A 72,089-nucleotide genomic window follows, 5' to 3' on the forward strand; every position below is an offset into this window, starting at 1 on the left:
AGAAAAACAAAATCATTGAAAATTTCTACAAGAAAACAACAGAAGGTTACATAAAAGAGGGGGGAAAAATAAAAAAGAGGCAGAAGAGAAGAAAACTAGTTGAATACCTTAGAAGAAAGAGATTGAAATTGAATAAGCAAAGAAGGGATAAACAAACTGAAGAATAAGCGACGAATTTATAGTGGCGGAAAACATTAAGGTGGTAATTGTTGGAAACAATTTCCCCAATCCCAAACTGGGATTTTAGGTGTCGAAATGGAAGTCCTAACATTAGGAAATCATTAAATATATTCCTTACATGTATATTATAAATTTTTTGGAATATTTTTTAACGAGATTAGTAAATCATTGAAAAGCTTATAGTGAGATTAAAATGTGAAGTAAGTCTTTGGACATGAATTAGTTGATGCTTAAAAAAGTAGTTTTTGAAGTTAAATAGAAAAATTATATAGGAGGTCAAAGCTATGTCTGAACATAAAAATATAGTTGAACTTTATGAGCGAAAACTTGAAAAACTCCTAAAACATGGTTTTCAAGCTTTAAATTTCATATTTCAAGTTTGAAGTTGAAATCATGAGCAAGTCTGATAAATAAGCACTTATTTGTAATACTTTAATTAAAATTTTGATAATATCTATGGACAAGCAACTTAGAAGTTATGACACATCGACACACCTTTAAATTTGACAGCAATTTTTTATAATTAGACACTTGAACTGTAACTTGTTTTAATTAAGCACTTGAAGATGTGAATCTATTAGACACTTCTGCCTAAAAATTTAAAAAAGCTTCTGCGCGCTGCCCAAGCGTCAAACACATAAATAAGTTAATCATGTAAAATATGTCACCTCCTTTAATTATACACATCAGCTTCAATAGGCTGTAAAATCTCATGCATGATGAGTCGTGAAATTACGGCTCATTTGACGCTAACTACTTAGTCTTTTGTAAATCCCCAAGTACTTTTGATGTCGTTTCTCATGTTTTTGTGTCAATTTGTAGAATAACATGTGCCGGAAGCTACTTGAAGCAAAATGAAGCAAAGTAGGAAAAAATCCAGCTGAACTGAACCAGGGCATCACCTGCGAATCGCAGGTCATGCATGCGAGTCGCAGGTGGTGCCGCATCTGCTGACAGAGAAGGCCAAAGAAGACACCACCTGCGACACCGCATGCGACACCACCTGCGAGTCGCAGGTGGAACATGCGATTCGCATATGGTGTCGCGGATGCTGCTCAACAGATAATCGAAGACGCGACACCTGCGATGATATGGTGCAACCTGCGACTCACAGGTTGAACATGCGACATCATCTGCGATTCGCACCTAATGCGCAGGGGTATTTTTGTCTGGAAATTGTTCCCGTTTTGGACATGCTATAAATAGATTGCTAGGGTTTTGGATTGTATTATTCTGCAGTTTTTAGCATAGACTCTTGTGGAGTTCATTTATTGTTGGTTGGTAAAGCATTTAAGAGATTCCTTTTGGCTTTGTTATCTTCTCCATCCAACACTTTTGTAAGATTTATGAATACATTTTATTTGATTGATTTACTTTTAATGAATATCAGTAGCTAATCTTTCAGCTAAGGTTGTGGGATCCAATGTGTTAGTTATGTGATTGGGTTTCATAGTCATACTACATTTATATGCTAATGGTGTTTTCTATTAACTCTTCAAGCATCAATGTCTTGTGATGGTGTACAACATTACTTGTGCCTTAATACCATTACTTTGCTTGGAAAAGAAAGTAGAGGTTAGGAAAAGAGTTAATAGCAACAATGTGGGTCATTAAATCCATCTAATAGCTTGAGCTAGGAATAGGAAAGCTAGTTGAGGCTATATGGGTGCTCTCTTATAAAACATCATAGGGCTTGAAAAAGCTTAGGATGAAATTTGCTGATTTGGTTGGAAAACTTTTGGCAAGAATCGCGTGACCCTTGGCTTAATGCACTTAGGCATATAAATAAGTTGAATTGATACCCAATCGTATTACTTTCCATTGGAACCACAACCTTAGTCCCATTTACCAATTGGTTACATCTTATAAACATTCTCAGTTTTTAATGAACAACCAACAATCAAACTCTTATTATATTTCCTTTCCCCTTGAAATATAGACTAACAGTCGAGTGTTATACTTGCCAAGTATATTTCTTCATTGTATTCTCTGTGGGATTCGACCCCAACCTTGTTGGGTTCTATATTTGACAACGACCGCTTACTCCTGATCTCAAAGGTGTAATTTGGGCGTATCAAATTTTGGCGCCGTTGCCGGGGAATACGGTCTAGAAATTTACTAACTAGTGTAAACTTTACTTTTAGTCTTTATTTAATTTCTTATTTCCTTTTTGTTGTTGTGTGTTGTGCAGGCAATATGGATGAGGAAGGTATCCAAGTCCAAAACCCACCAATAGCGGTTAGTGAAGAAGCTGTGGGGGCAGGCTATGCAGCTGCAATTCAGCCGCCGCCTTTGATTGGAAATTTGAGTTTCCATATAACCAACACAATGCTACACCCGCTCAACACTAAGGGCCTGTTCGGTGGTCTACCCAAAGATGACCCGAATAGGCACCTTAGGAACTTTCTTGGGGTTTGTTCTACCAATGTGCATCCGGGCGTCTCAATTGAAGCAGTCAAGCTACGGCTCTTCCCGTACTTCCTAATGGGGGAAGCCACGGCTTGGTTACATGATCTTCTTTCCGGGTCCATCACAACTTGGGAGGAACTGACCGAAGCATTCCTCAAGAAGTTCTTCCCTCCATCGCGAATGTTACAACTCCGTGACGAAATCAACAACTTTCGTCAACTTCCTGATGAGGCTCTCCATGAAACTTGGAGTCGTTTTAAAAAGAAAGTCAAAAGCTGTCCCAAGAATAGGTTGCCCGATAGTGTGCTTCTACAAACATTTTATTGATCTCTAGATTCGGTCAACAAATCAGTGGTGAACAACATTGCAGAGAGGTCTCTTATAGATAAATCTAATGCCATCGTTTGTGAATTGTTGGATAAATTGACTGAGACTAATGAAGCATGACACACTAGGGATTCGGAAGTGGGTGGAGGAAGTTCCTCTAAACATATGCTCACTCGTGAGATGATTAATAAGGAGGAAGAGAGAGATGAGTCCATGGCCAAACTTGTCACCCAAATGGACCTTCTGACAAAACATGTCGTGGGTGGCGGAAGCAAAAAGGTGAACGCGGTAGAATCCTTTGAAAGGGGTCCTCCGAATGAGCAATGTTTCCAAATGTATGATAAGGAGGCGAGTTATGTCAACAATCTAAGAGAGGGTTCCCGTCCGAACTACCAAGGTCTAAATCAAGGATCTTGGCGGCAAGGCCAAGGAAATCAAGGTTGGAACAAAGAACAAGGTCACTCTAATTGGAGAGATAATCGTGACAACAATCAAGGGGGGTACAATCGCAATTACAACAATCATCGGAGCACAAATTTGTATGTCCCTCTAAAGGGAAATCAACCAATCTTTGGTCAATCGCCCAATAGCGACTCCTTTTGAAGATATGTTGTCAAAGGTATTGAGGAAAGTGGAGTCCACCGACACCTTTTGAAAGGAGACTAGAGATGAGGTCAAATCCATGGGTCAAGTTGTAAGTTCACACTCCACCTCTATTAAACAATTGGAGTCTCAACTTGGCTAAATCTCGGCAATCCTAAACCAAAGGTAGAAAGGCTCACTCCCTAGTGACACAGTTGCAAATCCAAGGAACGATGGTGAACATAAATGCAACGCAATTACTACTAGGAGTGGCAAAACAATTGGGGAAAAAGAGTTGGTGAAAGAGAATGTGTTGGGTGATGAAGAGAAAATTGTTGAAGAACCCATGGTTATTGAAGAATAAGCAAACCCAAAGAATATGCCGGCTGGTATTGAAAAACCCATCGTTAACGAGGACCTTCTGGAAATCAATGATGCCTCGGAAAGCAAGGAAGCAGCGGAGGAGGTACCAAGGGCTTCACCGCCCGTTATGAGGTCTCCCCCTCCTTTTCCCCAACGATTAGCAAAGCAAGCGGAAGATGGAAAATTCCTCAAGTTCATAGATCGATTAAAGGGGCTCTCAATAAATATTCCATTGGTTGAGGCACTGGAACAAATGCCCGGTTATGTGAAGTTCATGAAAGATCTCGTCACCAAAAGAAGGAGTCCGGGCATTGACACATTGGGGGGCACTCATCATTGTAGTGCAATAGTCACCAAAGCTTTGGTGCACAAAAGAAGACCCCGGAGCATTCACAATTCCATGCACCATCGGTAAATACAAGTTTGCTAAAGCTTTATGTGATCTTGGAGTAAGCATCAATTTGATGCCGCTTTCTATATTCAACAAGTTGGGATTGGGCACCCCCCGTCCTACCACGATGATATTTCTTATGGCGGATAGAACTGTAAAGAGGCCCATTAGTATTCTTTATGATGTGCTTGTAAGAGTGGATCAATTTATTTTTCCGGTCGATTTTGTAATATTGGATTGTGAAGTTGACTTTGAAGTTCCCATAATCTTGGGAAGACCATTCTTAACCACGGGGCGTGCTCTCGTGGATTTGGAAAGACGTGATCTGAAATTTAGAATGAATGATGAAGAGATCACTTTCCACATTTTCAAGTCAATGAAACAACCGGCTGACATGAGTGTTGTGTCGGTTATTGACACAATTGATGAAGCAATGGAGACAACCATAGAACATGAGCATATATGTGATATGTTGGCTGCGGTGATAATGAACTATGAATGGGACGACAAAAAAGAATTTGAGGAGATGGTCAATGCATTGATTGGAATGGGGTCTTACCACCTCAATCCAAAGAGACTCGATCTTGACTTGGAAAACCGAGTAACTCCTCCTGCAAAACCTTCCATTATTGAGCCTCCTACTTTGGAACTCAAACCTCTTCCTCTACATTTGAGGTATGAGTTTCTTGGACTCAACAACACATTGCCCGTGATTATATCTGTCCAGTTGACGGATGAGCAAAGAGAGAGGTTGATGGTGATGTTGAGAAGATACAAAAAAGCTATCGGGTGGAGTATTGCGGATATTCAAGGGATTCCACTCGGTATTTGTACGCATAAAATTCAGCTTGATGAAGACTGTGAGCCAAGCGTTGAACATCAAAGGAGGTTAAATCCTCCCATGCAAGAGGTTGTAAAGGTTGAGATAATCAAGTGGTTAGATGTCGGGGTTGTGTACCCCATTTCAGATAGCTCATGGGTGAGTCCGGTTCAATGCGTGCCAAAAAAGGGTGGGATCACCGTGGTTGCGAATGATAAAAATGAGTTGATTCTCACTCGCAAGGTTATCGGATGGCGTGTTTACATGGATTATCGGAAGCTGAATAAGTGGACCAAAAAGGACCACTTCCCAATGCCATTCATGGATCAAATGCTTGATAGGCTTACGGGCAGAGATTATTATTGCTTCCTTGATGGGTATTCCGGGTACAACCAAATCACCATTGCCCCCGAGGACCAAGAGAAAACTACCTTCACTTGTCCTTATGGGACTTTCGCTTTCAAGAGAATGCCTTTTGGGTTATGTAATACACCCGCAACAATTTAGCGTTGCATGATGTCTATTTTCTCCGATATGGTTGAGGAGTCCATTGAAATCTTCATGGATGATTTTTCCGTAGTTGGGGATTCCTTTGATGAATGCTTGCAGAATATTGCCCAAGTATTGAAACGATGTGAAGAGACAAATTTGGTTCTAAATTGGGAGAAGTGCCTCTTCATGGTTAGAGAAGGCATCGTCTTGGGGCACAAGATTTCAGAAAAGGGGCTTGAAGTCGATCAAGTTAAAATTGAGGTTATTGTTAAGCTTCCCCCTCGAATTTCCATTAAAGGTGTTCGTAGCTTCCCTGGGCATGCTGGGTTTTATAGAAGATTTGTCAAGGATTTCTCGAAAATAGCCAACCCTCTATGCAAGTTGTTGGAGAAGGAGTCGAAGTTTGTATTTGATGATGCTTGTTTGAAGGCATTTGAGGCTTTGAAAGAGAGACTCACATCGGCTCCTATCATCATTGCCCCGGACTGGTCTTAACCTTTTGAGCTGATGTGTGATGCAAGTGGCTTTTCCATGGGGGCTGTTCTTGGCCAGAAGCGTGATAAGATCTTTCACCCAATTTACTACGCAAGCAAGACTCTGAACAATGCCCAAATGAATTACACTGTCACAGAACAAGAGTTGCTAGCTATTGTGTTTGCCTTCGAGAAGTTCCGGGCTTATTTGTTGGGCACCCATGTGATTGTTCACACCGATCACGCAGGCTTACGTTACCTCATAACAAAGAAAGATGCAAAACCGAGGTTGATACGTTGGGTCCTTCTCTTGCAAGAGTTTGACTTAGAAGTCAAAGATAGAAAGGGATGAAAATCAAGTGGCAGACCACTTGTCTCGTCTTGAAGAGGGTAGGCATCCATTGGATGGCGTAGAAATCAATGAGTCATTTTCGGATGAGCAAGTAATGGCGGGGTCGCATGACATGATCCCTTGGTATGCCGATTTTGCTAACTTCCATGCAAGTGACATTATGCCGGTGGATTTGAATTTACACCAAAAGAAGAAGTTTTTGAGTGATGCCCGGAAATTCTATTGGGACGATCCATATCTATTTAGGGTTTGCGCCGACAACATCATAAGGGGGTGCATACCCGAAGTAGAAATGATGCCCATCAACGAAGCTTGTCACTCATCACCGGTTGGTGGACATCATAGTAGCTCAAGAACGGCAGCCAAGGTGCTTCAAAGTGGTTATTATTGGCCGACAATCTATCAAGATGCTCATGACTTTATAAAAGCTTGTAATCAATGTCAAAGGCATGGGGGCATATCGAGAAGGCATGAGCTACCAATGACACTGATTCTCGAAGTTGAATTGTTCGATGTATGGGGCATTGACTTTATGGGTCCATTTGTAAGCTCCTACAGCAACAAGTACATTCTCGTGGCAGTAGACTACGTGTCCAAATGGGTGGAAGTCGTAACGCTCCCCAACAATGAAGGAAGAAGTGTCACTGCATTTTTGAAAAGGGTTATCTTCTCAAGGTTCGGAACTCCAAGGGCAATCATTAGTGACGGGGGCTCTCATTTCTGCAATCGATTATTCAAGACTCTTCTTGAGAAGTATGGGGTCAAGCATAAAGTTTCCACCCCGTATCATCCCCAAACAAGTGGCGAAGTTGAGGTTTCAAATAGACAGATCAAGAGCATACTTTCCAAAACAGTGAATGCTAACCGGACGGATTGGTCAAAGAAATTGGATAATGCTCTATGGGCATACCGAACAGCCTACAAGACCCCAATTGGCATGTCTCCATATCAATTGGTATTTGGAAAAGCTTGTCATCTTCCAGTGGAACTCGAACATAAGGCGTTGTGGGCAATGAAAAATTTGAATCTAGAATGGGGTGATGCCTCAAACTTGAGGTTGGAGCAGATTAATGAGCTCGATGAATTTCGACTGAAAGCATATGCGAGTTCTGCAATCTACAAGGCCCGCATGAAACATTTCCATGACAAGAATATCTTGCAAAGAGAGTTCAACATCGGGGATCGCGTATTGTTGTTTAACTCCAGGCTCCGGTTGTTTCCCGGAAAGTTGAAATCCAAATGGTCCGGCCCGTTTGAAATCACACAAGTGTTCTCATCTGGAGCAATTGAACTTGTTTGCCCAAGTGGTAATAAAATCAAAGTGAATGGGCAAAGGGTGAAACATTACTTGGGATCTCAGAATGAAGCAAAGATTATTGAGGTCTTCCTCCTCAATGAGCCATAAAAGGGCTGAACAGGTAGCAACGTCGTGCTGTGACGTAAAATCAAGCGCTTTTTGGGAGGCAACCCAAGTTTTATTTTCACGTATTGTTTTTTTTTACTTTTGTGATGTTTTTGATGTGTGTCCAAGTGTGTAGGAATAAAATGTGTGTACAAAGAAGAAGAGTTTGAAAAATGCCAATTGGCATGACATGCGACATCACCTATGATTCGCATGTCATGTCCGCGAATTCACCTGCGAATCGCAGGTGATGCCAAAATTCAGTTCATGAGAGCCAAACTCTCTGTCAGCATCTGCGATGGAATGGCACAACATGCGACATCATTCGCGAGTCGCATGTTGTGCAGGTAAGTGAGATTCGCGGGTTTCCCGACCCGACTCGAATTGGTTCAATTTTAAATAAAGAAATCGTAACTGCTGAAAAACATCAGTTACGACCTTCAGTTTCCCTCTCTCCCCTTTTCCCTCTTCTCTCCTATATCATCCCATAATTCCATTTCACTCCAATCACTTTAATTCACATCACCAAATCTTAAATACTGATCCCAGTCCTTTTGCCCTGAAAAAGATTTCAAGGTTTCCAACTTCCATTAATTCTCAAGGTATGTCAACTTTGCTTTTTTTACATTATGTGGAACTTACGAACTGCTCAATCCCATGTATTATCATGCCTTAACACTGGATGTAATTAGTTAGTTGATTAGATTTATCTTATGTATTATGTGGGTTGTTGGAAATTGATGAAAAATGGGGAAATCTTGAGTACCCATGTTTGTGTCGTCCTTCTAGGAAGTGGTTGTTGATGCGAAATTAGATAGCGACTAGGGAATTCTCGGGTATCCATTTGTGGTAAGAAATAATAGTTGATGGACGCTCGCCACGTGTTTGACGAAATGCCTAAAAGACTATGTGAGTGTTTGGATGTCGTGAAAATATGATCATTCACCAAAATGGGGAATTCTTGAGTACCCATGGCACATTACCTGTGAAGTAGGACCCGTGATGCCTTCTGAGTTACAAAATATCATCGTCATTTGTGAGGGGCAACCATCGAACATACGAGTGAGTAATTGAATAGCTTTTCCCAATAATAGACGGGGTGACAACGCTCTTAAGGGAAAAAGTTAAGAAAACATGTTATGGTGTGTTGTGCATCTGTGTTGTGTGTTAAAAAAAAATCAAATCAAGTGTCTCACCTGCGAGCAGCATCCACAATTCGCATGTTTGACATGCGAATCGCACCTGCTGCAGCAGGTGTTGACAGTGAATAACAAGTTTCCTGGCATCATCCGCGACACTACCTGCGAGTCGCAGGTCACACATGCGACTCGCATGTGGTGTTTCGCAGGTGGTGTCATCCTTCAATGCTTTGTTTTTGTTTTTCTTATATATACCTCTTTATTGTTGCTAAACGAACACCATAAATAATGGGTATATTTTTGTATGTTGTGCAGGATGGTTCGATCAAATCAACCTCAAAGTGGAGGAAAACGAGCAACACGACAAACCTCCACCTCTAGAAGAAAAGAAAAGGCACCGGCTGATCCCGTCCCCAGTCTGAAGAGGGGACACATGGGGCTTCCTCCCCTGAGCCCGAGGATGCCGTCACCAGAGGTCAACGAAGGGAGGAAATGGAGCAACAGTTGACCGTGCCTGGCTCCCGAGAACTGTATGAGGCTTGAAATACCATTAAGCCTGATGGAAATCCAGTCCGGGGCCTCATTGTAGAAAAGAGAGTCACTCTACAGGGGCTGCACGACCAATGCCCGGGCATCATTCGCAAGCTTGAGGCCTTGAGATGGACTTATTTCACGCAGCCTGCTGAATACTGCCCGACCTTGGTAATGGAATTCTATACAGCCTATGCAGCCACTTTGAATGCGAAAAGGTCGCGCCGCCAACTCAAGAAAACCATGGAACACTTGTGTTGGGTTCCGGTTCGGGGAAAAGAGATTGATTGTGCTGCCGATACCATAACATCTATCCTATATGAGCAACGCATCGAAACAGACCCTGTTGAAGGTTGGCCTCCGGTGAGTTCTGAATATGAATTGAAGATGGAAAACCCGGAGGAGCAACGAGAGTAGGTAGCTTCAGTGAGTGCCTCAGGGACTCCACCATGGCTGGATCCATCTGTCCAGATTGAGAAGAACACTTTCAACCGCGAAGCCAAGTTTTGGTTATCCTTAGTATTATCGTGGGTGAGTCCTTCCAAGCATAGCACTGACATACCTATTGCAAAGTGTATTCTCATTGCTTCACTCATGTCTGGGTATCTTGTCGATGTGGGGGTAATTATCCGAGACGAGATCAAGAATAGGTCCACTCAAAAAAACACATCGCTCTCTTTTCCTTGTTTGATCACTGAATTATGCCGCCGGAAAGAGGTTCGTGATATTCCTCGGGTGGACAGGAGTTTATAGGCTGATCAAATGATTGATTACACCAAGTTAGAACCAGGGACTAGGAAGCGAAAGCGGGTGAGCACAGAGCCAAGAGCTTCGGGAACAACACTTGATGCTCATATTTTTGAGCCCGAAGACTTGGCCACCGATGATGAGGAGACTACTCCCAGCACTGCCCCTCGAGCACCGAGGTCTAACCCTCTGAGTTCTTCCACTACAGCTCCTGCTGCCCCTGTTTCACCATCCACCACAATAGCTCGTGGAGTGTCTACCGAGGGTATGCGAATGCTCCGCGCAGCAGATGCTAAAGTTAATTGGTTGGTTGAGAGGCTTCCCAATTTTGTGAAAGAGGCAATTGAGTCAGCAATGGCACCCTACACTCGGGCAATCACAGATATTAGGAAAGAGCAGGACAAAATTAAAGAGCATGTTCGCCAAATCGATCGTCGGTTGGAGCGCATTGAGGGGGGCAGTGAAAGTGGGCTTCCAGCCATTCGAGCGGACCTAGCTAAGGTCAAGGAGGACATTCGAATATTGAAAGTCACCGACATTGAGCTCAGTGCACCCATTCTACCATCTGGTGCTTCCTTATTCTCCACTGGGCCCACAACGCCTGTCATGCCTTCGGGAAAAAGGGTTAAGGAGCCAGCTGGGGAGGAAGAAGAAACTGAGGAAGAAGAGGAAGAGGAAGAGGAAGACAGTGAGGAAGAGTTTGACGAGGAGCTGGAGGTTGACCCTGCTGTTGAGGAGGCACGTACTTCCGCCCGGGCTGCTGGTATCGCTGAGGATGAGATTGACACATATGTGGCCATACAGCAGTCCCTAGAGGCGAGCAAGAAATCCAGGGGGGCCTTCCGACCCCTAAGGGCTGGTCCACCGCTCCTCCAGCTGACACACGATTGCCCCCGTGTGTGGGACCTGAGATATTGCCACCAGGGCAGGAGGGTGATGCTACACCGCTCCTATTGATAGTACCTCCGTTGGAGGTCCTCCTTGCTAATCAGTCGCCATCGGACGCCTGATGCGTCCATCGTGAGTTATTCATCCCTTGTACTACATTTGATGCATTGGGGACACTGTATATTCCTTTTGTTGGGGGTGGGACAGCTCACGCTGCATATGTTTGTTTTTATTGTTGTAAAATAGGTCATATGTTTGTTTTTATTGTTTTAGGATAGATCATGTTTAAGTTTGTGCACTTGTAGTTTGTCATTGGTAGTTTGTCATTGCCAAGTATAATAGTGATGGTTGATCGGTTTATAAATTTTTCTTGGTTCGTTTTTCCATCGTATTTTGATAACACCCATCCCAAAATTCTTGCATATGTACTCAGAGGGGAGGAGCAACACTAACATGACTCATTTGGTGACACACAAATGTTTTGCAAGCCTAGAATGACGGGTTGAGAAGTAGTTAGAAGATAGCAAAGTAATCCGTGTGCCATGTGTGTGAAAGGTTATTGTCTTAGTCTTGTGCATAATTGTGATCTAGAACTTGCCCGGAAAGTATCTCAAGGCGAAATACTAAACTGCACTTGTTTGAAAAAGGATATTAGGCTCTCTTTGGACCGCCACTAAACCTAAAAATTCCTACCTATTGCATTGATATCCTAGTTAACCCATTTTTGAGCCGTAACTTTGTTTTTCTTTTCTTTCATTACAACCTTATGACAGGCCCCATCCCTTTTTCCCTTGTTTACCCACCTTTTGGCACCCTATCCCCCTAAGCAAATCGAATACGCTACAATAGGCTAAAGCGCTTAAGTTTGGGGGTAGTAGCTGGCAAAAAAAAATGTATATGTAGATATTTGTCTAAAGAAAGGTGTTATATGTACATATAAATTGTATGTTTAGCAGTGAACGCAAGGGCGTGAATAATGGTTGTTACGTAAAGAATAAATGGGGAAACTAGAGAATAAATAACGATATTAGCAAAAGGAGGCACGAATTGGCAGATAATGCTTAAATGCTGAAGAAGGGACGAATTAGGTGAAGGAAGCGTGTTTGAAAATGCTTAGGGAGACGTCAAGTCACTCTTACCCAAATTTCACCCCACTTTAACCCCGAACCTTAACTATGACCCGCAAGTCCTAATTGATTTTGAACAAAGTGTGTTTACATTAGTGGAGAAATACTTAAAGGGCAAGCTTATGGCACCACATTTTTTGTACTAGTACATTTTCTTTTCTGAGTGTGAGTGGTTCTCTCCTTATTCGTCTTTTGTCCCAGTTGCTATTCGTGAATATGTGTGTGTGGGACTTTCTTTGGTCTTTTTGTGAGGGCATGTGGATTACGAGGCTCAACGAAAGAATTACTTCTTGACGCCTCATTTGAAGCCGTTCTTTTAAAAGATAGAATAACATTGTGTCATCAAGTGCAGCAGTTGGTTAATGCTCGCCTTTTGAGGAAAGGCACCATGTCTCGCAACAAGAGGGAGGGGAACTCATATTTTAAATAATTATATTTTGACTGATCACGATCATCATTGTAGTACCTAGCAATTGGCATATGTGGTAGTCCTGTTTTAAATGCTTGAGGACAAGCAAAAGTATAAGTTTGGGGGTGTTGATGAGTCGTGAAATTACGGCTCATTTGACGCTAACTACTTAGTCTTTTGTAAATCCCCAAGTACTTTTGATGTTGTTTCTCGTATTTTTGTGTCAATTTGTAGAATAACATGTGCCAGAAACTACTTGAAGCAAAATGAAGCAAAGTAGACAAAAATACAGTTGAACTGAACCAGGGCATCACCTGCGAATCGCAGGTCATGCCTGCGAGTCGCAGGTGGTGCCGCATCTGCTGACATAGAAGGCCAAAGAAGACACCACATGTGACACCACATGCGACACCACCTGCGAGTCGCAGGTGGAACATGCGATTCGCATATGGTGTCGCGGATGCTGCTCAACAGATAATCGAAGACGCGACACCTGCGATGATATGGTGCAACCTGCGGCTCGCAGGTTGAACATGCGACATCATCTGCGATTCGCACCTAATGCGCAGGGGTATTTTTGTCTGGAAATTATTCCCGTTTTGGACATGCTATAAATAGATTGCTAGGGTTTTGGATTGTATTATTATGCAGTTTTTAGCATAGACTCTTGTGGAGTTCATTTATTGTTGGTTGGTGAAGCATTTAAGAGATTCCTTTTGGCTTTGTCATCTTCTCCATCCAACACTTTTGAAAGATTTATGAATACATTTTATTTGATTGATTTACTTTTAATGAATATCAGTAGCTAATCTTTCAGCTAAGGTTGTGGGATCCAATGTGTTAGTTATGTGATTGGGTTTCATAGTCATACTACATTTATATGCTAATGGTGTTTTCTATTAACTCTTCAAGCATCAATGTCTTGTGATGGTGTACAACATTACTTGTGCCTTAATACCATTACTTTGCTTGGAAAAGAAAGTAGAGGTTAGGAAAAGAGTTAATAGCAATAATGTGGGTCATTAAATCCATCTAATAGCTTGAGCTAGGAATAGGAAAGCTAGTTGAGGCTATATGGGTGCTCACTTATAAAACATCCTAGGGCTTGGAAAAGCTTAGGATGAAATTTGCTGATTTGGTTGGAAAACTTTTGGCAAGAATCGTGTGACCCTTGGCTTAATGCACTTAGGCATATAAATAAGTTGAATTGATACCCAATCGTATTACTTTCCATTGGAACCACAACCTTAGTCCCATTTACCAATTGGTTACATCTTATAAACATTCTCAGTTTTTAATGAACAACCAACAATCAAACTCTTATTATATTTCCTTTCCCCTTGAAATATAGACTAATAGTCGAGTGTTAAACTTGCCAAGTATATTTCTTCATTGTATTCTCTGTGGGATTCGACCCTAACCTTGTTGGGTTCTATATTTGACAACGACCGCTTACTCCTGATCTCAAAGGTGTAATTTGGGCGTATCAATGCACACTTTAATTTAGGCTGATGAGTAATATATTTTTATGTGGTTAATTTATATAATGGACACTTAAAAACATTTGCTTTCTAAAATTTGAGTCAGTAGTTTTTAATATAAACACTTTATCATGTGTTCAGGTGCTCAATTGAGACAAGTCATAGTTCGGTGTCTAAATAAATTTTACTGCCAAGTTAACGACATTCAACGTATTATGTCTTATAACAATTAGGCTACAATTAGGAATGGATGGTCAGATCAGATGAATTTGAAAATATATTGTATATTTATGCCAAATATTGCTATTTATATACTAATCTTTTCCCGAAATTCCTTAGTTGCCACTAACAACAACTTTTAAACTATATATTATACATAATACTCTATGGTTTTTATCAGTTGATAATATACGAAAATAATTATGTTAAAATAGTGTTTTTATGAATAATTCGAAATGAAGTTTCTTTAAGTTACAAAATAATTTTATAGTATGATTATGATATACAATCAAACCTCTTTATAACAATGTCATTTGTGCAGATAATGTTTTGGTTTCTATAGCGAAATGTTGCTAAGATAACATGACAATGGCTTCCAAATAAAACTTGACTATTATAGTGAAATGTAATAATAGATAATAGTAGTAATAAAAAAGGTCCAACTGTATATATCTAATAAATTAAGTGTTTAAAATTACACAGTTTGTTGAAACCCTAGTCATGACTTAGGCACATTTTAAATACTCTTTCGCCTTCTACCATCTCAATCTTTTAGGTTGTTTAATATTCAATATCTTTTAATTTATCAATTACAAATTTAATATTGATTTTTTTATTTTATTTTTAAGATGTCAAATTTCTTCTTATATATGCTTTAGTTATCTACAAAATTGAGTCACCATCAAGTTTAGACGAATCAAGTAGTTCTAAAAATTCATGAAAAGAACTTAAAATAAAGTTAAATAAGCATGTAACTTACCTCTTCTGAAAATTTCGCGTGATCCACTTATACTTAAATTGATGGTCATTTCATGCGTTTGGAAATATTTAAACCAATTGTAGAATAAACGAACTTCTTCAATTGAATCTACAGAGAATCAAGTAAGATAAATCGTCAAATCGATTTTCTCGCGACATCGAAGAAATAAAAAGGAATTAGGAGATCTCATCTGAATCTTTGCTTATCAGACATACATAGAAGGAAGACTTTGACAAAGTAAGATAGTTCCTTCAATTGATCTCTGACCGTCGGATTCGACTTTTTCGCCGTATTGGAGGAATGAAAATGTATTATGAGAAAATATCTTAGCCTTCACTTAGTCGCGAGCACTCAGGGGCGGACTGAGTTGGTAAAACAATGTGAAGAACAAAAAAGTTTTTTTTTTTTTTAAAAGGAGAGAAATACACATTATATATGATTCTAAAAAGGAAAAAGAGGAAGAAAAAAAAAAGAAATACTAATATATTTTCACAAAGGTCCGACCCAAAGTTTTGCTGCACTTGAGAAGATTATAAAGTGGGGCTCGATCGTTGTACTTTTCAAATCAACTTGATATTTTGCAATTGATGACGATATGGTGACGTCTAGGTTGTTTTTTTCCTCCACAAGAATTACTTTTACATTCACCAACTCATATTAATTTCTTATAATTAAATAATTAATTTTTTAAAGCTATCACTCAAGTTGTGACACATATGTTAAAAGCAAAATCATATTAGTAAAGATATTTAACTAATTAACTAATTAATTATTATTCGGCTCGTTGAAGTGGAGCAGTAGTTTGGTGGAATTGAAAAAGAGGTAACTAATACTTTTTTAATTTTTTAAAATGAAAAATATTTTAAACTAAATTTTCTGATAAAGTGACAATCTTTTGTTTTAAAAAAAGTTCACCATTTATATTTAACACATGTTAATGTACAAATAACACTAGATATGTCGTTGTTATTGTCACTATTTATATTAATTAGCTTTTCAATACTAACATCCTACATAATATGTTTAAGATTATAAAATTAAAGGACATTTTGTTATATTAATATATTTTCAGTTTAAGATCATAAGATTTTTTATTTTTTTTTACTTATGTAAATTAGTGTCCTGTCAAATTAAAAAAAAAAATTGTTACAGAAAAAGTAATAGTTATATTAATCTGGATAAGTAACACACGTTACATAGAATATAAATATAAATAGCACATGTTAATCTATAAATAAAAAATGTTGTGTGCTTATTAACTAGAAACATGCACAATGGTACATGTAATTTTATTTTTTCTGGTCAAAAGTGAACGATGATGTGCTGGCACTGCATAGGAGCAGTTTGAAATAACGAATGTAATTTGTTTGGATTACATTCATGAAACCAAGATCTGCTGGTTTTTTTTCGAAAAAAAAAAAAAAACTGAAAAACAAATTTGTTAGTTTACCACTTAAGATAATGTCAATAAATTTTAAATTAATTGTACCAGTAGTCCTTAAACTTTACCAGCATTTATAGCTTTAATTTTGAAGGAAAGTCTTGACGTAACTGGTAAGTTGTTGTCACGTAATTAGGAGGTTAGGAGTTCGAGCTGTGAAAACAGTCTATTGCAGAATTGCAAGATAAGACTGTATACGATAGACCCTTGATGCCCTAGTACAGAAGTGTGAGAGGTTGGATATGGATGACTTCAGGAGAGGTAAAGGTCGACCGGAGAAGTATTGGGGAGAAATGATTAGACAAGACATGACACAATTGTAACCAGTGGCGTACGCAGAATTTTTCGTTAGAACAACTTGGGGGAGGGGGAGCAAAATAATTGGGACAATCACCCCTAAACTACAAGACTAATGAAAGAGCTAAGAAAGAAAATAAAATAATAAAAATGACTAATCCACAACACGCCAACAAAACAAAATCTTCAAAAATTTGAGCAAGTTCCATTTGCAGCAACGTCTAGTCACAGCCACACCAACAGTCACAAAACAAATTCGGCAAGGGCACACAATATACATATATAAGACACAAGCCCGGCAAGGGCACAATTTATGCATAACTAAAATATAATGTGCTACCACATGCCACCCCTAACTACAAACATTGCAGTGTCCTCACTGCACATAATCAAAACAAAACACAAAATAGTTTGAGGGAAATTAATTTTTTTTTTATTGTCACGACCTGCGACAGTACCTGCGACTCGCAGGCATGACCTGCGATTCACAGGTTATGTCACCAGTTTTGTTTTACTGTCACAACTTGTGACCTGACCTGCAACTCGCAGGCATGACCTGCGATTCGCAGGTTATGCCACCCGAAAAATTATTTTTGCAGCTTTTACTGGTTTGGGGGCTGTTCGGATATCCGACCTGCTCAAAACAACTCCAAAAATCCTGAAACTTTGCAGATTAGTCAAAACCCATAAACTAAGCTATTATAAAAGATAAAATTTCAAAAATGATTTAAAAAATTTAAAACGATGGGTTGCCTCCCACCAAGTGTTGAAGTTAACGTCGCGGCACGACGGTTACCTTTACCACTTTTCCCTCCACTTGGAGGATATGAATTTGCGCCCCAACTTCGAATCAAGATTATGATGACGCTCATGGGGAGGTGGTAGAAAAGCAAAGAGGCCAACTCTCGGGTGCCGCATTTTGCACTTGTTGGCCCGTAAGTGAGGCGTGCCATTTTGTTTTCTTAGCATAGCAAACTTCAAAATGAAAACGCTTTTTTCTTCATCACCAAAATTCTCCATATGCCCGGTTAGTTCAACTCCCATATCATCAACCAAACACAATGTTGAAAAATGATTGGAATGTGATCCAATGCGTTTCAATTTTAAATTCGCTTCATTTTTTACATCCTCACCCAAAAATGAACTAGAGTCTTCAAAAATTATTTTATGAACTTTTTTATGCAACTCTAGTATCATTTCTTCAATCTCGGCATCTTGCATTATTTTTGGATTGGTCGGTTGGCAATTCACCATTAGCTCATGCAAATCAATCTTGACCTCTTCTTCATTGGAAACCAACTCAAAACTACAATCCATGGCCCTTTAGTATTGAGCATTACATGCCTCAATCTTTGCATTCAATTCGGCCTTCAATTTTTGGATAGCAATTTCAAGTAGCTCCACTTCTTCACTTTGCTCAACATGCATTTTTATAAATTCTTCCATCATTCCTGAAATGCCTTCACGGTGATCCCCATAGGCTTCAAGTTGTTGAGCTTGATTCATTAGCCAATCTTGGCTCACAATTTCCATCTTGTTAAGTTTTTCTTCATTGTGAGAGTCGTCCAACTCTTGTAAAAGTCCATCCATGTTGAGATATACCTTTTGGATAGTTTCATCATCTCCATGTTGAACTTCTTCCCACAATTTGGTCAAGACTTGCCCATATTTTTCATTCCTCCCCATTATGCTTTTCAAAATTTCCTCAACTTCTTCTTTTTGAGAATTGGAGATTTCTTCTTCAAGATTTTGCTCTTCTTCTTCAAGTTGAACCATTTCTTCAATTTCACAACTTTCGTTGTGGTCACCAGAATTTTCGGGCTCATCTTTCAAATCTGAAATCTCTTCTTCAACCAATTCATTTTGAGGAGTAGACACTTCAATGACAATTGAGGAATTGGCATCCTCAAATGAATCATTCATTCTTTTCATAGCTTCTCCATTTTCTAAAATGGATTGTTGGACGAGCTTTCGCTCTTCCTCCATTTTAGCTTCTCGATCTAAGTATGTTTGGAGCATTGCCATGATGCCTTCATATCCGGCACTTTGTCCTTCACTTGTCGTGTCATTGTCCCTATCAAACTCAAAAGCACAACTAGCATTTTCGTTAGAACAACTTGGGGGAGGGGGAGCAAAATAATTGGGACAATCACCCCAATGTCCACCTTGACCACCACATATATTACAAACATTCCCATCATAGGATTGAGACGGTGCACACATCTCTCTCCCGGGAAAATTTTCACAATCTTGCCAAAAGTGGGGTCCTCCACAATATGGACATGGGTCATCAAAATATGGATTGCAACCATCAAACCCATTTTCATTCCAAGATGCCATAGAGACAATAATAAAAAATAAAATAAAAAACTAAACACAAAACACACAAAAAAAGAAAAATGACAAACACGTTTTCACAAGTATTCACAAGTTTGGACCAAAGCAAGTAAGCTTAAATCCCAAACTAACTCAAATACGCCAAATTGTTCCCCGGCAGCGGCGCCATTTTTTATAACGTCCAAATCCACTCCTCGAAGAGAAAGTGTACACGGTCGTATGCAATATTGTTTACCCAACTATGATTCGGGGTCGATCCCACAGGGAACAATATGCTAGGCGATTAAGAAAGTAAAGAACTTTCACCAACTAAGCTAAAGCCAAACGATAGATAATATTTTGGGTTTTTTTGGAGAATATTATAACTAATGTGGAAATGTAAACTAACCTAGAAAGCAAGTAAAATGATCAATGGCCACAAGTTTGGATACAAAGGAAAGTACACTCAAGTAACGATCCAATGTATTTCATGATTTTACAACTAAGAGTGGGTTTATGTTAATGGATAATGATTTCTAAAATCTCATTGAAAGTCTTCCAACCAAATCAATGAATTTCACTCTAAGATTTTCCAAGCCTTAGAGTGTGATATTAGGCACAATCAATTTAACCTCAGGTAACTATCCTTTTCCGAGCTCAAGTTATTAGATGGGTTTAATGACCCAAATTCTTGTTAATTAATCTTTCCCAACCTAGATTTCCTCTTCCGAGCTCAATTTAAGTAAATGGGTGAGTCCTAGGGTTAGCTAATCCCTTTGGAAACATTCAAGAACGAGATTAATTAAATCAACAAAGACCCACTTCAATAGCAATAAAAATCATTCAATACATAAGCATAACAAGAGTTTCAAACCAAACTTTAATCAAGAATATTTTCATAAACAAGATTCAAGTAATGGAATAGAAAGCTACACACTTAGATAATCAATACAAAGCAAGGAATTGAAGAAATGAATTAAAGGTTTAAGAAATGCTCAATCAAATCTTCAAATCTTCAACCCCAAAGTGTGGTGTAGAAACCTAGTCTCCAAACTTGATGAAAAACTGCCAAAGTTGTCTATTACAAACCCTAAAAGAGTATTTATATCATTCCAAAAACGGAAACAAAATCTGGACAACAATACCCTCGTGCACAACATGCTAATCGCATGTTGTGTCGCAGGTGCAACATGCTAGTCGCATGTTGTGCCAAAACCGTAGCATGTTGTGCCAATTTCTCTGTCACCATGTGCTGCACCAAGTGCTACTCGCGGGTTGTGTCGCAGGTTCAACATGCTAATCGCAGGTTGTGCCAAAACCGTAGTTGGTTGTGCCAATTTCTCTGTCACCATGTGCTGCACCAAGTGCTACTCGCGGGTTCAACATGCTGCAGCATGTGCTATTAGCAGATGCTGCCAGAAAGTGTAGATTGTTCTATTTTTGCTCTATTTTGGTCTGTTTTGCTCCGTTATGCTCTCCGGACATCTAATCCTACAAAACAACATAAATACAAAAAAAGTAACAACAAAAGTGCTTAAAGAGTCGCAAAAGCTTAAGGAATTAGCATCAAATATCCCGTAATTTCACGACTCATCAACACCCCCAACTTAAAGCCTTTGCTTGTCCTCAAGCAAATCAAAACAAAAATCTCAATGAGGATTCACTTTAAGCACAAAAACATGACTTTGGTTGGTACCAACAATTAGGCTACAAGCATGTGAAGCTTCAACCAAATAACTCCCTCATTTCAAAATACAATTTCACGAATGCAATAGAGATTTAAAACCATCAAGCAACTACACTCAAAGCCTCAATAAGTGACTCAAAACCACTAGCTTACTAGATATGCTCAGTTGACTCAACTTTGAATTTTTCAACATCACCAATCTATCGTAATCCATATGCCCTCACAAGAAAGAAAGTCTCAAAATCACAATATTCACAACAACGACGCAAGAGACAAATACACAAAAGTCGCTCACACTCAACAAAGAAGTTTTAGTGCTAACAAATATCACACCATGAGCTTGCCTTTATTTTCGTTCATCACTAACTCAAAAACATTCGGTTGGAGATCATAGTGACTTTTTAAGCTTGTAATGTAGGCTTAGGGAAGGGTAGGCTAAGTATTTGGGATACAAGTGACTATGCCCTCCTTGAACACAACACAATACCTTTTGTCCACTTTCCTCTTCATTTCAAAATATCACTCCTTCCTTTGCATACTAGTTTCCCCAATTATTCCACTTTTTTTTTTTTTTGCACAAAAAGTTTGCAACCTTTTTGTATTTTTCAAATTTTCTTCCTTTCTTTTGACTTTTCCAACACCAACCTTCACCACTCTCCAGCAACACTAACACCCCCAACTTAAGCTTTGGGCCTCAAATTCACAATTTCATGTTCAAGGAGGGAAAGGTTCAAAAGAGAGACTTCTCATAAAAAAGGGTAAAGGCTTGTAATGTGGCAATCAAAGAAAAGGTCATTGGCTCAAATGAGGTTACTAGCGATATTATTTATGCAATGGTAGGTTAGAAAGACTAAAGAGGCTTTTTTTAAAAATCACAAAGATAGCCCAAGGTCATCTCTCCAACCAACATAATTAAAATTAGCATTGAAAGACTAACCGGGCAAGTTCTAGATGATAAAAGTAAACACAAGAATTATTCAACAAACACTCACCACACATGGCATATGAACTAGTCAAGATGGATCAATTTCAATTCCTAAGCAAGAACAACTAGTGCAATATCTCATAATCCAAAGTAAACACAACTAGTAGGTAAAGAGTCACCAAATGAGCCAAAAAGTTGTCACAAAGATCATTCTTTCCTATGCACCTTGCTTTTTAACTTTCACAAAACAATTTAGAGGGGTATTCGCATTTCAATTTCACATGCAAGAGACTAACTCTATTAGTACCAAACAAGCCAAGAGTTTTCACATTTTTTCCTCAAAGGAGCACCTACACCTAAACTACAAGACTAATGAAAGAGCTAAGAAAGAAAATAAAATAATAAAAGTGACCAATCCACAATACGCCGACAAAACAAAATCTTCAAAAATTTGAGCAAGTTCCATTTGCAGCAACGTCTAGTCACAGCCACACCAACAGTCACAAAACAAACTCGGCAAGGGCACACAATATACATATATAAGACACAAGCCCGGCAAGGGCACAATTTATGCATAACTAAAATATAATGTGCTACCACATGCCACCCCCAACTACAAACATTGCAGTGTCCTCACTGCACATAATCAAAACAAAACACAAAATAGTTTGAGGGCAATTAATTTTTTTTTATTGTCACGACCTGCGACTCGCAGGCATGACCTGCGATTCGCAGGTTAAGTCACCAGTTTTTTTTTTTCTGTCACAACTTGCGACCTGACCTGCGACTCGCAGGCATGACCTGCGATTCGCAGGTTATGCCACCCGAAAAATTATTTTTGCAGCTTTTACTAGTTTAGGGGCTGTTCGGATATCCGACCAGCTCAAAACAACTCCAAAAATCCTGAAACTTTGCAGATTAGTCAAAAACCATAAACTAAGTTATTCTAAAAGATAAAATTTCAAAAATGATTAAAAAATTTTAAAACGATGGGTTGCCTCCTACAAAGCGCTGAAGTTAACGTCGCGGCACGACGGTTACCTTTACCACTTTTCCCTCCACTTGGAGGATATGAATTTGCGCCCCAACTTCGAATCAAGATTATGATAACGCTCATGGGGAGGTGGTAGAAAAGCAAAGAGGCCAACTCTCGGGTGTCGCATTTTGCACTTGTTGGCCCGTAAGTGAGGCGTGCCATTTTGTCTTCTTGGCATAGCAAACTTCAAAATGAAAACGCTTTCTTCTTCATCTCCAAAATTCTCCATATGCTAGGTTAGTTCAACTCCCATATCATCAACCAAGCACAATATTGAAAAATGATTGGAATGTGGTCCAATGCGCTTCAATTTCAAATTCGCTTCATTTTTGACATCCTCACCCAAAAATGAACTAGAGTCTTCAAAAAATATTTTATGAACTTTTTTATGCAACTCTAGTATCATTTCTTCAATCTCGGCATCTTACATTATTTTTGGATTGGTCGGTTGGCAATTCACCATTAGCTCATGCAAATCAATCTTGACCTCTTCTTCATTGGAAACCAACTCAAAACTACAATCCATGGCCCTTTAGTATTGAGCATTACATGTCTCAATCTTTGCATTCAATTCGGCCTTCAATTTTTGAATAGCAATTTCAAGTAGCTCCACTTCTTGACTTTGCTCAACATGCATTTTTATAAATTCTTCCATCATCCGTGAAATGACTTCACGGTGATCTCCATAGGCTTCAAGTTGTTGAGTTTGATTCATAAGCCAATCTTGGCTCACAATTTCCATCTTGTCAAGTTTTTCTTCATTGTGAGAGTCGTCCAACTCTTGTAAAAGTCCATCCATGGTGAGATATACCCTTTGGATAGTTTCATCATCTCCATGTTGAACTTCTTCCCACAATTTGGTCAAGACTTACCCATATTTTTCATTCCTCCTCATTATGCTTTTTAAAATTTCGTCAACTTCTTCTTTTTGAGAATTGGAGATTTCTTCTTCAAGATATTGCTCTTCTTCTTCTTCAAGTTGAACCATTTCTTCAATTTCACAACTTTCGTTGTGGTCACCAGAATTTTCGGGCTCATCTTTCAAATCTGAAATCTCTTCTTCAACCAATTCATTTTGAGGAGTAGACACTTCAATGACAATTGAGGAATTGGCATCCTCAAATGAATCATTCATTCTTTTCATAGCTTCTCCATTTTCTAAAATGGATTGTTGGACGAGCTTTCGCTCTTCCTCCATTTTAGCTTCTCGATCTAAGTATGTTTGGAGCATTGCCATGATGCCTTCATATCCGGCACTTTGTCCTTCACTTGTCGTGTCATTGTCCCTATCAAACTCAAAAGCATAACTAGCATTTTCGTTAGAATAACTTGGGGGAGGGGGAGCAAAATAATTGAGACAATCACCCCAATGTCCACCTTGACCACCACATATATTACAAACATTCCCATCATAAGATTGAGACGGTGCACACATCTCTCTCCCGGGAAAGTTTTCACAATCTTGCCAAAAGTGGGGTCCTCCACAATATGACATGGGTCATCAAAATATGGATTGCAACCATCAAACCCATTTTCATTCCAAGATGCCATAGAGACAAAAATAAAAAATAAAATAAAAACTAAACACAAAACACACAAAAAAAGAAAAATCACAAACACATTTTCACAAGTATTCACAAGTTTGGACCAAAGCAAGTAAGCTTAAATCCCAAACTAACTCAAATACGCCAAATTGTTCCCCGGCAGCGGCGCCATTTTTTATAACGTCCAAATCCACTCCTCGAAGAGAAAGTGTACACGGTCGTATGCAATATTTTTTACCCAACTATGATTCGGGGTCGATCCCACAGGGAACAATATGCTAGGCGATTAAGAAAGTAAAGAACTTTCACCAACTAAGCTAAAGCCAAACGATAGATAATATTTTGGGTTTTTTTGGAGAATATTATAACTAATGTGGAAATGTAAACTAACCTAGAAAGCAAGTAAAATGATCAATGGCCACAAGTTTGGATACAAAGGAAAGTACACTCAAGTAACGATCCAATGTATTTCATGATTTTACAACTAAGAGTGGGTTTATGTTAATGGATAACGATTTCTAAAATCTCATTGAAAGTCTTCCAACCAAATCAATGAATTTCACTCTAAGCTTTTCCAAGCCTTAGAGTGTGATATTAGGCACAATCAATTTAACCTCAGGTAACTATCCTCTTCCGAGCTCAAGTTATTAGATGGGTTTAATGACCCAAATTCTTGTTAATTAATCTTTCCCAACCTAGATTTCCTCTTCCGAGCTCAATCTAAGTAAATGGGTGAGTCCTAGGGTTAGCTAATTCCTTTGGAAACATTCAAGAGCGAGATTAATTAAATCAACAAAGACCCACTTCAATAGCAATAAAAATCATTCAATACATAAGCATAACAAGAGTTTCAAACCAAACTTTAATCAAGAATATTGTCATAAACAAGATTCAAGTAATGGAATAGAAAGCTACACACTTAGATAATCAGTACAAAGTAAGGAATTGAAGAAATGAATTAAAGGTTTAAGAAATGCTCAACCAAATCTTCAAATCTTCAACCCCAAAGTGTGGTGTATAAACCTAGTCTCCAAACTTGATGAAAAACTGCCAAAGATGTCTATTACAAACCCTAAAAGAGTATTTATATCATTCCAAAAACGGGAACAAAATCTGGACAACAAACCCTCGTGCACAACATGCTAATCGCATGTTGTGTCGCACGTGCAACATGCTAGTCGCATGTTGTGCCAAAACCGTAGCATGTTGTGCCAATTTCTCTGTCACCATGTGCTGCACCAAGTGCTACTCGCGGGTTGTGTCGCAGGTTCAACATGCTAATCGCAGGTTGTGCCAAAACCGTAGCAGGTTGTGCCAATTTCTCTGTCACCATGTGTTGCACCAAGTGCTACTCGTGGGTTCAACATGCTGCAGTATGTGCTATTAGCAGATGCTGCCAGAAAGTGTAGATTGTTCTATTTTTGTTCTATTTTGATCCGTTTTGCTCCGTTATGCTCTCCGGGCATCTAATCCTACAAAACAACATAAATACACAAAAAAGTAACAACAAAAGTGCTTAAAGAGTCACAAAAGCTTAAGCAATTAGCATCGAATATCCCGTAATTTCATGACTCATCAGTACTACACTTCATTCCTCCTTCTAGTTGTAGTTCGCGCTCCTGAACCCGAAGTAAGTTTTGTTTGAAAAAACTTAGTGTTTGACTGTAAGGTTATTTTAGTCAACTTTATATGTCGAGAAAATTAGTCGGCTTTATTTTCAAAAATTGAAACCACAGAAGTGAAATTGACATTCACAGCTACATTACCCCGGGATTTTTACGTTAAAATCTATTGCGTATCATCATATTATAAGTAAATAAAACTGAAAATTCCACGGCAATTTGGGGGAAAATTGAAATTGAATGGGATAAAAGGTGTTTTTTTAAAAATCGGCTCAGCCAAACCGCCTTGGGGAAGTTTGTCCGCGTAGATCTCGAAAAAATACGCAAGTTCAAAAAAAACGCGTAAAACGGACGTCCGAGTGCAAAGTTATGACCATCTAAAGTTTGACCACTTTACAACTAGTTTTCAAACAAAACTTACTTCGGGCACCTTTCAACCCCTAAAATGACGATCCGAACGTCTACGTATCCTTGATGTATTGAGCCTACATTATTGTACGTAGAAAAAAATATCAAGTTCTATATAAAATATTGACGTTTCGGAGTCTTGACACACGACTAATCGTTGGTCAAAATATGGAAAAATCACTAAATTTTTTCAAACAAAACTTACTTCGGGCACCTTTTCAACCCCTAAAATGACTATCCGTACGTCTACGTATTCTTGATGTATTGGGCCTACACTATTATACGCAGAAAAAAATATCAGATTCTAGATAAAATATTGACGTTCCGGATTCTTGACACACGACTAATCGTTGGTCAAAGTATGGAAAAAACACTTCGGGCATTTTGGTTCCGGACTCCTATTTTGTAAAACGTTGGGAAAAAAATATAACTTGTATAACGTGGACTGATCCACGTTATACAATTTAAATTGTATAACGTGGATCAGTCCACGTTATACAAGTTATAATTGTATAACGTGGACTGATCCACGTTATACAATTTATATTGTATAACGTGGATCAGTTCACGTTATACAATTAAAATTTTTTTTGTTTTGTTTTTCGTTGACTTGTCTGACAGACGAAAGTTTTTTTGGGGGTAAATCGTGGATCAGCCCACGATATACCCCTTTTGGTATATAAATTTTTGGTCATCCCTTTTAATAAATACCGTGTATTTTTATACCCTTTAGACTTCGGACTCTTCTTTATCCTTCCTATGGATTAACCATTAATTACTATAACTGAATAGCATTCAATGCTGACCGAGCATTACAATGACACTTTAAAATTTTAAAAATAAAAACAATTTATAGCAAATTTTAAACGTCGCTGCAAATGGGATGTGGGAATAACTTTTCTGTAAGCATTTTAGATCATGTTTTTGTATCTCATTTTGCTTTTTGCCTTCATTGTTGTAAACGAATGATTTTAACGATGTAGAAGCTAAATGGACCAATAATTAATGCTCATTAAGAAAATCACCGTAAATTTTCTTTTTACTCATTTCTATATACTATTTCAGACACATATAAAATACACGTGTTCAGAGACTAGTATAATAAAATCACCAAGAACTAGAACACACTTTTGTAAGATCTAATTTTTATCTATAAGTTAGATAACTATTTTCAAATTATGCATTATATTAAAAGATTGCTGCTTTTAAATATAATAAAGTTTACAATAATGGCTAGCTAGACTATATGTAGGCACATTTTTTCGATACATAAGGGATAGGGGTAGGGGGAGTGGAAAGGGGGGAGGGGATTACAAGGTAAGAAATTGAACCCTCGCCACAAGGTAAAAGTTCAGGTAACTAACCGACTAAGCTACTAAGATCCCCTGAGCACATACACTAGAATTAGTATTAATAAAGAAAATAAGTAAACTTGAAGAAAAGGTTATTATGTCTAAGGATGTTAACGAGGATATAACTCAGATATTGACGCCTCATTTCGTGACGAACCATTACTTTTGTTGTATTCTTGAATAAGCGACATCTCTGCACTAGTGTTGTTGTGCATATAGTAAGCAGGCACTGAAGGCACTGGAAGACTCAAAGAGAGGCTACTGAGCATGAGAACAACTGCTGCCATGGTTGGTCTATCAACCACATTTTCTTGAACACACAATAAAGCAATGTGAACGCATCTCATTATGTCCCGAACGAGTCCCGAGGTTCCCCTCAGCATTGGATCTATAAAATTTATAGTTGTTCCATTCCGCCAACTCGACCAAGCCTGCTATAGATCAACTCTCGTAGTAAGACGAAATCATGTATCATACTGAGTATTGCATGAAACTTAGGAAAAACACTAAATAGCCTTACTCATAAAAGTATTTGTCTTCAAAAAATATAAGAGCATTTGTCAATTTTATCTTAAAAATCTCCCTTAATTAGCGCTCAACTAGTTGGAGCAGTAAGGTTGAATTTGAAAAAGAAAAAGTAATAGTAATTGATTCTTGTTTTCCTAAAGCATAAAATATTTTGGAATAATGTAATTCACCAATATTTGGGAGGTTAGAGATAAACATATTTCATACTCCATAATGAATGTTGCAGGTCCCAACTAGTTTAGGATTGAGGAATACTTGATTGATTGGCCGATTACTTACATAGCTCAGAAGATCTTCCAGGGATTCTCCATTTCTGAAACAAGTGTTTTTTTGTCCACTTAAAATTTCTAAGACTAGTACTCCAAAGCTAAAAACATCTGATTTGACTGAAAATTGCCCGTGCATTGCATATTCTGGTGCCATATATCCACTGCCAAACAAAGTTCGATTGTTAAAGTTTTTTGTACGCATATATTTTGTGCTTCTCATTGACAGACTAAGAGGTAAAAGGGTAAATATTCAGTTCTGTCAGTTTAGCAGTCCAAGTAAAACTAATAAGCAAAACTAAATGAACTGACAAAACAGGGAACTACTGGATGTTGTAAGTCAGAACTACATGGTTCATTAAGGAACTTGGACATTTTTCAATGAACTTAGGAAGTAAAAATCATTGTGCTGCAATTTATACAGCAAATTGGGTTGTTATGGACTCCTTTTGATGTCTGCTTTCTTTTCCTTTTCCTCCTTCCGCCTTTCCTTAGTGAGAATTTATCTCACTGTAATATGAAGACAACTCTTAGACCATTGGTCTATTCTTAGCTTAGCAAAAAACAAATTTAGCCTATTCATTTCCAGAACTCTGTTTTGGCAGAATATCATACTTCTGGAAATGATCTTCATTTTATCATCATAGATTGCAACTTTGGTAGTGACCAAATTGAGAATAAAACTCTAGATATATGACCATTCATCTAGAACAACACAAATTTTAGACACCACCAAAGTCCTAGCTCAACAATATTGAGGTAACCACTCCTGAAGAGATTACAATGACGTGCAAACTCCATATTCTAATAACAATTCAAGGAAAGTTTTTTTTTTCTTTTAAATGTGATTCCTATCAATTCAAGGAAAGATTTGCTTTTGTCTCGAGGTAGTTTTTATTCTTGCTAAATAGTTGAAGAAGCATTCCCAGTGGTATGAAAAGTACCAATCTATCTGATGAGAGGTGTAAAACTTACTAGGTCCCAACAATTCTACTTGTGTTCCCTTGAGTTTCATCCAATGTAAACAGTCTTGCCATGCCAAAGTCTGAAATTTTTGGATTCATTTCTGCATCAAGGAGAACATTGCTAGCTTTGAGGTCACGATGAATGATCCGAAGCCTAGAATCCTCGTGAAGATAAAGAATTCCCTTAGCAATGCCTCCTATGATTTTGGATCTCCTTTCCCAATCCAATTGCCTACGTTTAATTGAATCTGCGAACACGATGAAGAATATAAATTACGAGTTAGACTTCTAGAATTGACAGTATAAGACTTTTTAAATCTTAAGTCACTTAAAAGATTACTACATGGAACAACTCATAATAAGTGCTATTAGTTTTATTGTAAAGTAAGGTAGACAACCAGACAAGATATCAAACTACATTGACAAAAAAAGTGATGGGAATAAAATAGATCCGCAAAAATAATATTCACGGTATTAGTGATAAACGCGGAACACTAAGTTATGGTTAAATCAGCAAGAATAAAATGCAGCAATAATGACACCAAGATTTTAGGTGGAAACCCTTCTGAATAAGGGAAAAACCACGGCCAAGAGGAGCAGCTGATATCACTATAGTAAGGAATTTTACACTGTGTAGTAACGAGTACAAATACTCCTAAGACCACTACACCCTCAAAAGAAATAACACTCTTTTGATTTTCCCACCTCACTACAATATCACTCACACTCTATTTTTCTTCACAGACTATTTTCTTACAGTCTATGGAATACCTCACTTTGCTCTCACTCAGATGTATTGTCTGAGATTTTGGTGTGATACAAATGAACCATAAGCTGCCTATTTATAGGAATGAATTTCCTATGATGAGGTAAGCGCTTACATCACGACTATGTGAACAAAGAAATTTGCTTGTTGGCCAATTCCACAATTGCTACCAATGTGATTTTGTCAAAGGAAGAAAAATCTTCCTTTCTTAAAATATGGGATAGGGGACTGGACCCCACAAATCTCCCCCTCTAGTCCCATTCACCTGAAGGAGGGTACACTGGCTTCTAATTTGAGTGCATGCCGACAAGTTCTTTGCACGATTCGAACTTGTCTCTCGGTACCGCCTTGGTCAGCATATCTGCAGGATTTTCATTCGTGTGAATCTTCTTGACTTGGAACAATTCGCTTTCCAATTGCTCACGAATCCAATGATATCTGACATCGATGTGTTTTGTTCTCGCATGGTACATGGAGTTCTTGCTCAAGTCTATTGCACTCTGACTGTCACAATAGACAACATACTCCATTTGCTGCAATCCAAGTTCTTGAAGGAATCTCTTGAGCCATATCATCTCTTTGCCAACTTCAGTAGCCGCAATATACTCTGCTTCCGTTGTAGACAGTGCGACACACTTCTGCAACTTCAACTGCCATGATATAGCTCCCCCTGAGTATCCACTTCACAGCTTCCCAATGCTCTTTCCCTGGATTTTCGAGAAATCTGCTAACAACACCGACTGCATGAGCAATATCTGGTCGAGTGCATACCATTGCATACATTAAACTTCCGACGGCAGAGGAATAAGGAATCTTGGCCATTCTCTCTTTTTCCTTTGTTGTTGTAGGACACATCTTTTTGCTCAATTTCAAATGACCAGGAAGAGGTGTGCTAACCCACTTAGCACTCTTCATATTGAAGCGCTCTAGTACACGTTCTATGTACTTTTGCTGCGACAAATAAAGCTTTTTTTCATCTCTCGAACGAGTAATTCTCATGCCCAAAATCTGCTTAGCATGACCCAAGTCTTTCATTGCAAAAGACTTACTCAACTGTTTCTTCAACTCGTCAATCCTGGAAGCATTTTTGCCTACAATCAACATATCATCCACATATAGCAGAAGGATGATAAAGTCATCATCAGAAAATCTTCGTACAAACACACAGTGATCTGAAGAAGTCTTCTTGTATCCTTGCTCCCCCATAACAGACTCAAACTTCCTGTACCACTGTCTGGGAGCTTGCTTCAATCCATATAGACTCTTCTTGAGTTTGCATACAAGATTTTCTTTACCTTTTGCCTTGAAGCCCTTAGGTTGTTCCATATAAATCTCCTCTTCTAAGTCACCGTGAAGAAAAGCAGTCTTCACATCCATCTGCTCAATCTCCAAATCAAGACTAGCAGTCAAACCAAGAACTGTCCGAATGGAGGACATTTTCACGACAGGAGAAAATATTTCATCAAAGTCAATACCTTTCCTTTGACCAAATCCCTTAACAACCAATCTAGCTTTGTATCTGGGCTTCAACCTGTGTTCTTCGGCTTTAACTTTGAACACCCACTTGTTCTTCAAAGCTCTCATGCCCTTAGGCAATTTCACCAACTCATAAGTATGGTTCTCACGCAGAGATTTCATCTCATCTTGCATGGCTTCAATCCATTGATCCTTGTGCTCATCTTCCATGGCCTCCTCATAGCATTCAGGTTCTCCCCCATCAGTGAGTAATACATACTCATTAGGTGAATAACGGGAAGAAGGAGTATGCTGTCTAGTAGACCTTCTAAGTGGAATATCTGATTCATCCACGACTTCATGAGTAGAAGCATCTACTTCATCAATAGCAGCATCGTTATCATCATCAACATGCTGATCTGGAACATGATTCTGGGCATCACCATCGTTATCGAGCCCACCAACTTCATCAGCATTTGTATGAGGAACTTGATCAAGATTAACTAAACCTTCAGAACTTGAAGATTTTATCTTCTTCGCTTTGTTAATATCTTCAATGGTTTGATCCTCCGTGAAGATAACATCACGGCTTCTCACGACCTTCTTCTCAATTGGATCATATAGCCTGTAACCAAACTCATCAAGGCCATAACCAATAAAGATGCACTGCCTTGTCTTGGCAGTTAATTTTGACCTCTCATCTTTAGGCACATGTACAAAAGCTTTGCAATCAAACACTGTCAAGTGGTCATAGGAAACATCCTTGCCATACCAAACTCTGTTTAGAACATCACTTTGCAAAGCAACCGCAGGGGATAGATTAATAACATGTGCGGCGGTCAATAAAGCCTCACCCCAAAAGGAATTCGGCAACTTTGCTTCAGAAAGCAAACATCTGACTCTTTCCATCAAGGTCCTGTTCATCCTCTCTGCTAAACCATTAAGCTGAGGAGTCTTAGGAGGAGTCTTCTGGTGTCTGATACCCTGTTGGTTGCAGTATTCGTCAAACGGTCCACAATATTCACCACCGTTATCAGTACGAATACACTTCAGCTTCTTTCCAGTTTCTCTTTCAACTGAGGCCTGAAACTGCTTAAAGACACCCAACACTTGGTCTTTAGTCTTTAAGACGTAGACCCAAAGTTTCCTTGAGCAATCATCAATAAAGGTAGCAAAATAAAGTGCATCACCCAAGGTCCTTGTCTTCATTGGACCACATAAATCTGAATGCACCAACTCAAGCAACTCTGTCTTTCTTGAAGGAGGATGAGACTTGAAAGAAACTCTATTTTGTTTTCCAGCCAAGCAGTGCTCACACTTTTCTAATTTAGCACTTTCGAAATTTGACAATAATTTCTTTTTGGCCAGAACATTTAGTCCTTTCTCGCTAATGTGGCTAAGCCTCTTATGCCATAACGTTGAAGAGCTATTGCTCTCAACTGCATTCACCATATCAACACAGGTAGAGGTCGTAGTCCAGTATAGACCACGACGCTTTTCGCCACGAGCCACAATCATGGAACCTTTAGTAAGCTTCCACTTTCCAGCACCATTGGTACTGACATATCCCTCATCATCCAAAACACCAACAGAGATCAAGTGCAAACGAACATCAGGTGCATGCTTTACATTGTTTAAAACTAGTTTAGTTCCAATACTAGTTTTCAAACAGATCGTTCCAACACCAGCCACCCTGGATACAGTCTCATTACCCATACTCAAAGTTCCAAAGTCACCCGGAGTATAGGATGAGAAAAATTCCTTCCTTGATGTCACATGAGATGCGGCACCACTGTCCACAACCCAGCTTGACTCATCACAAGCAATATTTATCAGATCCGCATCAAGGACAGTAACAAGATCTTTTGTAGTGATAGCGGCAACACGATTGCCATCTTCTTTCTTTTCCTCCTTTTCTCTATTCTCCTTTTTCAAAATCCGGCAGAACCTTTTTGTGTGCCCTTTCTTCCCGCAATGATAGCAGTCAATATCTTTAAGTCTGCTTCTGGATTTGCTTCTATGATGTTCTCTATTTTGAGAACCACGATTCTTGCCTCTCCCCTTAGTGTCAGTCACCAAGACATCTAATGAGGAGGAACCTTGAGATTTTCTTCTCATCTCTTCATTTAAAAGACTGCTCTTGGCAAGATCCATAGAGATCACACCATCCGGAGCAGAATTTGATAATGAAGTTCTAATAATTTCCCAAGAATCTGGTAGGGAACCAAGTAGAAACAAGCCTTGAATTTCTTCATCAAAATTAATGCCCATAGCAGATAACTGGTTCATGATCCCCTGAAAAATATTCAGATGATCTGTCATTGCGGAACCATCGTGGTATTTTAAACCCAGCATTTGCTTTATCAGAAACATCTTGTTATTACTAGTTTTTCGAGCATACAAACTTTCAAGATGCTCCCATAGGGTCCGAGCATGTGTCTCTCCAGAAATATGGTTCAACACATTATCGTCAACCCACTGTCTAATAAAGCCGCAAACCTGCCGATGCAACAAATTTCACTCTTCATCTGATTTATTATCAGGCTTTTTATTTCCAAAGACAGGTTGATGAAAATTCTTGACATAGAGCAAATCTTCCATTTTGCCCTTCCAGATGGCATAATTTACGCCACTCAAAGTAACCATTCTACTAGTGTTGGCTTCCATCGTTTATCACAAATACAAATACTATTTTTATTCGAAGACCAAAGTAATTCTTTTCTGATGTGGAAGTTCAGACTGTGCTGCAACCACAGAGCATACTCAGACAGAACCTTGGCTCTGATAACACTTGATGGGAATAAAATAGATCCGCAAAAATAATATTCACGGTATTAGTGATAAACGCGGAACACTAAGTTATGGTTAAATCAGCAAGAATAAAATGCAACAATAATGACACCAAGATTTTACGTGGAAACCCTTCTGAATAAGGGAAAAACCACGGCCAAGAGGAGCAGCTGATATCACTATAGTAAGGAATTTTACACTGTGTAGTAACGAGTACAAATACTCCTAAGACCACTACACCCTCAAAAGAAATAACACTCTTTTGATTTTCCCACCTCACTACAATATCACTCACACTCTATTTTTCTTCACAGACTATTTTCTTACAGTATATGGAATACCTCACTTTGCTCTCACTCAGATGTATTGTCTGAGATTTTGGTGTGATACAAATGAACCATAAGCTGCCTATTTATAGGAATGAATTTCCTATGATGAGGTAAGCGCTTACATCACGACTATGTGAACAAAGGAATTTGCTTGTTGGCCAATTCCACAATTGCTACCAATGTGATTTTGTCAAAGGAAGAAAAATCTTCCTTTCTTAAAATATGGGATAGGGGACTGGACCCCACAAAAAGTGTCGTATTAATTAGGTTGTTAGTGTATAGAAGTTAGATTCATAAATTATTGATGCTCAGGCTTCATACTTGATAAAAGTTAAGCAATACATACCAAATAAAAAATGATCAAGGCTTGCATTGGGAGCAAATTCATAGACAAGAAGTCTCTCTGTTCCGTCTAGGCAAAATCCCAGCAACCTAACCAAATTCCTATGTTGAAGCCTGGCAACCAATAAAACCTCGTTTTTGAATTCTAGATCACCTTGGCCTGAATCTGCTGACAATCTTTTTACTGCTACTTCTTGTTCATTTTGAAGCTTACCCTGAGTTAAGCATATGAGAACAAATTGAAAAATTATGAATTGAAACAATGAAATTATAATCAGTATTCTTGTTCCAACTAGAGCGTTATACATTAAGGAGTTAACTTGTATATCTTAGTGGAAAGAACTTTTGTGCTATAGAAGCTAAACTTAAACAATATGTAAGCTTAATCACCTTGTACACAGGACCAAATCCGCCTTGTCCCAACTTATTAGCATTTGAGAAGTTATCTGTTGCTGCTCTAATTGTAGAAAAATCATATTGCAAGGATTCTGCGGTGCTAATATCATCCCTGTGTGTACCTTCACAAACATAGTAGTAATAGCATACAACAAATTAGTGAAAAATGGTCTTAAGAATTTAATTTTACTTAATTGTTGTTTGTTTATAGTTTAAGCGTACTCTGAATTTCTTTCACCAACTTCCTTTTATGCCTCCTCATCAAGATGACAGAAATACAAATAATTAGAATAAATATTGTAGCAGTTGGTACAACGATAATGATGATTGTTCGTGTTGTTTTATCATCCTTTCCCATTAGAGCTGTTTTATCATCCCTCCCTATAGGAACTGTTTTATTATCATTCCCTACAAACAAACAAAAAAAAACAAAAAACATAAAAAGAAGAAGCTTAAAGTTAGTATAATATTAGTTTTTAACTACTACTCAGGCGAAAATAAGTTTCTATCTTCCAATTTCCAGTTCACTTATCTTACTTCGCTTTTCAGGGTATTTAAGAAACTATGCATACTTATTAAATATTACAAATACAATTGCTCCTATAATATAGTATGCTCTTCCTTAACACAAGTCAAAATTTGTGGTCATGCTGAATTGTGTGATCATCTCATTTAAAGGCTTAAGTTGTTGTACATGGTGCACTTTTCTTTACCTAATGTCTTCATACACACCTCGTTAAGTGTGAGCCTGATTCTTTATTATAAGCCAAACACACAGTAATTCTTCTTGATAGCTGGTGACTCTGAAATTTGAATCTAGAACCTCGTTTGAATTGTGTTTCTATTTCATCTAAAAACTTAAACTATTTGAGATGACAAACTTTTACTTACTTAATTATATCTTGAACAGTCACATCAAAATTGGACAATGATCAAATTGGGATGAGCAGAAGGATTAATGATAAAAATGTATGCACCTGCAGGAGGCGGAGCTTCCAACGCCACATCCTCGAAGAAAGGGTAGATTTGATAACGAAAGTTGCACCTAATACCTACTATTCTGCCACCGCTCTTTCCATTGCAGGGACAATAAGGCATATATCCATAAGCGTTAGTTAAGCAATTGAAGCAATTCCTAGGAGATAAATCAGGAGTACACTGCACAAGTGCATATATTGTCTGAAAATCTGGACCTGTTGCATTAGCACTAGCATATTTTCGACGTGGATCACCATTTGCAGCAACGCCTCGTAATCTATCTAATAATTTAAATACTTCCCGATTAAACTCCTCAGGTTTTGAAGCATTTCTATTATTCCACATGTAAAATAGAGTAGAGAATGACTTAGTGTTCAAAATGGATCTATTAGAGTACTGTAACATACATCCATCATAGGCACCAAAAGCTTCTATTTTGTCAGGACATGACTGTACAAGCTTTTGAGAAATGTTATTAACACAACTGCGACATTTTTCTAGCTCCACATCTCCTCTACATAGCACAATGGCACTGGCCATGTCGGAGTTTTGGCCAATGGAAGCATTGTAGAAACCATATTTATCCATATTTGAGGAAAGGGAAGAGAGAAGCGAGTTAAGATTATTCTCGTATGCACTATTTTCAGTGTAGTTACCGTTACCACATCGAGTGTGTAATAAACCAGGCAGCTGTGCTAGGATGAGACCGTGAAGATGTATATGCAAAAACAGAAACAGCAGCCACTTCTGAATAGCCATGGTCGTTATAGCTTTATAAGTAGCTCGATACGTAGAAGCGTAATTAGATCGATATCTGAAGGAAAAAAATTGATAGAATGGTTTGGCTACAAGTGATTGGCAGATTTTTATACGAATTGGCAGTTGCTGAATATGTAACAGTAGCAAGTAATTTGTTCACAAGCTCTCCTTTGATTAAACAAAGCTAGAGGAAACGTATTTTATTAACACTCTATTGGATTGGATGCAAAATATACAAAAAGAAAAACTTTTAGAACTCCTAAACTTAAACATGCCAGGAAATTTACATGGTTATAAAAGTATGCCATTAATAATAAAATACGAAATAGAAATATATAATTTTTTTTTTTTGAAATAAACCAATAAAAAAACAAAGGCGGTACAATGGAATAGATTATGTCAACTTTTGACTTGGTCTATGTCTTTCAAGTTGACTAATTGACTCTAAGAAGTCAACAACTCTAATTTATGCGGGTGATGGGACGGGAATGCATAAGAACAAGCCACCAAGATGGAAACTTTTGGCCGCCTCCTTGCGGTCCTTTGAACGTTTCTACTATAAGATTTAGGAAAAAAAAAAAGGAAAAACCAAACTAATTATATGCATGTATCTTGTGGAGATTTCCTAACTATTTTAAAAAATGGAAAGTTCTATACAATTGGGAGGTCAAGTTGAAGCGCTCTACGGCGGCTACCACCAGCATTTTTCAGGATTGAGGTTCTTTTTCTTTAAATTTCGTTCCATAGTTATTTCTCTAGCTTGTATTTGGACTTTCTAGATTCCAGGTGCAAATATCTTCACATCTTAAGGGATTCATAGTGAATTCACAAAGCAATTAGCAGGCGTTTGGACATAAATAGCTGATATTTAAAAAATAGTAATAGTTGAGGTTAAGTTGAAAAAAAATGTATTTGAAAGTTAAAATTGTGTTTGGACATCAAAACAGGACATTAAAACACAATTGAAGTTTTGTGACAAAAGGGGGTCATTGAGATGGTCAGCACCCCCCACCTACAACCGTAGGGTCGTGGGTTCGAACCACCAAAGAAGCAGTAGATCCAACAAAGGGGAACTAAAAAAAAAAAAATGAATTTTTGTGCTTCAAACATTAAATTCTTGTTCTAAAGTTTGAAGTTGAAATAATGATCAATTTGATAAACAAACATTTAAAATAATCTCTAAATACTTTTCAAAATTTTGAAAAAAATATGTGTGGACAAACAGATGCTCAACAATGGAAGCTGTCATATCGTACAGCCTCACAGCGCAAACAATGCTCACTTTCTCTGATTTAAAAACTAAAAAGTTTGTAGTTTAGAGTACGAGCCAAATTTTTGGTCATAACTCAAATAAGGATTTCCTTATTTTGTTTTAGAAAATGCAAATGCATGCAAGGTGGTTCCAAATGGAAGAGAAATAGCTGTGAGAAGATTGTCAGCAAATTCCAAGCAGGGTGATATAGAATTCAAAAACAAGGTCATGTTGGTTGCAAGGCTTCAATATAGGAATTTGGTTAGGTTACTCAGATTTTGCCTAGATGGAACAAAAAGACTTCTTGTCTATGAATTTGTTCCCAATGCAAACCTTAACCACTTTTTATTCGGTATGTATTGATTAACTTACTTATCTTTTAATTGACATAGTTTAATTCTTGGGATAATTTTAGAAACCTCCCTTCAGGTTTGCCTTTATCACACTGACCTTCCTTGTGGTTTGAGATATTACATCCACCTCCCTTATTTTTATTTTTTTGTATCGAAGGTTGTTTCAAATGAAAAAATTGTGTAATATTCCAATAATGCCCTTTTGGGATTAATTATAAGGTGCTAAGTTTTATGCCACAAGCTTATCATTAAAAAATATTTTTTGAAACAAACTGTGTATAATTATCGTAAAAAAAATGAATTTATTCTTAATGAGTTAGATGTCCAAACCATCTTCCCAAATATATTTGCGGCAAAATTACAAATCCTCTTACAAGTATTCCAAGGTCGGAATTCTGGAACGGATTGATCACCCGAGAAAGGTTCTAACCAAAGAAATCTTACAAGAGATTTATCATAAAAAGGAAAATACGAGATATGGATAAGCAAAAGCTTCATTCATTGTAGAGTCAACACAAAACAAAACTACTACAACATATTCGCCAAATCCAAACGGAGCAAAAAGTAAGAGAAACAATCAAACACTGAAGGGAAGAGAAATACAAAAGCCTCTAAAATGATCTAAGTATGATCATCATCAGATGGAATCTTCTTTTCGAAAAGCAAATTATCATCTACATCCCCGGAATCACTTTCCTCCTCTACCTCCTGTTCGTCATCTTCTTCAGCATTATCATCTCCGAACATGTCACTAAGAATATCACGAGCATCCTTTAGTTTTTGCTCAGCAGTAGCAAGAGCGTCAGCAAGATCAAATAAGGAAAGGTCAATTCCTTTCAGAAAATTGAAGTGAGTCTTAAGAACAACCAGGTTAATAGCCTTTTGCTTTTCCATGGCATGGGCTTCTTCCAACTATTTAACCTTATGCTTATACTTGTCTTTCCGGTGCATGAGTTTCTTCCCGCGCTCTTGCAAGTCTTCTAGTTTTCTCAAGATTTTAGCAATAAATCTATTTTTCTTCTCCAACGAAGCTTTCATCTCAAGATCTTTCTCAGTGTACTTCTCCTCAATCGCAACTATTTCTCTCTTATTTTAATTTAAGTCAATCAAAGATTAATTAGATCTCTAGAATCTTGAATGCTCTTAACTTGTAATGATTAAAATTTTGCATCAAGCTCGGCGAACTCGACATTCCGATAAGACAATCTATCTTGGAGATTCTGGATTTCCTCACTTGCTTTTTCAAATTTGGCTTCCGTCTGTATGAGTTTCACCCTCAAATTAACAATGGTCATATCCTTTTAGGAGATCTCCCCTTTCAGTTTTAGGAAATAGGATACCTGATTTTGAAGACGCTTCAACTCTGCTCTATACCCATCGGCTTCCGCCTTGGCATCAATCAATTCCGCATCAGAGCAAGATTGTTTTGCTTTCAAAGCTGACAACTACTGAGTTAGAGCAACATTGAGTTTATTAATATGTTTTGATTCACCCTCAGAACGCTCCAGACTTCCCGCCAAATAAGTTTGAGCCTGTGAATAGATTTTCAAAAGTTGTAACGAATGAGGAAAAGTTGGTGGAGGAAAATTATAGAAGAAGAAACATACCTGGATCATAAGCCCTAAAGCAATGATGTTTATCTAATATTTAGGCACATCCTTTAGAACGGCATGTTCTTTTGGTCCTATGAAATTATTGGAAAAAGTACTCATCACATGAGGATTAGCCAATAAATTTGCCTCATCAGATAAACTGAAAGATCGGGTATGATTAACAGTAACAGGAAAAAAAGACTGTATTCACTGGACTGCGGGATCATTAGCCCAAAGAGTTTCATCGCCAGTATCAGCTTCATGCGAATCCTCTTGAACCGGTCTTTTGCCTTTCGCATAATCAGAAGATCGACCTGAAGGAGTTGCAGTATCATACGGGAGGGTTTCAACTTTAGGAGAACCGATAACCTCATCCCGAGAGGTATCAACTTTGGGGACAGCGGCAATCTCCACCCGGGCAACATTAGTCTCGGTTATATTAGAAGCAAGGATTGTGTCTTGGAAACGTACCTCGGACACGTCATCAATGATCATCACTTTAGAGAGAATGGCCAATAAATCTTCTTCTGGAGAAGGAACTTCAGTGAGAGTAGCCGATAAATCATCTTCCCAAGAAGGAACATCAGGGATGCTAGGTAAATCTTCAGAATCCTTCATCGGAGATGCCTTTGGGAAATTTACCACATCAATAAGAGAAAGGTTAGTTCTTATTCTTTTCCTCAAAATTAAAGGCGCTTCTTCCTTGGAATATGTACTTTCATTGCTAAGCCTACGTTCAGTCTTCCCATTCACAAAAGGAACAGAAGAAGATTGTTTCTTCAGTCTCCTCTTCTTGAGAACAGGTTTACCAACATCCTTTGAACCTTCCACCTCCGCACTGGACCTTTTTCTGATAATAGAACGAATATTATCCAATGCAGAATCATCATCATTCGGAAGAATCAAGGCTCTTGACGATGGTCTCTTTTTACTGGAATGGCCTCACAAAATAGAAACAATAAAGATAATTGTGATCAAGAAAAGAAAATTAATAATCATACAAAGTACGAATGCTCTGTTGCACCGCCATTGATTCCCAAGTTCTAGCACATGCCGAGAATCGAATTATTGTTTTCTGTAAATGCTCGAATATTCCCCGGAATATTTAACTTATGATTGGAAGCTCTCGCATTCCATTTCTCCGGAAAAGACTCGGCGTCATTACTCACCAACTAGTGAGTAGGAATAAACACAAAATTATTCAACCATAAACGGTCATGGCTGTTTTCAGGATCATCAAACAGTTTATTCAGGCCTCTGTCAATGCAGCTATCTTGGAGTGCTCCCTCGTCCTGGAGCCTAGCTTTTTGGTTCAGATTCTCCTGTTGTATATATGTGTCTATTCAGGGGTACGGCGGGGCCCTGTCCCGTCACGTGATACTGTTGTTATTCCTAGAGGTTTGTAGACATATGTGTGGGTTGTGTATCGATGTTGTTCAGTTGTGTCTATATGGCTTATGTTTTGGGACGTTCCCATTCGTAGTGGCAGCCTTGTCGGCTTGCGTAGATATATATATATATATATATATATATATATATATATATATATATATATATATATATGTGTGTGTGTGTGTGTTTTGAGAAGTAATGTGTTATGATAGCCTTGTCGGCTCGTTTATGGCAGGGATGTTCCCTTATATATTATGAAAGCCTTGTCGGCTTATGTACTATAATGTCTGTTGAAAGTTGTACCTCCCCAGGAGACAGGTTGTGGTGATACGTCTAAATAATACGACAGTTTTGAGATGACGTCTTGCCTTGATATTAATAAGTCTGTATTATGCTAGTTGTGGATGATTATAGTTAACAGGTACATACGAGTGTCCAGCTCGGGCACTAGTCACGGCCTACGGGGTTGGGTCGTGACAAAAGTGGTATCAGAGCAGTTCGTCCTTAGAGTGTCTACAGACCGTGTCTAGTAGAATCTTGTTTATCGGTGTGTTGTGCACCACATATATAAACAGAAAGCTACAGGACATTTAGGATGTTACCTTTCTTTCATATCTAAGATCGTGCGATAGAGCTCAGTCATAGGAAATGAAATTCTTTATACTAACATTTGATTTCAGCTGAAGAACGACATCAACAGATGAAAGCGACCGATGACATTGGAAGCTACACAGCACGCAAGTAAGAAATGGTGCGAAGGAGGTATGTCGGGTAAGGTAAGAATAATGGAATACGATCAAAATATAAAGTTGAAGGATGAAAGAGAAGGTAGATATGAAGATATAACAGGACAGGTCGTTAAAGGGTCAGGTATGTCCTGAGGTGCGATATGACAGGTAAGTCCTGACACCTTTGTAACTTTTATTTGGAATTGGGAGCTCCTGTGTGACTATGATACCACATGATATGTGCGTATATATGTTGGCCCTGTGAGGCATTGTTGGTATTTTCTGTGTGCAGGTTCTGGGATAGTAAGAATTACAGAGGAGACTCTGCCCAAATTTTCCCAGAAGTAGGAAAAAGAAAAGAATGAGACATAAGTTCATAATAGGTTATGGAAGGGTGACACCAGTACGGTAAATCTATCATGTTGGACTAGAAAAATTAACAAAATGTACCCCCACCTTATGCATAAGAGGCATCATTCTTATTTGGGATACTTTGTTTTGAAGAAGCGTATACGAGCAGCAGAATTTGGAATTCATTTAAATGGACCAGAATACCTTCCAGCCACATTTTTGCCTAAACCAAAAGAGCTTGGAATGAAGGGCAACACCTTCTAGTAATTAAGATCCTCTATTGGAAGAGTACAAAGCCTACAACGAACAGTTTGTGAATTAAATGATTCGCTCACGACTCAAGAATCAACCTGGAATTAAACTATGTGAATCAGGCACTAAGAAGTTTTGTGGTGCTTGTCGGATTCTAGTGTTCTTCTGGTGATGGTTGGAAAATGCTTCATGGTGACATCTTACTAATAGTCAACTAATTGGAGATGAAATTCGTGGAAGGAAAACTCAACTTATGAGCTGCTATGAATCATGTGTTCCACGTGTTGTTGATGAAATGCTAGGACGACTCGGAAGAGCTTGCGACCCTAAGGGATAACTTACAACGAGTTTACAATTAAAGGAAGTAATGGTATGATTGAGATAGAAGTACAAAGAAAGGAGAATTATGACAAGTTATGAAGATAGTAGTAAGACAGCTTGTGAGATACTAAGGGTAAAATCGATCAGAAAGGGTGAAAGGTCAAGTACGTCTAGTCCGCAGAATGTAATGAAAACGTAGTAAGAATCGCGAATAAGATTACAAAGTGTTATGTTATAAGATGGATTACGAATAGGATGTAATGTGAATATCATGGGGATTGCTATAAAAATGAGTAAAGCCTAGCAAGGGAAAGGATACGATATGATTACTGTGAAACAGAAAATCAAATGTAAAACGAATAAGAAATACTCACAAAATTCTGTAGGGAAAGTTTAGAGTCAAAGTCAAATGGTAACGGAAGTGAAACCGAGTACAGGAAGAAGGGGACTTAAAAGAAAGAGGGAGATAAGAAGAAAGTGAGTAGCATTGCAGTATAGCGATACGTTATCACATGTACAGCTTGGGAAACGAGTAATACAAGTGACAGAACTGTGAAAGACCAATCTAAAGAAAGATGAGCAACGAGACAAGAATGAATGCCAGAAATGACTGGTATGGTAAGGACAAATAGAAATAAGCAGAATATGTTTCGAAAATGAGAAAGGGGTTATGTAGAAGTAGTTTTTCCGAAGGATACAGGAGTAACATGAGATTCCTCGTGCACAAAATAAAAGATGGACATAGACTGGAGAAATGAAAAGAATACTAAAAGAAGCACCCAAGACACACGTAACTAATTAAGTATTAGTATAGGACAAAAGGGAAATATATAGCTATGAACTTAAGATGTAATACGACGAGAAGGTGACAAGACAAGACCATTATCAAGACGAATTTGAGATGATTTTGAGTAAATTAGAAGTTAGTGTTGGGTATACAACAAGAATGAGAGAGTATGAGCCATAAAGGAGTACTACGTGTATGTGACTTCACCTCGGAGATGGTTAAATCCTTAAAGGACGAGGATTGTAGATTCGCGAAACAACTGATGTATTGTGAGTTTATTAGAGGAAACAGGCGATATCCATTGGGATAAATATAGCGTCATAAGAAAGCTTGAGACACTTATCATTAGAATATAAGTGTCATCGAATGGAAAAAAAAATTGAAACGACTATAAGCACTAGCTAATTACTGATTGGAATGAATGGAATGTGGCTTCGGGTAAATTGCTACATTAATTACATTATTCGACTACCACTCATTAGATAAGAGTTTGTACTGTATATATCGAGAGTTCTCATCGCCTCATGATTGTGTTAGGGTTTCGTACATGGGTAATCTAAGTTATAGATGATATAAAGAAAGACATGGATATGGTGCAGTATACCAAATGTATTGGAAAAGAATCATAGGAAGTTGGAAATGGAGGCATAGAGCGGGATATAAATAGATAATGATGTAGGTACACCCTAAAGGGGGGAAGCGGATGAGAAAAATGCAAGTGTAAGATGAAATTAACTGATACTGCAATACGTTTAATGCGAATACTTAAACTTCAAGTGAGACCCCATGCTAAAACAAGTTAGTGAGATCGGAACCAGTGACAAACGGATAGAAGCCAAGATGGTATTTGAGACAGTGCTGAGAATTATTTGTAAAGATTTTGGATAATATGACATCAGAAGGTGATTGTTTATGAAAAGGAAGAATACGACAAGAGAATGGTAACGAGCAACTTAAAAGATATTATAAAGGATACCAAGGCTATACTGGATTAGAGGTTAAGATGTTGGCAACGGAGTTATTGGCTAATGATATTGTGACATATGAATAGCAAAGGAGAAAGGATAGGAAATCTCTCCTATAGTAGGATATGAGAGGATTTAATGGTAAGTAAAGGAAAGGAAAGAAGTATGGTAAAATAAGCAGCAAGTGAGTCTTAGTACAATAAGAGATGTGGAGCAGAATAAACCAGGAGAAGGAAAGACTATGGTTGTACAAACTGTACAAGAATAAGTATGCAACTTACGAATAATTGTATACTAAAAATGAGACCAAGTGAACACTTGATAAGAAGAGTAAGAATTCAGTAACAACAATGTGATTGCGATATCTCGGATACATCGAAGGAAGGTATAAGATGGTCTGAGGCAAAACTACGGAGATATATTTAGTACCGAGGGCAAAAGCCATAGTTGAGCCTTAACATCAATTGAAAGATACAAGCGAAGAATGTAAGGTTTGCATAAAGACTAGTGAGACAACGCTAAGGTATTTCTCGGTCTAGTTTGAGCACCTTTACATATTCGTGTAAAGATTGCAACATAAAGTACGACAGGAAAAACTAGAAACAAAATCTGAGAAAAAGGGCAATAGAATACGCCTAAAGGGTTACCAGTTGGGTTAAGAGAAATAGTGAAATAGCAATTGATAATATGTGAAGTGTCAGTCAAATCAAGAACTTTTTCGGAATTATACCAATTGATAATAGACAGAGCACAGAACGGCTATGTGAAGCTATAGAATCTTACATAAAGAATGAGAGGTAAGACGAAGTGAATGAAACGTCTTAAGGGAGTAACTTATAGAGGAAGAAGGAGTCGAGCTATGACTAAAATGCACCAGAAAGAGAATAAGATTTCGGCAGAAGAGCTCGCAATACAACTGTCAACCAACTACGAAATAAAGAGGAGAGTAAAGACAACGACGCGGAATTATTACCTCGAGAGGCAGGAGCAAGAGGAAATATTGCGGGAATGGTTACTTAGAGATTTGGAATGACAAAAGTGTGTCATAATAAATTGAAGGAAATCGACCAACGAAAGAGTCATGGGAAGAGTGTAATTTAGTGAAGGGACGTTTAAGGAAATACTGGGAGTCCAGGACCAGTATAACATTCGAGGATGAATGTTCTAAAGGGGGGAAGGATGTTATATCCCGTATTTTCATACGTCGAATTATTCTAAGCTAATCGACGTAAGTTTAAGGACGAGATTATTTTTGGGATATGAGACAAGGGCTTTTAAATCCCCGATTTTTTTTTTAATTAGTACACGAATTGCTTGTAAATTATATTTAGTAGAGAAATAATATTTTTGTGTGTGGCAAAAGAGGCTACGAATTAGTGCTATATCACACGACCATGATAATGAGTAAATGAAGGGTGTATAAATTATTGTGTCATTTTTTATGTGGACAAGAAGGTGATTATCTACCTAATAAATAAGTTATGTACAAATATATATATATATATATATATATATATATATATATATATATATATATATATATTATGTGCACGTGTGCAGCAAGTAAATTCCCATTCCATGCACTTATGGGTGAGGTGGAAATATAAGTGATGAATTGCTAAGGGGAAGCTAGAGTAGTGGCACGTGTATAAAGGGGTGGACCCCCACAGCCCATTTCACAAGAGACATACATATATCCGTAGTGTGCAGCATGTTTGTGAAACAAACATTTCACAAGAAAATGTACTAGGCTTCTTTCCTTGTAAATTTCAAAGTGTGCAACACATACATTTTCTAAAGATTGCTATGTTGTTTCCTTATGGTATTAGCAGCTTCAAACGCATATATATATGCATATACATGATCTTCCATGGATAAACAAAATTCACATGTGGAAGCAAATTATGGGGGAGACGACATATAGTTCATAAACACGCTAGTTTCCTCCGGATAATAGCAAATTAGAGATTTCTTCAAAGTGAAGTAAGGTGGAAGAAGATTATTTCTTGGCATATAAGGTAAGAAATCCACTCTCCTAGATGTATTTGATTTATCCAAGTCATATCTACGTTGCTAGACGAAATAATTATGAAAATAATATCGGAAATCGGATAAATGGTTATTGTTATCATATGGACTATTTGGTGGTTATTATAAATTATTTAGTGAGCTGGAATATCGTGAAATTTGTTGTAGTTATTGCTATCCTGCTTGTTGTTATACTATGTATATACACAAATAAAGAAGTATATACAAGTATCGATATAGGAATTGATGAAATAAACGCGAATTTACGAATAGAATTGTCAATTGATATAGTTGGAGTTGTGGGCTGTTTTTCTTGTTGTAACTATATAATATAAAGCCGAGATTTGTGGTAAATGATGCCCTTATCATATTGAGAATACTTTTAAGGTTAAAAAGAAAACATACGAAGAGGTGCCATGGAGTATATGGATTGTAATTCGAGCTTGTCGCTCGTTATAGAGTGCTATGAAGTTGTTATGGACATGCATGTTGTGTTTTTGGGATTTATTTGTTGTTGGGCTGATATACCAAATTGGGAGATGCTAATGATATAGAGGAGATGCTGCCCGTTTCGTTTTAGAATTAAGTCATCAATTAATATATATGATATACGAAAGCCTTCTTAAGTCACGTGCGTATTCTTACGATTATAGGTTTATCATATTAATTATGGAAGTTCTTGGATAGACTGAGCTCTTGAACGACGTGAGGTATGTAAAGCCTATCCCTTCTTTCTTTTGGCATGTCCTAGATGTAAGTAAGATATGATATGAGCTTTGGGGTAATTCTACTCACTAGTTCCAAGCGTGACTCATGATTTTTATTCGTTTTTTGATGTTAGAACTTTCAGGATAGTCGAGCTATTGTCTTGAGTCTATTACATGATTGACTAATATATGATGTATAGAAGTTCCTATTCTTAAAGAATTCCATAATTAGAGGTGTCCTTGACTTTCATAAGCTATCTCATGTTAATTTGATACACGTATATGATCCCTATGACATATCTTGTTATAGTTCGTAATGACATTTAGAAAGAACTTAATATGATTATTATCCTGATACTTGAGAGCTGATTAGTCCACTTATCTATTGAGCCTCAAAAGATGATTTGTATGTATATGGTTACTCACTACTCTGCTCATGCTTACTGTTACATCTTTCACTGAGTCCCGGGCCAGGACATGTTTTCGTGCGCAGATCCACTGCATTATTCACCGAGTCCCTCACTAGAGGGCCGGGACACGTTATATATATGTATATGATGATATGATGACATGATGATATGATGATATGGGGATGGCGGCCAGGATGGCACATGATGATCTTATTCACCCAGTCCCTCACTAGAGGGCCGGGACACGTTATATATATACATGATGATGATATGATTTTATTTACCGAGTCCCTCACTAGAGGGCCGGGACACGTTATACATATGCATATGAACAGGATGATTCTCTAATGGTGACATAAAGTTTCATAACGAGTTAAGTCTGATATTGACACCATGATTTATGATTCAAAGGTAAGCCTTGTGGTTTTCTGGTTATTGTACTGGTTTTCTGTACTCCTCACTTCAGTATGATCCTGTTTATTGTATTTATGCTTTACATGCTCAGTACATATTCCGTACTGACCCTCTTTCTTCGAGGGGCTGCGTTCATGCCCGCAGGTACAGGTGCTCACGTTGGTAACCCGCCAGCTTAGGAGTTCTATGCAGCTATCTTGGAGTGCTCCCTCGTCCTGCAGCCTAGCTTTTTGGTACAGATTCTCCTGTTGTATATATGTGTCTATTCAGGGGTACGGCGGGGCCCTGTCCCGTCACGTGATACTGTTGTTATTCCTAGAGGTCTGTAGACATATGTGTGGGTTGTGTATCGATGTTGTTCAGTTGTGTCTATATGGTGTTACACCCCGAAAAATTTTGCGTTACCAAAGCTGTAGATGGCTTAGTATGGGCCAAATGAAAAGTAAAGTTACGCCAGGATCAATGAGGTTAAGCTTCCGAGGCTTTGGAAGAAAGTTAGGCAAGGTCTGATACAAAAATTTTGGTCTAAATGGAAGAAATGATATGTTCTAGTATATTAATAATTTTGAAGTAAAACAAAATTTTAAAGTGAATTTCGGAAAGTCTAGTTTCTAACGCAACAAACCGCTCCTCAATCGGACATCGGGGTAAGGAGATATGGACATTACAAGTTGGATGGGCGAGCCAGGAAAATGGTCTGCGCGAACGCGCCAGCAAGTGGCGCGAACGCGCAGAAGGCCAAAGGGCCAATACAGCGCGAACGCGCGCCCACGTGGCGCGAACGCGCTGAACAAAAATTTGAAAATCAAGTTCGGAATGAAGGTTGTGTTATAAGAAGGTAATAATAGCATATATATGACATTTGGAGATCATATGGTGTAAATTAGTTCATATGTTAATTGACGAAAAGCCCTCATGGCTGCAAGCTAAGTGGGGCCCACATGTCGGAATTTTAAAAAAGGACATATGAAGATACATACGCGTAGCATATGGAAAGTTGAGCAAGTCATAAGAAGGACCCATAAGCCAAAAATGGGCATAAGCCCTCCAAAAGGACAATTTAAGGAAACATTTTCGGATGATCTGACTTCTAGGGGCAACAACGGCATTATAAATTTGGAATTTGGGAAAACCCCCAGAAATAAAAGTTGTAGATAATTGAATTATCTTTCCAACCATAGGTCGTGGGCCCTCATACGATATCGGGATTAAGAGTTATGACCGTTTTACTGAACGAAGGTCCAGGCAGAAAAACAGTACCAGCGCGAACGCGCCAGAAGGCAGCGCGAACGCGCTGAACACTTTTCCAGCTGCTTCTGGCAGCTTCCAAAACAATTATAAAGAGGGGGAGACCCCTCATTTTCAGCCAAAACCCACGAAAACACCCCAAAAATCCCAGAAAATTTCCCAACTTTCCACCACCAAATTTTAGCCCAAACCATGTATAATTTCCCAATTTCAGTCCGGATAGCGTATAGTTTTCACTGCAGAATCGTATGGCAGTGCGTTGTGGCATAAAACTAAGGTGAAAAGGGGAAGATACAACAATATTATAAGGAGAAAGGTATGAATCTCTTCCTATTTGTGTTAATACTAGTTTATTTACGAAGAAGGCGCGATTAAATAATTGTATACTGAGTTAATTACTTATAAAAGTTGGAAAACAGTGTGTGGGCTGTTTTATGGAATATGTTGATATGGAAAAGGATATTATTGATGTTGGTATTGTTGTTGTGTTGTTGGCTGCTGAATTACAAATTCGGGCTAGGCATATAAACAGGGGAGATGCTGCCCAAATTTCTGTAGAAAGATGTTAACTTAAGATTCAATTCCTAAGGGCTTATAATTAATACTTGGTAATTGTGACCATTTGTAGATTTTGGAGAGTTTGGGATTTGAATTTGGAGTAGCGTAAGAAGCGGAAAAGGTATGTAAGGCTTCACTTTTCCTTCTTTTGGCATGTCTTAGACCTATTAGGTTTGGATACGAGCCTCGAGGGCGACCCTATTCTTAAAAATCCGAGTTTGAACTTGCCCCTTTTTCAATCAATAGAATTGAACTAAGTTTGGCATATATTGATGAATCAATTGTGTAAACATCTATAATTCGCCCAAATTGAACCGAATGACGCTAAGATCTTCGTAAGTGATTTTATAAAGCCTAATGTATGCAATTTGTGTACGCCACCTCGACTTGACCCGAGGTGGGCCCACAATCCTCGAGACTTATTTGTGTTGTTCTAGTTGACTCATTTCCATACAATAATTAAGGAAAACGTTTGGTTACTATTCCTAGTTGCTGTGATTCGCATATATCCTCTGAAATAAGTATCTAGAAACTCTGATACGAATATTCTGAGTTGAACATCCAGATACAGATAATCCGTTAGGAGTATCCTTTGAACCCTTCGATGTCTCGCTTTTTAGGTAATAGTATGTCCGATCATTTCATCGAACCTTGTAAACGTTTCATGATTAAGTAACGAGATAAGTAAGAAAATTGTGGTTCTAAAAGAATTTGGTAAGTCTTAATGTCCTTAACCTTCATGGAAAATGTTCTAAAAGGAGTCTGTAAGTATGATAGCACGTTTGAAGATATGATATGATATGATAAGATATGATATGAGATGATATGACGGTATGTATATAATATGTATGGATCGGGCTGCACGTTCCGCAGCAATACGTTATTTTACTTATGGATCGGGTCGAACGTTCCTCGGCAGTGTACGTGGTATTATGGATCGGGCCGTACGTTCCACGGCAGTAAATGTTATATTATGGATCGGGCCGAACGTTCCTCGGCAGAGTATTCTATATTATGGACCTGGCCGTACGTTCCACGGCAATATGGTATGTATATATGGATCGGGCCGTACGTTCCACGGTAGTATATGATATGTATATATATATGGATTGGTTGTATGAATATGTATATGGAGACATAGGACGCCAGCACGTAAGGTTTGTGTTTGGGAAGTAATCATTTCGGTATTCTAGATGATTTATTCATTTTTGGTACTTTTTCAACATATGGCACCGGTTAGTATGATGTACGTTCGGAAGATAAGCATCTTGGTATTCTGACTATTGCACTTACTCTCTTGCACCGTTGTTGCGGTTACGTTTCTATTTTCCGTATTTTATGCCTTACATACTCAGTACATATTCCGTACTGACCCCCTTTCTTCGGGGGCTGCGTTTTATGCCCGCAGGTACAGACGCTCGTGTAAGAGGTCCGGCGGTCTAGGTTACCTGTTCTGCTATTCCGGAGTGCTCCCTTGTCCCGGAGCCCATCTTTTGGTACATACCTTTCTGCCATGTACATGTATGTGTATATTCAGGGGTACGGCGGGGCCCTGTCCCGTCATATGATTATGTTGTGTCTGTTAGAGGCCTGTAGACATATATGTGGGTCGTGGGTCGCTGTTGTCCGGTTACGTATGCGGTTTGCTCCGACAGCCTCAACGGCTTGTATGTATTTATGCTTTGGTCTGATGTGTATGATATATGCGACTGTTTCGGAAAAAAAATTTGTGTTAATTGTTATAGGTTAAACAAGAATGAGATATGACTATGTTGATTGTTAAACAGGTAAGTACGGGTGCCCAGCTCGGGCACCAGTCACGGCCCACGGGGTTGGGTCGTGACATATGGCTTATGTTTTGGGACGTTCCCATTCGTAGTGGCAGCCTTGTCGGCTTGCGTAGATATATATATATATATATATATATATATATATATATGTTTTGAGAAGTAATGTGTTATGATAGCCTTGTCGGCTCGTTTATGGCAGGGATGTTCCCTTATATATTATGAAAGCCTTGTCGGCTTATGTACTATAATGTCTGTTGAAAGTTGTACCTCCCCAGGAGACAGGTTGTGGTGATACGTCTAAATAATGCGACAGTTTTGAGACGACGTCTTGCCTTGGTATTAATAAGTCTGTATTATGCTAGTTGTGGATGATTATAGTTAACAGGTACATACGAGTGTCCAGCTCGGGCACTAGTCATGGCCTACGGGGTTGGGTCGTGACATGTATGTCTGAGACTCTGTGGGGATTAATAGAATTGACCTCGGTTATATGCCCGAAGTCTTGATGCTAATTCCGGGTTGTATGCCGGAGTGTGAAAAAATAAAAGGGAATAACGGGTTGTATGTCCGAGATCCTGAATGACTGATTTTTTTTTCGTGGGCTCCTTCTTGCTTTGGAGGTCGTTCTTCGTCTTTGTTTTTCTGGGACTGTTGAACACTTTTTTTTGGAAGCTTCATGTTGGATCTCTATCTGCGGTTGCACGTTTCTAGTGCGCTCAGGGAGGTCGGGCCAAGAGAGGGATAGTGCGTGTCTGCACTCAGAAATGGTATAGGCTTATGATGTGGTTGTCAAAGAAAAGGCTTTAGGCTCGAAGGGGGAATGCTAGGGATAATGTTATTTGGTAGGTCAGAAAGGCTCAAACGGGTCAAAGAAGGCCTACGATCCTTTCCTATAACAAGTGTTACTCATAATTTCGCCTCAACAGACATTTAGGCCAAGTTCTAGATCACAATGCAATGCAATTGAACGTTGTCTAAAGCTCACTACACAATGCACATGAAATAATGAGGTTGGTTTTGTTCTTGTCTTACCAGCACGCAAGACAATTTTTCAAGCGTCACTTAAGGTGTGAATGAGACGTACCAAAAGAATCAACGGTTTACCACGAAGTTAGGCTTCTCCATCATGTTGATTGTTATTTATTTATTTCTTATGCACATTCCTAACTGTGTTGGTAATAACCAAGCCAAAGATATGAATCTAAAAAATCTTTTTTTGTATTTTTTGAATAAAGGGTACCTAACCCAAGAAGGGTTGCCTACGTATCTCATCTTTGATGAGAATCAGGTGCGCGTAGTTCGTTCAGAGAGGTAAGAACAAAGAATTTTTTTTTATTATTTTCAAATAATTTTCAGACTTTTTTTTTTTAATAATGAATACCGAAACCAAAGGGACTGCCTACGTATCTCATCAAAGAAGAGAATCAGGTGTGTGTAGTTCTTGCAGATAAGATATAAGAAGAGTTGTCGATTGAAGGCGGATTTTTGCAAGTACTCCGACAGACGGCAGAAGGGTGTGTCCATCGTAGGCACGGGCCTTTGAAAATTATCCAGGATGAGACCAATCATAGGCTCAGATCTTGGACAGTATTATGGTAGGCGGTCAGAAAAAATAAGCCAATCGCAGCCAGAGCATTGAAAATACTCTAACAAGCAGCCGAGAAGAAGGATGTCAACTGTAGATGGAACCTTGACATTACTCCAGTACATTGACAAGATTGTTATAGAGGAGATAGTCATACGTTGGCAGAGTTTTGACACTACTCTGCATCCATTGGCAACGTTGGTGGAGCTTTAAAAATAATTTGTGTTCGCTGGCAAGGTGATAAGAGGGGATGCCGACCTTTACGTAGTTTCTAAAAATACTTCGCGCCCATCAGTAAGATTGCAATGATTGGGTGCCAAACTATTTGTGGAGCTTTGACATTACTCCTTGTCAGTTGGCACGATTATTGTATAGTTGAGGGGGGAGGATTTACATGTGTTAAACCCTTGGGGTTGAAAAGTAAACACCGACAAGCCAAAGTTCTATGGCCTGCTATGCTTCGGAGTAGAAAAAAAGCTTATATCCCAGATTTTGGGACCAAAGCCAGGTGATGGTAGGGGTAAGACTGGTATTGGCACTGTTGGGTTTTGGATTTCAAAGGGTTGATTAACGCTCTTAGAAGCCTTTTTAGAGAGCGTCTTTGAACTACTCCAAAATAATTTTCCCAGTTTTTTATTGTGGTGAATTATTTTGAAACAGTGGGGAGACCGAACCCTTATTGAGGGTTGCCTACGTATCTTGTCAGGACAAGAATCAGGTCAGACGTAGTTCGGGCAGATACTATGTTGCATGTAATTTGTATGATTTCTATGAATTGGTAGCTGTATTGAAAAGAAGTGAGGATATGAACACGAATTCGGACCTGGAAAAGTCTGTTCCAGAGATGGAAAGAATGTACAAGGCTGTTTTGTATTAAAAAAGAATGGTAAACTCAAAATGATGGTAGCAAAGACTGAAAATGGGTATGAAAAATAATATGGCTGTGAGGGTGGTCGTAAAGACCAAACAATGGGTGTGAGGGTTTGGAAAGGTTCCAAACTCAACACAAGTCAACCAAAATTGTCCGATAAAGCAGATGAGGTGAAAGAAGGTATGTCTAGTATATATGTATAACTAAAGAATATCTAATACAGTATGTGAAACAAATAAAGAATATGTAATATACAAAGAGCATGTAGCAAAAAAGAATGTGTGACAAATAAAGAATGAAATTAACCCGGCTAGAGCAGTGATCAAACTTATACGTATAACGGCCTAAGAATTCTAAGAGTAGATTCACCTAAGCTGATAAAGAATATTCGTACAATTGCGAGATGGCAAGTAGTAAGACTAGCCCATCAATCTCTGAAACTAAGTAGTTTGAAGAAGGTTCGGAGGAGCGCAAAGCACAACTCGCGTGTACAATGTGTGTATGTGTACGGCCAAAGACTCAATTGAAAGTGCGAGGACAGTATAAAGAAAGCAGTAACATGTAATTTCTTCAAACAAATAAGGAACACAAGTTTGGCTTTGCTCGCGTCCTTTCAAAGATGATATTGTAGCAGTTCACGATATATATTACAAGTAATAATAATAAAAACAGATAAATAATCATATATCCCTCAAGTGCTCACTTAAACTATGTCTGTTAAGGTCAAAACCTAGGTAATTCCCCAGCAGAGTCGCCATTCTATTACGCCCTATTTTGAACGGGTCCAAGATAGTTTGCAACTTCCCGATTCTTCTAACTGGTTTTAAAACGGTTAGAGTGGCCACCTAATTTTTAAGGAAAAATAGGAAACCTATATGTATTTGTGTGTCTACTCCATTTTTAGTCCGCGAAACCTATAAGATTCTAGATAAGGGTTTTATATACCCCGAGGGGAAGGTATTAAGCATCCCTCAGAGTCTGCCCGAAGACAGTCCTTAGACTTAGTTAACTGAACACTAGAGGGGGATTATCTATCTGTTTACCATTATTATTACCTGTTTTCAAAATGTTATGACTTCATGAAAAGCTACACTAGGTGATAATATACTAAGTATATACAATGTATAAAATGTATTTATATCAAGTATTCATAAAGAATGTATAGTAAAAAAAGAATATATAAAAGAGTATAAAGAGAATGTACCTCGTAAGTATAAAAGTATATCTGTTAGTACAAAGAGTGTATATATATGTTAGTGTAAAGAATGTGTAACTATATTAAGATTATAAAAAAAAATGTAAGACTATGTAAAAATAAATATATCAAGGATATAAAGAATGTGCGTCAATGTAATGTGCGTCTATGTATATTAAAAGAATGTATGTATATTAAACATATAAAGAACATATTTCAAGTGTAAAAGAGTGTACGTCAAACCTAAAATGTATAAAGAATTGTATAACTAGGTATATTAGTGCATAAAGAATGTAAAAATAATTTACGAATATTCATTGGTGTAAAGATTTTATATAACGAAATTATTCAGAAAAGTGAAGTTTATTTGACTTGTTTCTACCGTTTAGTTAAAAAGAGTGTTTGTTCAATGAAAATCCTATCAAAAGAATAAGGAACAAAATAATTGTAAAAAGTATTGGTAAAAAATAAGTATAAGGAATTGTGGATAAAAAATGAGTAAAAATGTGTAATGCCTCTAAAGAATAAAAGATTTGTAAATGGACAACTTTATATTTGTCTAGCGTCAAAATGTGAATTTAACTTAATTAAAATATGTATTAGTGTACACGAAACAATATAAAATGTAAGTTGTATTAAGAGTGTATAAAGAATATAAAATAAAGGATGGACTAGTATTTTTGTCTAATCGTCAAAAGTGTGAATTTATTTAATAAAGTATTTATACCAAGTCAATTTAATCTAGTTATGAAAGTATTGATGGCCTAAGTCTTGCCTAAAGCGAATGACAATTTTAAGTTTAACAAACAAGGCGACAAGTAAATAAATATATCAACCCGTCATTCCAAAAATAAAGTTTCCACTATACTATGAGTTTGTGTTTTGTACAGTTATAAAAAATGCGGAAAGTAAATACAAACAGTGATTCGATGAAGTCTTCGGGTTCCTTCCGAGTGTCGTCTTCGGGATGTATCTCCGGGTACCTGTATAAACACTTAGTAAAAGTATTAGTAAGCGAATAAACAACTATCAAATGAATTAAAGAAATAATGAATAAGCTTAAAATAAAAAACCAGTCTTTTGTACATGAGAGGCCTTGGAAATCGACGGAAATTTCTTTATCGGCCATTTGGGGTTAGTATTCACCCAAATGAGTTTAAATAAAATGATAAAAAAGGTAACAATGTCTTCCACGGTCTCGAAGGTCAATCACATTACAATCGACCGTCGGAGTAATATTTGCCGGGCACAAAATTTAATATTATTTAGTAAATGAAATGTGAAAGTAAGTCCAAAATAGCCACAACAGTGGCAAAGCAGTTGCAAACATGAACAGGGGTCGGCAGGGTGATAAACCAGACCGGAAAACAAAACCCATAGCCTGAGAGGTTAAACCAATTTTGAAATCAGTCCAAAAAATCAAGAAAAGGAAGTGTTCAATAGTGAAACAGAGCCATAATCAGTGAGCAAGAAACTTAGCAAGGGAAGATGTAAAAATATCCAGCACATTCAAGAGTGAAGCAATGTCAATAGTGTTCGCCGGAAAACACCACAATAATCTAAAAATCAATCAAGTCGCAAAACAACATAAAAAAAAAACAGAATAACGATCACGATACGCTAGGGACTTTCCATCAACCACAAAAACTAGGAAAAGAGAGACAGAAAAAGCTCGCGGTATTAATGGATTTCGCCGGAAAACCTGGGAACAAACATGTCAAAATTGTGAGAAGGGAAAGAAGTGGATGGGTGTCGTTGGTTGTGGCGGTGAGCTCGTCTGATCTTGGATTCGGCATATCCGCCACTGCTGCTCCATTCATGATCTATAAAAGAATAAAAAAAAAGGGATAATGGATATGGAGGGCGAAATAAAGAGGCAGTGGCGTCATGCTGTTGTTGGTTTCTCGTTGGCGGAGTTGTGGTGGCGTTTGGTTGCGGATTTCGTCGGAGTTGGAGTTGGAGGGGAAAAGCGCAGTGGAAAGAAAAGGGGAAAGGGAGTGGGGCTGTGGTGCCTGTGCGGTGGTTCGTCGACTGCTCCGGTGTCGTGGGCTCGCCGGAGCGGGCAGTGGGGGTTGTGGAGGATATGAAAATAGTGGTGTTGTGGTGGTCCTTCTTGGTTCTCTCGTGGTGGCGCTGGTCAGTGACGGGGAAGAGCAAAGGGAAAAATGAGGGAAGGGCGGCGTGGTAGTGAGGATGGTGGTCGGCGGCTGTGGGTGAAGAGGGTTGTGACATGATAACAGTAGGGAGAAAAGAGGAGAGAAAGAGAGAGAGAGGGAGAAGATGGAGACGAAGTGGTGGGGCAGCGAAGTGGCGGGGAAGAGCAAAGGAAAAAATGGGGGAAGGGCGGCGTGGTGGTGTGGTAGGAGTTCACCGGAGCTCCGGCGTGGAGGGGGTGGCGACGGTTGAGAGAGAAGTGAGGAGAGGGAGAATGTTTAGGTTTTCTTGGGAGAGAAGAAGGGAAAAAAGAATCTGAAAATTAGTGTATGTAGTGTGTAGAAGGAGTGTAGAAGATTGTGAAAAATAAAATTGAACTCTTCAACTTCTTATAATGTAAATAAACACCCTCTTTTGTCAAAAAATAAAAGAATGCCACCCCCCATGTGTAAAAATGCATTAACCAATGGACCAAGAACCCAACCTATCACCTCAAATGTCAACTTTTTAAAATGTGACGAGACCTTGACTTGATCGAATTTTTTTTCTCCGCATTTAAAATTAATTGCTTCGATTTTCTGTACACTGACGGACTGTAAACTATAATTAACTAATACATATATGAATAATAATGTAAGTATAAAATTTAAATATTAATGTATAAGATACAAAAATGTACTGCTATAAAATTAAGAAAAAATTATTAATTGCACAAAAATGGTAGTATTACGTTGTACATGTGCAAAATAATGATTCTTGAAAAATGACAATAAATTGATAAAATTCCTAAAATAAGGGTAATCATCAATAAATTGTCGAAAAAATGTAAAAATGTGTAAAAAATGTATTTCGCGCTCTTTAACGAATCAGGGCCCCCCCCCCCCCCCCCCAAAACGTTAATTTTAAGCACGTCGAGTCAAAATTAGGTGTCAACAGTGATGGAATTGATGACTTGTGTAGGAAGTACTTCTTTCTTCATTCTCGGGTCAATAAATTTCGGATAGGAAGCAACATAATAATATATACTCAGTGTAATCCCATAAATGGGGTCTGAAGAGGATGGTGCAGCCTTGTCCCTATCTTGTGAAGGTAGAGAGGTGTGTTTCCGATAGACTTTCGGCTTAAGTAAAATATATAAAATCAAGTACTGAAAGGATAACAGTATAGAAGAAGTTACGCTAAAAGTAAAGGAGAAGAAAACATTAGCAACAACAAATAATATGGTAACTGAAGCAAAGAAAATAATTGGTATTTGTAAAATGAATAAGATAGTAGAAGTGTAATAATAACAATACTGATAAGAAAAACTAGACAGCGAGCGAAAACGAATGCATAAAGCCAAAAACAAAAAGAGAGAGAGGTGGAGGTCGGACGACCAATCTTCACTTCCTATTTTGCCTCTCTTTACTTTGTCGTCATCCCAATTATTATAGGTAGAGGTGTTCACAGAAAACCGAAAAATCAAACCAAATAAAAAATCGAATCAAACCGAAGCAAAAAAAATGAACTCTTTTTGGTTTGATTTGATTTTGGTTTTTCATTTAATAAACTGACAAAATCTGATTTGATTTTGATTTTAAGCTAAAAATAACAGAACCAAACCGACAATCAATAAATATATATATATATATATATATATATATATATATATATATATATATATATAATCTATGTTTTTGCCTTTATAGTAATCCAATTTTTGTATTTACTTTCTAATTTGATTTGGTACTTTTATTTTGATAATTCTAAGAATCTATTTCTTGTTCAAAATAACTTGTTTTTTAGTCCTTTAATTATTCATCAAGATATCTTGGTATATTATAACTAGATCTTTGATTTATGGCACAAAAACAAATTCATTGTAAGAACCTTTTTTTTTGTGTGTTCCTTGAAAATGGCTAAATTATTAGATGAAGCATACAAATTTTTGGAGAAAGTATAAATATAACTTGATTAGGTTTATATTTCTTTCTTTTCTTAAATAGGAGTAATTGATTTGGTAGTGTTATGCTAGAAAATAGTCAATTTAATATGTGATTTGACGTATATGATTATATATTTAAATAAAAACCAACAAAAAACCGAAAAAACTCTAAAAACCGACAAAAACCAAAGCAATGAAAAATCGACTTAATTGATTTGATTTAATTCTAACATTTAAAAAATCGATTAAGTTGATTTGATCATCTTTTAGAGGATAATCGACTCAAATCGAACTATGAAAACTCTTAATTATAGTACTAGGACAGTTGTAAAACATTTCGATATTCGTAGAGTTACTCTACGTGTCTCAATTTGGATCCTTGTTTTCGTTGTGTACTCAATTGTGGGTAAGCATTCAGTTAACTTTATGACTGGCATGCGACCATGTTAGGCATATTTATTTGTGTTTCACGGAGGTCTGAATTTAAATTAATTAAGATCAATTTATATATTGACATGTGACCAGCAGATCATATAAGTTCGAGATGTGAAAACAGTTTTTTGCAGAAATACATGATAAAGCTGCGTCCAATAGATTCTTGTGGTCTGGCTCTTCTTCTGACCTCGTACATACAGTGGCGGATGTATCATTCTAGGTGGTGATTCAATTGAACCCATAACTTTTAACGTGAAGCATAGATTTATGTGTAACTTTTTTTTTAGAATTGCAATAAATAATAGACATGAACCCACAACTTTCGAAATACAATGGGTTCAAGCTAAAAGTCTTAAAAGATTGAACTCATAGAGTTTAAATTCCGAATCTGCCTCTACACGCATACCGAGAGCTTAATGCACCGAGCTACCAAGATCAATTTACATATTAGTATATTCAAAATTTCTCTTTCGCAATAACTTAATAGCTCTTAATAATTATGAATCATTTAGATTTTATACAAAGTCTTGACATTATTAAGACCACTTAAAGATTCATGTAAAATATTTTATAGCTACTTTTATTTATAAATCATTGCCACCCATTGTCATTGTCGCCTGCCACTGCTATCAACTGCCTTTACTACCAATCACCTGGTCTCGATTTGTCTACCGTATAATCGAGAACCTCTGTTTTATTTATGGAATATGCTACTGAATGTTCGTAACAAAGAGTGAAAACCTACGCGGGGCAGGGCGGGGGGACGCGGGTATGGTGCGGTGCGGGTTAATGCGGGTGAAAATGCAATGCGGGGCGGGTTGAAATTTTGCGGATTGAGACAGAACCCACACCGCACCTGCCCCGCCCCGCCCCGCCCCGCCCCATTGCCACCCTTCTCCACCTTCACCACTAGTCCTCACAATCAATCACCTTTATCAGGAGCCTCCCACCATCACACCTAATCAACTCCACCACCAACCATTGTTTCTAGATTCTATCACCTTAAATAAAAACAAATTCAGGATTTAAAGTTTATAAATATTATATTTTAGGCTTTTGAAGTTATTCAGTTCTAAATTTATAGTTTGTATGTATTATATAAATTTTTGAGACTAACAAAGCGTTTGAGTCAAACTTAAAGGTTCTGCCTCATACTATAAATGGTACATCCGCCCCTGTCTAAGCACCACCATGCAATCACCTCCAGCTACCATTGCTCAACCACCACTAACTACCACCTTACAATTACTATCATTGTTGAACATAACAACCACCAGCTTTTAGAGCGTGATCATCAAAGAAATAATTTATTCATCAACGCCATGAAAACTAGTTTTGCCAATAATATTTCGTGAATATAATATTTTTTGATAATATTTTAAAATTCTAAAATTATTAATTTTAAAATATATAAATTATACCCAAATGTTAGAAGACAATCTTAATTAATTAATGTTCAGACTTAGATTTAATATCCTTATTAGATATCATCTTTTCATGGAATTTTACACATGCATATAGCAGCCTAACAAAGACTACTTTTTTCTTTTTTTGGGTTTCCACCCTGTGTCCAGTACCGTATTGGAGTCCGATTATATTCCGATTCGCAACCGCGTAGGGCTTCATTCGGGGGGAAGCGCTCCTTACCAGGGATTTTTCCATACTCAGGACTCGAACCCGAGATCTCTGGTTAAGGGAGGAGCAGTCCGCTGCACCACATCCTTACAACTATAAATAACTCTAGTCTTAATATTTTTACAGATGTTAGCCACTATGTAGTGTATAATCCATGTATACTTAGTATGTATATGTATATTATATACTTAATATACACTTGGTATACACCAACAACTGCCACGAATTATTACGATTAGGCGGTGAAATCTATTTAGCCGGTGCTAAAAATGTTAAGATCTCATTTTTCAAATACTAGCAAACTATGCCCGTGCGATGCACGGGGCCCAACATGATTAATTTGGTTACTCAATTTAGTTTATGGTTTGTATATTTTGCAAAGGATACCGCGATTCTCCTTAGTGAGTCTCCATATTTTTTTCTTTTCGTCTTATATTTCCCTTTAATTTCTCAATTGTTGTTAAATTTTGTCTTATTTTGGTTATGTCCACCTGTTTTTATAGTTAGTAAGTTGACAATTCAAATATCCTACATGTCAAGCTTATAATCACAAGATTCAAAGGAAATTTTATTATATTATACACATTTTTAACTTAGAACCACAAGATTTGAAAGTTTATCTTTATTTCCTAAACTCCATGTCTAGTCAAATGTAGACACTTAAATTGAGACAGGGGGAGTATATGCCAAATGAAATAAATGAAAGGACAATTGAGACACTACGGACACGTGGGGACTTAAAAAGTAAACACACAAGAGGTAGAATTAATGTTAAAGTTCTGAAATGTACACATGTTAGTCCTAGCTTAGAGTACAATTTCAGTTGCTTTTCGTACAACTTATTGTTGTTGTGTTCGTCCACTTTGGCGTTTGTTGTTAAAGAAAAAATTGTCTTATTTTGGTTATGTCCGCCTCTTTTTAGATTTAGTAAGTTGAAATTCAAATATCCTACATGTCAAGTTTATAATCACAAGATTCAACGGATATTTTATTATATTATACACATTTTTAACTTAGAACCACAAGATTTGAAAGTCTATCTTTATTTCTTAAACTCCATGTCTAGTCAAACGTTGACACTTAAATTGAGACAGAGAGAGTACATTTCAAATGAAGGAAATGAAAGGACAATTAAGACACTGCGGACCTGTGGGGACTTAAAAAGTAAACACACAAGAGATAGAATTAATGTTCAACTTCTTAAATGTACACATGTTAGTCCCTGCTTAGAGTACAATTTCAGTTGCTTTTTGTACAACTTATTATTGTTGTGTTCGTCCACTTTGTGCGTTTATAAATAAGAAGAAGAAAAATATAGAATAGAAAAAATAGACATATATTTTTAGTAATGTGGTCAAGTAATATGGGACAAAGGGAGTACTTCATTTTTATTAATTTTTAAAGAACGTGAAAAATCAAGTATAGTAATATGGCCAAGTAATATGGGACGAAGGGAGTACATCATTTATTAATTTTTAAAGAATGTGAAAAGTCAAGTATTGTGGCCAAGTAATATGGGACGGAGGGAGTGCTTCATTTATTAATTCTTAAATAACATGAAAAGTCAAAAGTGAACAAGTAAAAGTGTACAGAGGAAATAAATGTGTCGGAGAATTAAAATTGAAGTGCATACATGTATACATGAGAAGAGAATAAATACTCAAAAAGAACGTGAAAAGTAAAAAATGAACAAGTAAAAGTGCACAAAGGAAGCCAAGTAATATGGAACGAAGGGAGTACTTCATTTTTATTAATTCTTAAAGAACGTGAAAAGTCAATTATAGTAATGTGGCGAAGTAATATGGGACGAAGGGAGTACTTCATTTATTAATTCTTAAATAACGTGAAAAGTCAAGTAATGTGGCTAAGTAATATGGGATGGAGGGAGTACTCATTTATTAATTCTTAAATAATGTGAAAAGTCAAAAGTGAACAAGTAAAAGTGCAGGGAGGAAATAAATACGTGTCTGAGAATTAAAATTGAAGTGCATATATGTATACATGAGAAGAGGATAAATATTGCAGCAAGAATGCGAAAAGTCAAAAGTGAACAACTAAAAGTGCATAGAGGAAATAAATATGTGTCGGAGAATTAAAATTGAAGTGCATACGTGTGTATACATGATAAGAGAATAAATATTCAGTACTATGACATATATCCACGTGGGATTTATTAATTCTTAAAGAACGTGAAAAGTCAAAAGTGAACAAGTAAAAGTGTACGGAGGAAATAAATTTGTGTAGGAGAATTAAAATTGAACTGCATACGCTATACATTAGAAGAGAATAAATATTCAGCAAGAACGTGAAAAGTCAAAAGTGAACAAGTAAAAGTGCATGGAAGAAATAAATGTGTCGGAGAATTAAAATTAAAGTGCATACGTGTATACATGAGAAGAGAATAAATATCCAGTACTATGACATATATCCACGTGGGATAAAGAAGTAGTTGATTAAAATGTACAATTTATATAACTTTTGGTATAAATATTCATTGATATGTTAAAATGCACAATTTATAAAGCTTCTGGTACAAATATTCAATGCTGTGTTAGTCCTCTTAAGACACTTATATATAATAGAAATTTGAAAAACTATGCATGGATAAACGTCAATATCTAGGATGTTATAAAATAATAAAGCAAGCAAGAACAATATTGTAGACAAAGAGAGAAGAGAGGAAATATTTCTCTTGTTAGGGATTCTATACAATGAAGATAACATCTCTATTTATAGGAGAAAGTTAACTTAGTGCCAAAGTCACAAACCCTAAAGTTTCTCCTAATGATAGACATCCATAATTAAATAATATTTATAACACTCCCCCTTGGATGTGTATTTGGTAGATAATGTGTCTCGTTAAAACCTTACTAGAAAAAACTCAGTGGGAAAAATTCTAGTGAAGGAAAAAGAGTACACATTTCTAATAATACGCCATTTGGTTGCCTCATTAAAACCTTACAAGGAAAACCCCAGTGGGACAAAAACCTTGAAAGGGAAAAAGAGTACAACGCGGGAATTAATCAGTCATATTATCGCTCGAACAAATCCCTTGCACGTTGATATCACCATTCTTCTAGAGCTTGTGTGTCAAGAACAACTTTGGTGAAACATGCCTTATGCTTTTATGAATCCTCTCTTTAGTTGGGCTATGTATGTTGCTGCATCTTCAGTCTTTGGATAGAGTTATATTGTTGAAATCACTCCAAGTGCATTCCTGACTTGCTTTATAAACAGATGTTATCTTTATATGATTTGACTGTCATGTAGAACAACATCGTATGACTATAATTCCCCATAGTCATAGCAAAATATATAAATGCATCAATTGCATAAAGATATGGCACTTCAGGACCAAAAAATTCTGCAAGTTTCTCATTTCAACTTCTTTCAGCAGATAATTTATTTCTTTCTAAAACTCTTCAAAAGTTTCAATAATTCTCAAGTCATCAAGTTGCACTAACAATATGACAGATTTTGATTCACAAAGACGTAAGGGTAAATAGAGTCATTTATACCCTTAGCCAGTAAATATTCATTAAGGTGATAAAATCGGGTTCACCTTGCTTAACTTAATTCATATAAAAATTATGAACAAATTTCTACAACTTGTATATGCTTCAGGCATTTAAAATTCTTCAGGAATTTTCATATAATTTTGTCAAGTAATTCATGTAGGCTGTGACAACATCTATTTCTTTTTAAATATATGACATCTTTTGGTGTCTGGACAACAGGTCCAATAAGTTTTACGCTTACCAAGATGCGTCATTTCACTTGATAATAATTTCTACGTTAGCATGCTTTAATAGACGTAGAATTTAGATTCTCATAATCTTTTACAATATTGCTCTATATTGTACCAAAGATATCGTCGATGATATACCATTTGTATCGGTTCGCAATGTGACATAACTTATTGAGATCTCATCACTTCCATTATTTTTAGGTACCTAAACCTCTCATGAGGTTTCATGAAGTGTTATATCCTAGGCTCTTCAAGAGCACATTGCCTCCTTATAATGATCATTGATCATTTGCTCCTCTTTCTTTTCAATGATTATTGCGTTTGTAACCGATTAGTCTACCACGCTTCATACATGTTGTAGACTCTGTCCTTTAGGGACATGAATTTAATAGGAGCATTTTGCAGCTGAAATTAGAAATTAATTTTGGGTCAGCAAATGCTTCTGGCATTTAAGTTGAATTATCCTTTGAATGAGGATCATACTAATGATAATTCATAACATATTCCTTAGCTGCTTATTCTCTCCCCCTTATGTCAGAAAAACAAACATATATCCCATCTTCTTTGGGGAAATCCATCTTTGTGCATCATGGTAGATTAATTAATCGTATACCACACATAAAAAACTGTTAGATGGACATATGTGGTTCCTAACCTTGAACCAATTGTGAGGGGAGAATTTATCATAATTTATTGGTCTGAAGCATACAAGTGATGTTGTATACAATATATCATATCTCAGACCAACATATGAAGCTTTGTTCTCATAAGCAATGGTTTAACTATTTAGCCGAGACATTTAACGCTAAACCAGCTTGGATATAAACAAGCATTATCAAGATGGATTGTCTTGATCACATAATCTGAAAATTATGCTCTTAACTCAATTATTTTGAGCAAGTAATTTTGTAAATGTCAAACTGTAAGTTGACAATAAACGCACATGTGACCATCTCAATGATGCATCTATTTAAGATATCACATAACAGGTGAACGGGCCCATATTCACCTTTTATATTTTTTCAGAATTTGGGGAATTCAATCCCAACATTTGCCAGTATAATCAACTTTTCATAAGAACAAGCAACAAATAAATTCTTGAAGAATCTCCTAGTTCTTCAATATATGCCAAATACTCAATTTTCACATCATATTTGAATCGGGATGGCCAAATCATGCCGACTAATAAAATTATTTATACTAGTAAACTTTAGGTTTACCATACCATGTACTATATGTTTTAGTAAACTTCTGGTTTACTATGACATGAATTATTTTTTTGCACCAATAAACTTCTGGTTTACCATCTGATTTATCATGCTTATATTTGTGTCGTGCAATTTGGAGAATAAAGAGGGTAACCATTCATATACATATTTCTTACCCACTATAATTTTCAAGATATTTAATCCTCCAATCATTTATAGCTTCAATATGATAGTCATTTACTTTAGTAAACTTCGGGTTTACTACTTGAGTTTCAATCATAAGAACTTTGTATATTACAATCTACAACGAATGACATAATACTATATAAGCTCTTCAGGAGCCTTTAATTTATTCTCCATAATCACATATATTGGACACTACTAGTGCCATGATCTTCTACATAAATAACTAGCTCTTCTGGAGCCCTTAATTAATTTTGTACGATCAAATATTGCTTAGACACTGCTGGTGTCATGAAAGAAAATTTGATTAGATCTTTTCGATGTCATATAAGAAATTAGTAAACGAATTTACATTTAAAGATAATAAATTCATAAATAATGAAAAGTAAACATTATGTTCTAAACTTCAGCTTTTCAAGCATCTCCTTCAGGAAGATTCGCTATTAACATATGAATATTTGATATCTTAGTAGTGACCACATAAATATTACATCCTTGGTCAAAAAAAATATATGAATTTGTTATTTCCTTCAGGGAAATCAAGAAGAACTAATCATGTTATCAATGTGGTTATAATAGAAAATATTCTAGAAAATCCTTTTCATTTGCCTTGGAACAATATATAATAAAAGTTCCAAGATGATTTGACGTACGATAGGTACGTGCAGCAATGATCTTCATACCACAAAATAACATCTATATCCTTTGTTATTTTGTCTCTTCAGGAGGTGTGTTGTGGTATTTCTTCACTCACTTCGGGGAATGAAGCTTCGTCATTTAGATGCGCTTTATACATAATTTTCAATAGCTCATTGTTTCTCTCAACCACAAGAAAACACTGCTTCAATATGTTTGTCAAACCTTTTTCTGCTTGTCAAAAGTCATATCAATACTTTCACACCACCAAAATACATAGAACCATTCCTTAGTAGTAAATCCCAACACTTTAAGAAAAATTGCAACAAATTAAATATAAACATTCCTTCGTTATTTTGCCACCTTAAATAACTAAAATCGTCGCTTGCAGAAAAATAATAAAAAACTTTACATGCATTATAACGTTGTAACAAATTTTGGGGAGAAAATTCCATTATTTTACTACTTTAGAAGTAAATTTCAAAGTTGAACTTTTTCGAGAGTAAAGTTCAAAGTCTAATTACTTCAAGAATAATTTTTAAAGTTTTACTATGACAGGAGTAAATTTTAAAATTCTACTACTTCGGGAGTAAATTTTAGTATTTTACTCTTCATAAGTAAATTCCAAATTCTTATTACTTCGGGAGTAAATTTCAAAGTTTACCTCTTCGGGAGTAAATGTAACGGTTTGCTTCTTCGGGAGTAAATTTCAAAGGTTACTATTTCAGGAGTAAAGAATAAAATATTCAGAATATTTCTTCTCAATTATTCTACCTCTTCTGGAGGTGATGCGTGGTATTTTCACAATCAAGAGTACTATGTATTTGTAATCTTTACTAAATATCATCACATTCATTTCGACTAATGAATATGTATTTGTAACATTTATCAAATGTTAGCAAACTTCAGGAATGAGACATATTTGTGTGTATCACAAATTCAAGCTTTAATAACTCGACATAGTAAAGGAATTATCACATAAAAGTAATTGAATTAAAAATGATAAGAAACATTAGCATTCATATGTTCTTAACGAGACATTGGGAAATATAAAATAATTTCTTTAAGATCTCTTTGAATATAGTATCATGGTAAAATAATACGGTAGCATATTCTTCTATCATATAGAAAAAGCATGGTAAGTTTTTTTTTTTTTTTCATCGCGACTTCAGTAAGCAAACATATACTATTTATACACAAACAAAATTGATACAAGATCCCATGTTTATAGTGTAACAGTTTAGCCGACAAATTAAATACTGTACTATTTAACTACATCTCTTAAAAGCAACCATGAATTACTATTTGATAACCACGCGAAAATATCTACACAGTTTATAATTTATGTTATGCACTTCTTGTTTATTAAAGATTCGGGTGGGTCCACTTCTCCAAACAATTTTTGACAAATTAATTATCATTTAATTAAGTAAGGATTAACTACCCATCCAGTTTTTAGCTCTATTGAAAGGGACGCTTGATAACATTGAAGAAAATTGAAGTGAGCCATGACAAATTATACACTAAGAAGTAAGAAGTATAGGGGAACTTACGTACTAGAGCCGAGTATATTACTTCCGCACTTTTATGTTTGGGCTAATATATCAACGAGGCAATCACAGATTAGGCACCACTCTAAATTCAAGATAAGAACGTACCATACTGTTGGAATTGCAAATTCTTTTGCTTACTGCCGGGGATCTTCAAAATCAACTCATAAATTATTAGAAACTCGTGCTGATAACGTGTTATAAAATAATAAAATAAGTAAGAAAAATATTGTAGAGAAAGAAAGAAGAGAGGAGATATCTTATTTTTCTTGTTAGAGATTGATTTACAACGAAGAAGAACTTCTATATTTATAGGGAAAAAGTAACTTCCCAAAGTCACTAATCTTAATATTTTTTCTAAGATAAATATTCATAATTAAATAATATTTACAATATTGGAAAAGTTGTAGTCGTTAATGAAGGAATATACACCATCTTTAAGTCGTTCAACCCAAGGACAGTGGACAATAAAAAAATGTAAAATCACCGTCAAAGTTTCCATCATTATCCCAACAAAGCAACAGCACAAGAACCGACAGATAGGATAGCGACAAGTATTACATATGTCATACATTAGATACATCATACAATTAATATGTTTTGATAGCAATGCTGTTCAGACCAATTTGTCCGCTATCTCTCATCAACGCATACCGTATAGCTCTATTCACTAAAGCTTGGATCGATAGAAAAAATAATCTAAGCCTATTTACCTCCACTGAAAATTAAATCTGAGATTTATAATTCAAGAACGACTAGGCCACACCCTTATATGCTGATACATCATACAATATTTAGCACACTATAAGTAACATTAATATACTAGAATGCTAGAGTTTATCCAAGAAAGATTCAGAAGATCCTGATCAACCTACTTTACCAAACAACTAAATGAAATTTGATTGACTTGAAATTAGGCCATTTCCTATTTAGATTACAAACAAGGATTACATCAAAATCTGTTCATGATCTTAATGTCCCAAATTACCAAGAAGAGATTTACCTTCCAGCAACAGTATTACATTATAGAACTTACAAAACAGATGCTTCTATCTGAGCAGTTACTTGTTAGTCACATACTGCACATAACTGATATTCTCATCGATAAATATTGCCTCGCATTAAGAACTTCTCAGAGAAAACATCAATTCGTAACATTATGCAGCAAAACCCGAAATGAAAATTATCATGATTTACAATCTGGCACGAAATCATTCACAGGCTGGTTTTGTGTCGAAGCTGCTCAAACAGATTGCAAAAGCTTGGAAGGCAGAAAGCGGGTAGCAGTAATCCATGGTGAAGATATCTTTTCCGATCTTTCCGAATTGCAATATTGTTGTTTCTTGTACTGCAGCCGGAATATTCTGAGAAGGATCAACTGCTGCTACTAGTTGAAAGTTTTTAACGGACGCCACTGTGACGCGACCTTTAAAATTTAGGCACCAGCACTGCAATTGTTCATGCCACCTAGGTGCCTTGTTTTTTAGAACAAGTGGCTTGCGAGAACTGATAGTTAAAGCTGGCTCCTTCATTTTCGAGACAGCTGGCTCATCAAAAGATTGCGGGAATGATGTCGGTGTTGGAGCACTGCCACCCTCTTGAATAGAGGAGAAAGGGATGGACTGCATGGCGCAATGCATTCTCCTCGGTCCTCGTGTACGGAGAACATTGAGTTCATAGGAAACGGTGGCTATACTGTAATTGCACGCAGGTACAGTGGGAGAAACTTGCTTCGCACTGAATCGTCGACTAAGTCGGCGACCACGATGTTGATGAAGAGCTGCATCACTTGGAGGTTGGCTATCATACATGGTGAACTTGGTTCCAAGAAAGTTAGATCTGGTCAAATTGTTCAAAAGTTATTAAAACGAACACACCTAAAAAAACAGGAATTAGCGACGGACAAATTATGTAGCTAAACAGCAAAATCCGCGCTAATCCTATTTAGCGACAGATTAGCGACGAAGTTCGTAGCTAATTCCTTTTTTTTTTTTTTTTGTAGTGGAAATGGAAGGAAATAGAAGCTTTCCTTTTTTCAGCATTATGAAGGATGGTAATGGTTTAGTTATAGAAATAATATGCAATTCGTGGGAACTTGCCTGAGTTTTCCAACATATGTACTGCTAGCTCGAGAAAAATCATCTGAAACCAAGGAAATTACAAAGTCTGTGCTTGTTGCCCTTCTGATCCTTTTTGCAGCCAGCAATAGTTTATCGCTATCATCCTCAGCTGTCATCAAGTAACATATATATCAGATGTGTACTTTTCAGTGACCAAGAAGATTAGACCGCTGACACTAAAGGAGTCGTTTGGTTACCGTTTAGAGAGGAGTTATAGATGTATTAAGACTAGCATAACTTTATACATTGTATGGTTACAAAACAGGGAAAAACAAACTCCACATAAAATTTAGCCAAGTTATGCAATGTTTGGTTGGTTTTTTCTCTTCTCCACATAAAACATGTCATTGCTAATACAATGTTTGGTTCATGTTTTTCTTTTCTGAATAATAATACATGTACG

The 72,089-nt window shown here is 37.2% G+C and overlaps 2 protein-coding genes across 6 annotated transcripts in view; both read right to left on the minus strand.

Moving 5' to 3' along the window:
• Nucleotides 1-27,564: 27,564 nt before the first annotated feature.
• On the minus strand, nucleotides 27,565-37,575 carry LOC132618739 (cysteine-rich receptor-like protein kinase 44). Of its 3 annotated transcripts, none has more exons than XM_060333737.1 (7): nucleotides 36,535-37,575; nucleotides 35,780-35,965; nucleotides 35,552-35,679; nucleotides 35,166-35,376; nucleotides 29,490-29,727; nucleotides 28,528-28,678; nucleotides 27,565-28,151 (listed from the first exon to the last, which is right to left on the minus strand). In XM_060333737.1, exons 1-7 carry the CDS (start codon nucleotides 37,292-37,294, stop codon nucleotides 27,831-27,833), a joined length of 1,995 nt encoding a protein of 664 aa, XP_060189720.1. In that variant the 5' UTR covers nucleotides 37,295-37,575; the 3' UTR covers nucleotides 27,565-27,830. The 3 variants fall into 3 exon arrangements, with proteins under 3 accessions (XP_060189720.1, XP_060189719.1, XP_060189721.1); XM_060333736.1 differs by having other exon boundaries at nucleotides 27,565-28,154; XM_060333738.1 differs by lacking the exon at nucleotides 35,780-35,965 and having other exon boundaries at nucleotides 27,565-28,154.
• Nucleotides 37,576-70,454: 32,879 nt separating this feature from the next.
• The window catches only part of LOC132616842 (tubby-like F-box protein 5), a 4,742-nt gene continuing 3,107 nt past the window's right edge, over nucleotides 70,455-72,089 (minus strand). For all 3 annotated transcript variants that reach the window (XM_060331569.1, XM_060331568.1, XM_060331566.1), the window contains exons 4-5: nucleotides 71,666-71,795; nucleotides 70,455-71,405 (exon numbers count right to left, since the gene is read on the minus strand). In XM_060331569.1, the coding sequence (XP_060187552.1) occupies nucleotides 70,778-71,405; nucleotides 71,666-71,795 (758 nt within the window). In that variant the 3' untranslated portion in view covers nucleotides 70,455-70,777. The remainder of the gene's footprint in view (nucleotides 71,406-71,665; nucleotides 71,796-72,089) is intronic.

The sequence above is a fragment of the Lycium barbarum genome, chromosome 11 (assembly GCF_019175385.1).
Source record: "Lycium barbarum isolate Lr01 chromosome 11, ASM1917538v2, whole genome shotgun sequence".
NCBI lineage: Eukaryota > Viridiplantae > Streptophyta > Magnoliopsida > Solanales > Solanaceae > Lycium > Lycium barbarum.

Bases quoted from the DNA above. Each gene is read 5' to 3' on its own strand.
- LOC132618739 (XM_060333736.1), bottom strand. From the start codon at position 37,294: ATGGCTATTCAGAAGTGGCTGCTGTTTCTGTTTTTGCATATACATCTT. The intron at 35,377-35,551 runs GTGATTAAGCTT...TGCTTAACTCAG, and splicing joins GATTTGGTCCTGTGTACAAG to GGTAAGCTTCAAAATGAACA. The intron at 29,728-35,165 runs GTATGTATTGCT...TCGTGTTCGCAG, and splicing joins CCTTGATCATTTTTTATTTG to ATTCAATTAAACGTAGGCAA.